The sequence below is a fragment of the Theobroma cacao genome, chromosome 6 (genome assembly GCF_053813885.1).
Source record: "Theobroma cacao isolate CCN51 chromosome 6, ASM5381388v1, whole genome shotgun sequence".
Lineage (NCBI taxonomy): Eukaryota > Viridiplantae > Streptophyta > Magnoliopsida > Malvales > Malvaceae > Theobroma > Theobroma cacao.
In genome coordinates, this window is record NC_142644.1 from 1,878,592 (window position 1) to 1,939,539 (window position 60,948).

The 60,948-nt window shown below is 34.5% G+C and overlaps 6 protein-coding genes and 1 long non-coding RNA gene across 10 annotated transcripts in view; 3 read left to right on the forward strand and 4 right to left on the reverse strand.

Annotated features, from left to right (window-relative positions):
- The window catches only part of LOC18595226 (zinc ion binding protein), an 8,735-nt gene extending 6,688 nt beyond the window's left edge, over positions 1-2,047 (forward strand). Inside the window, exons 5-9 of one of the 3 annotated variants that reach the window (XM_018123919.2) lie at positions 737-812; positions 919-965; positions 1,088-1,284; positions 1,392-1,419; positions 1,682-2,047. In XM_018123919.2, coding sequence (XP_017979408.1) covers positions 737-812; positions 919-965; positions 1,088-1,265 — 301 coding nt within the window. In that variant the 3' untranslated portion in view covers positions 1,266-1,284; positions 1,392-1,419; positions 1,682-2,047. Of the gene's footprint in view, positions 1-736; positions 813-918; positions 966-1,087; positions 1,420-1,681 lie in introns of all 3 variants that reach the window. The other 2 variants (XR_001928577.2, XM_018123918.2) reach the window with 2 other exon arrangements.
- A 7,303-nt stretch (positions 2,048-9,350) lies between these two features.
- On the forward strand, positions 9,351-20,392 carry SKOR (STELAR K+ outward rectifier). Its single transcript, XM_007023084.3, has 14 exons — positions 9,351-9,686; positions 9,795-10,052; positions 11,923-12,147; positions 12,499-12,562; positions 13,295-13,634; positions 15,321-15,616; positions 16,501-16,581; positions 17,157-17,255; positions 17,670-17,891; positions 18,070-18,258; positions 18,340-18,415; positions 18,513-18,807; positions 19,049-19,170; positions 20,035-20,392. The coding sequence occupies exons 2-14, from the start codon at positions 9,823-9,825 to the stop codon at positions 20,274-20,276; spliced, it is 2,481 nt and encodes an 826-aa protein (XP_007023146.2). The 5' UTR covers positions 9,351-9,686; positions 9,795-9,822; the 3' UTR covers positions 20,277-20,392.
- On the reverse strand, positions 19,475-21,611 carry LOC148761963 (uncharacterized). The gene is made up of 2 exons (XR_016026951.1): positions 20,667-21,611; positions 19,475-20,634 (listed from the first exon to the last, which is right to left on the reverse strand). It is a non-coding gene; the product is annotated as an uncharacterized LOC148761963 (long non-coding RNA).
- Positions 21,612-23,155: 1,544 nt separating this feature from the next.
- Positions 23,156-28,190, reverse strand: LOC18595229 (nucleic acid binding/RNA binding protein). Its single transcript, XM_007023087.3, has 8 exons — positions 28,015-28,190; positions 27,630-27,698; positions 26,862-26,963; positions 26,203-26,285; positions 26,024-26,099; positions 24,413-24,589; positions 23,885-24,013; positions 23,156-23,567 (listed from the first exon to the last, which is right to left on the reverse strand). Exons 1-8 carry the CDS (start codon positions 28,087-28,089, stop codon positions 23,403-23,405), a joined length of 876 nt encoding a protein of 291 aa, XP_007023149.2. The 5' UTR covers positions 28,090-28,190; the 3' UTR covers positions 23,156-23,402.
- Positions 28,191-29,515: 1,325 nt separating this feature from the next.
- On the forward strand, positions 29,516-37,271 carry RUS6 (root UVB sensitive protein (Protein of unknown function, DUF647)). The gene is made up of 13 exons (XM_007023089.3): positions 29,516-30,045; positions 30,588-30,686; positions 30,809-30,922; positions 32,267-32,338; positions 32,420-32,530; positions 32,611-32,730; positions 34,371-34,472; positions 34,583-34,655; positions 34,801-34,884; positions 34,984-35,048; positions 35,235-35,336; positions 35,435-35,617; positions 36,705-37,271. The coding sequence occupies exons 1-13, from the start codon at positions 29,680-29,682 to the stop codon at positions 36,756-36,758; spliced, it is 1,545 nt and encodes a 514-aa protein (XP_007023151.1). The 5' UTR covers positions 29,516-29,679; the 3' UTR covers positions 36,759-37,271.
- A 1,754-nt stretch (positions 37,272-39,025) lies between these two features.
- Positions 39,026-41,605, reverse strand: LOC18595231 (zinc-finger homeodomain protein 4). Its single transcript, XM_018123557.2, has one exon. The coding sequence runs from the start codon at positions 40,332-40,334 to the stop codon at positions 39,456-39,458; it is 879 nt and encodes a 292-aa protein (XP_017979046.1). The 5' UTR covers positions 40,335-41,605; the 3' UTR covers positions 39,026-39,455.
- Positions 41,606-50,915: 9,310 nt separating this feature from the next.
- On the reverse strand, positions 50,916-59,760 carry EMB140 (EMBRYO DEFECTIVE 140). 2 transcript variants are annotated; one of them, XM_088807446.1, is made up of 14 exons: positions 59,428-59,760; positions 58,931-59,335; positions 58,568-58,843; positions 58,242-58,376; positions 58,002-58,127; positions 57,329-57,373; positions 57,138-57,242; positions 56,775-56,917; positions 56,562-56,685; positions 54,797-54,871; positions 53,287-53,655; positions 53,059-53,151; positions 52,078-52,234; positions 50,916-51,345 (listed from the first exon to the last, which is right to left on the reverse strand). In XM_088807446.1, exons 1-14 carry the CDS (start codon positions 59,641-59,643, stop codon positions 51,089-51,091), a joined length of 2,526 nt encoding a protein of 841 aa, XP_088663572.1. In that variant the 5' UTR covers positions 59,644-59,760; the 3' UTR covers positions 50,916-51,088. The 2 variants fall into 2 exon arrangements, with proteins under 2 accessions (XP_088663572.1, XP_088663571.1); XM_088807445.1 differs by having other exon boundaries at positions 50,916-51,348.
- Positions 59,761-60,948: the final 1,188 nt, after the last annotated feature.

Here is a 60,948-nt window from a genome sequence, read left to right on the forward strand (position 1 = left end):
ATTGTATTTATTGTACAATGGTATAGAAAGTCGTAACATTTGACCAATGATAAAATAATCATCCATTCTTAGTCTTGTACACGCCAAACATGGTGTATATGATAAAATAAGTTTGTATGATTACTAACGAATAAATTACTTTGTACCTAATTTAAATGTCAATGGACTGTTAAGAACTCATAATAATTATCATCATCATCAGTCTCAAGTGTTTTAACGGTTACTAAAGAATAAATTACTTTTTAATTAAAATATAAATGGATTGTGGTATAGTTGTACATATTGTACAAAGTATTAAAAAAAATTAAAAAAAAAAATAGATCATCACCCCTCACAACACTCAAGACATAGGAACACTTTTTTTTTTTTAATGAACCTTAAATATTCAACAATTTTTTGTTTAGAATCTTTTGTATTTCCCCTTCTTTCTTTAGGTCGCATGAATTAATTATATTTTGGTACTAAAATATTTATTTTGGAGGATAATCTTCTCTAGCAATTTGAAAATTAAAGGAAATTAAGAGAAATGCATGAATATGAAGTCACTGCATGCTAGAAGCCACTGTGGTGTTTTATACATGATAGATTAAGAAGTTTCATGAGATCTGGAAATTTTTAGTTGCACTGATTTATCTCCTTCAGATTTAATTTGCAGTAGATAATTGGTCCAAACTATCTACTATTTGTATATGTTTTCTTGGAACAAAACTTTGAATTGATTTTACATCCTGATCAGAGATGAGTACAAGGAATTTGAAAAGTTGATTCAAGAGGATTTGCAAGGGGTGGATGATCGCATGGAAGAAGAGGAGGTTAGGTCTTTTTATCTCCTTGCAGTGCTCACTCTGGCTGTTTTTTCTGCCTTGTAATTCAGCTACTCTACAGACTTGAATAATAATCTGTTGTTGCAACTTGCAGATTGATGCAGCTGAAATGATAGAAGAGGCTGAATCTTTGGAGCAAAAGTAAGTTTATTGTGCCTGTCCAAGTTCGTGGCACTGTCATCCACCCTTTCATTTTTCACTGTGAATAAAAAGCAACTTATTATTCTCTTCACCCATTTTATTTATCTTTTCTACCCCTTCAGGGTTTACAAGGAGAAAGTGGAAATGTTGCGGAAGAGGAAACTGGAATTGCAGGCCACTAGATTGAATAAACGTGGTAGGACAAAAGCTGATAGCAAGGAATCTAAGAGTGAAGAGTCTTCTAGTGATGATGACAGTGATGAGAATTTTGCAGTTGACTGGAGAGCTCAACATCTGTGAAGTCTATGGCAAACATGGGGTTAGTACTCCTTGGAACTGTGCATTTAATGAGAAGTTGCTGACTACAAAAGGAAAACTAATAAAAGAGGGTGTCTGTTGTTTTGTGTTGTACAAATGTGGATTTAGACATCCAGAAAGAAATACACCTGAAACTGTGAGTGCTTTTATCTTCTTTAACATTGACTAAAATATTATTTTCCAAATTGTGTATTTTAGATGGTTTTTTCGTATATGCTTCTTTTCCCCTTTTTGCACTTCCTGTTCTTAATTACAATTTAAATAGGCCAAAGCATACAGAAACGAAGGTGCAAAGTGCTTTGTGTCAGTAAAAGAAGTCCAACAGTTTTTGTCCAAGCACAAATTTGTGTCCCTTAAAATTTTTTTAATTCTTTTCTTTTCTGCTGATGCGGGTGCAGATTTAGCAGTCAGATCAAGATCCAAGTACATTCTATCGAGGTTTATATCACACAAAGCAAATGAGCCTTGTCTTTTCGGGTTTATATAATCATTCACCTATGTGGCATAGCATCCATGGCCTCTGTATATAAGTTGGCTCATCAGGTTGTCAAAAGCTTTAATTAGTGACTTTTCTTCGTAGACGGCTTCTTGTGGAATGATCACTTGTAAACTTGGTTTACAGCTTCCATGAGAATATCTCTTCTTGACTTGTATGGTTTTGACGCCCAGCAGAAAGCTTATTGGGGTTGGGTTTCGGTTTATTAAAGATGTAATGTAGTTTGTCAAGAGTAACCTGATGCAAATGAAGATGGTTCAAATTTCAACTGGTTCTGCATCATGATTCTGATTCTGTTGCCTCGATTCTTTCCTTTTGTCAAAGAGGATAACGAATCCGAAGGCTATGCCTGATTTTGGTCTTAACAATACATTAAATATGAATGGCCATGTTTTGCACAGATTCATTTTATCGTAAACCCTTTCTTAAATTAGGTTCACGCACTTGTTAGGATTTGTATTTGGTACGTTATGCAATTGAATCAGTCTCGGGTTTCGACTTCAATTATTTCTCATGGTACAAGAATCAGTCATCCCATCGTCATTGTCTGATTGTGTCACGGGATTATTATTATTTTTTTAAAGAGTACTTAAATAAATTATCACGTTTATAAGTTTTTTAAAATTTACGTACTAGTTTGATATGAGATCGAAACACTTCGTTTATTATTTCTTTTGAAGACTTGGCACTGTTTTCATTGTTGTCGGTGATCTTGCTTACCTTTTTTAGATGTGCAATATCTACAGTTATAAATTTATCTAAATCTCTTTATCTAATTGATCCGGAATTGAAACATTCTATTTATTTTCTTTAAAATGCATGACGTAGCCTTTATGGTAAGCTTTCAAGTTGGTAATTAATTAACAAATCACTTTTCATTTCTCATATGATCTCTTATTAGCTAGGAGAAATCACTATTGTTTTCAATGTGCCGCCCAGTCATACGACTTTCAGTCATTCACGAAATGCTGTTCAAACCCTTTAACCGAAGCAATTATACAGTGTACCTACATATTCAACTCGCAAAGAACAAGCTGCTTATTACTTACCCATGAATAAACAAAAGGTGCTTATAAAGCCAAGCCTAATCAACTTTGGTTTCAATCTTTTGCTAAACTTGGGCTTCTTTAATATATACATAAATTAAGATTATTTACATTCTATGTTATAATTTTTTGTCTCTTTGGAGGGTTGACTTTAACAATTCATCCAATTAACAAGTAATTTTTTTTTGTTTAATATTGAGAAATATCAAGTTCTTTTTATTACTCTTCTGTCATTTGTCCCATCAATAAACTTAATAGCCTGTGGTATTGAGTTTATTGGCATTATTATATGAGTAGAAATGTGGAATACACAAATGAAATGCTGTCTAGTGCCTTAGACTTAATCGTTATCCAAGATTCCATTGATATTTTATAAGTGAATATCTTGCATTACCAGATCTAATAAAGATTAAATTATTTTATAATTAAGTGAGAGTAAAATTTAAGGAATGATTTTAGAGTATTTATTATCAAATTTGATAATAATAATAACAATTTTTAATATAAATTTTTAATATTTTTTATTTATAAATTTTTTATTATTAACATAAAATTTATTAAAATTTCTAAATTGTTCTAAGTTTTGATTTAGTTTTTATAAATTAATTTTGATTTAGTAATATAATATTTATATGTAATTGATTTTAAATTTATTTTAATTAGGTATTTAACAATAATGACTATTTAATAAATAATTTAATATATTCGAGTATTGATAACAATTTAAAATTTTAATAAAATATTTAAAAAATTAGAATATCTTATCATGAAATAAAATTGACTTTAAAATACTTAAAAAATGAATATTCCAAATGTTAACATTAATTCTTAATATTTTATGAGTTTTTGAAGCCCTTGAAAGCCAGTCCAATCCCATCTTCAAAAATTACCCAAGTGGAGAGAGAGACATCAGCCACTTTGTTTTACTTTGATACAATTATTATAGGGACTATATATATATAGATATAAACACAGCTGGCCTGTGGTCTCTGACACCGTCAGCTCCCATTCACTTCAAATTCAATCCAATGCTGACAGCCATGGCACCATCTTACCAACAAAATGGTTAGAGAAGTCGAAACTTGAAAATGAAAGGAATAAAGATATCGTCTTTTGATGACAACCGACCACATATTTATTTGTGGTCTGCATGCACCTGAATCCATCCATAAACAAGTATTACTGATCATAAACTATGTATAGATAAACATATATAAGCATAGTGTCTTATTGGCATTGCATAAAAATTAATGATAAATGAGCTAGGGTCAAGTCCCAAACTCCCACCCACTAATCGTTCATAAAAGCCAACCCTAATCACATGTTACGATGACGAATTGATTATTCATTATGTGTTTGCTTTTGTCATCAAGTCATAAACCTTAATTAATGATGTTTTTCTTGTTTCAGTCACTTTTTTCTTCCCATTGTCTCAGATTAGCTTGAAGAACTCACTATTGTTTTTAATGTACCGACTAGTCATGACTTTCACGAAATGCTGTTCCAACTCTTCAAACCAAAACAATTATATAATCTACATACATTCAACTTGCTAGAGAGTAAGCTGCTTATTACTTATCCATATATATTCTATGAGTTTCGAAACCCCTTGAAAAGCAGTCCCATCCCATCTTCAGTGATTACACAAGTGGAGAGACAGAGACAGAGAGAGAGAGGCATCAGCCATTTTGTATTTGCTTTGATATAATTATTACAGGGAGTATATATAAAAACAGGTAGCCTGTGGTTTCTGAAACCGTCAGCTCCCATTCACTTCAAATTTAATCCAATGCTTGCCAGCCACGGCACCATCTTACCAACAAATTGGTAAGAGAACTTGAAACTTGAAAATGAAAGGAATAAAGGATATCGTCTTTTGACAACCGACCACATATTTATTTATGGTCTGTGTGCACCTAAATCCATCCATAAACAAGTATTGCTTATCATAAACTATGTATAGATAAGCATAAGCATAGTGTCTTATTGGCATTACATAAAAATTAATGATAAATGAGCTAGGGTCAAGTCCCAAACTCCCATCCATAATCTTCCATAAAATCCAGCCCTAACCACATATTACAAAGACGAATTTATTATTTATCATACTTTTACTTGTGTCATGAAATCATTACTTCTTTATCAAAAAGTTAATTTAATGGAGTATGTCGTGATTAAGTTTTTCAAAATTTCTTTATTTGTTTGATATGTAATTGAAATATTTTATTTATTTTGTTTGAACCCTTTAATGTAATACTCTTCTTTACCTAATTTGAGTTATGCATTAATTTGTAGCCGTTAACACCTCACTTATCTTCTTCTTAAGATGTTTGATGTGAGTTGGATATATTTTTATCTTATTTTGTCACAAAATATTATATTTTTTTAAAAAATTAACATGATGAGATGTGTAGCATTTATGTTATAACTTTTCTCTAATGTAAGATTGAAACAACTTGCTTATTACTTTTAAAGCGTTTGATGCAACGCTTGTACGATTATTTAAGAAACCTTCACAGCAAGCTTTCGGGTTGGACATTAAGTAATGATGTTTTCCTTGTTTCAGTCACTTTTTTCTTCCTATTGTCTCAGATTAGCTTGAAGAACTCACTACTGTTTTTTAATGTACAGCCCAGTCACGACTTTCACGAAATGCTGTTCAACTCTTCAAACCAAAGCAATTATAGAATCTACTTATATATTCAACTTGCTAAGGAGAAGCTGCTTATTACTTGTCCATATATGCTCTATGAGCTTTCGAAACCCTTGAAAAGCAGTCCCATCCCATCTTCGGAGAGTACCCAAGTGGAGAGAGAGAGAAGCATCAGCCATTTTTGTATTTGCTTTGATATAATTATTACGGGGAGTATATATAAAAACAGGTAGCCTGCGGTTTCTGACACCGTCAGCTCCCATTCACTTCAAATTTAATCCAATGCTTGCCAGCCACGGCACCATCTTACCAACAAATTGGTAAGAGAACTTGAAACTTGAAAACTAAAGGAATAAAGGGTTGCTGCTTTGGACAACCTAACATATGTTACCTGTGGTCATCGTAATAAACTATATGTATATCTAAATATAAGCATAGTGTCTTATCGGCAATAGATTAAAATAAACGACAGATGAGCAACCAAAAGAAAAGGTCAAGTCCCAAACTCTCCCAGCCACTGATCTTCCATAAAACCGAACCCTAACCACAGATCTTAGTGGGAAACTAATTATTTGTCATCTGGTTGCTTATGTCACGAAATCGCTGCACTTTCGTCAAAAGGTTATACTGATGGGATATATAGTGTTACATATTGTTAAACATGTGATGGAAATATTTTATTTATCTTTTTGAAACATTTGATGCGATTTTTTTTATTTAATTTGGATTGTGTTTTGTTGCTGTCAATCACCTTATTTGTCTTTTTCTAAAGGTGCCTGACGTGAATTGAATATGCTCTAATAACATTTTGTCATGAACATTATTTTTTTTTTAATGTTAAATTTGATGAGATGTATCGCATTTACATTTATAAACTTTTTAACATCTCTCTATTATAAAATTGAATCATTTTGCTTACTCTTTCTAAAACATTTGATATGATATTTAACGATTATTTAAAAAATTAAAAAAATTTTACTCAAATACTATTTTATCATAAAGCATTATTCTTTTTTTTTAAAAGTTAACCGAAGATATATATAACATTCAGGCTTATAAATTTTGGAAGCAAGCATTCAGGTTGGTAATTAAATAACGATGCTGTTCTTGTTCCAGTCACTTTTTTTTTTCTCTCTATTTTCTCAGACTAGCTTGGAGAACTCACTACTGCTTTCAATATGCCACCAAGTCATGACTTCCACGAAATGCTGTTCAACCCTTGAAACCAAAGCTATTGTATGATCTAAATATATTCAACGCGCTAAAGGATGAGCTGCTCATTACTTATTCATAAATATTCTATGAGTTTCGAAACCCCTTGAAAAGCAGTCCCATCCCATCTTCAGTGATTACCCAAGTGGAGAGAGAGAGAGAGAGAGGCATCAGCCATTTTTGTATTTGCTTTGATATAATTATTACAGGAAGTATACATAAAAACGGGTAGCCTGTGGTTTCTGACACCGTCAGCTCCCATTCAATTCAAATTTAATCCAATGCTGCTGCCAGCCATGGCACCATCTTAACAACAAAATGGTAAGAGAACTTGAAACTCTAAAATTTTAAAGGAATTAATAAAAGGGTTGCTGCTTTTCAAAACCGACCACATGTCACTTTGGGTCTGTGCTCCTAAATCCAGTCATAAACAAGTATTCATTACCATAAACTATGTATGTACATATAAATACAAGCATAGTTTTTTTTTTGAAAATATAAATACAAGCATAGTGTCTTATTGGCATTGGATAAAACATAATGACAAACTCTCCCAGTCACTAATCTTTCCATAAAACCAAACCCTGACTACTGATCTGAGTGGGAACCCCACTAAGGAGATGTAGCCAACCCCCAACCGTCAGAATAATTAAGCCAAGTCCAAACCAGAAATTTAACACTAATATAATTAACAATAAAGGGATGGAGTGAGCCCATGGATTCACGTTCATCATCATGCCACTTGCATTGCATTGCATGTCACTGCCACCACACTTTGACATAGTGTTTTATGACTATAGCTGATACTGACGTTGGTGATCATCATAATTTTCCAAATGGTTGTAACTCAACTTTTGAGCTATGTCCAATTGTTAGGGTTTGAATTGGAAAGTTAGACCACTCCTTAGAATGAAATTAATTCATTGCTTTGTTTATATATTAGTTGATAACATAAGACACATAGAACACTAAAAATGTCAACAGATAAAGTACAATTTATTTTTTTACTTTAAATCTTATAAATACTCAATTAAATTATAATTGGACGAGATATGTCCACTGATTTGCTTAAAAACCCCACGACACCTGCAGTCCCAACCACTTTTAAAAGTTTCATGAACAAAACTTTCTAAGCCATTCCATTTTCTTTTTTGATGTTGGACATTAGAGAAACCAAACAAAGTAATCCCATTGGTAGGGATTTTGAAAGCAAAAAAGATTGTATTAATGAATTACATGGAGGGGAAAAAAGGGTTGGGCCTTTTTCTCCTATCTGTCACTTTAATCTCAATGTCAGTCTTGGTTTTCCCCTCTGACCTGTAAGGCTCAGATTGTCCTTTTCAAAAGTTCAATCACATCTTGAGGGTTCTGGTTTCGTCCTTTAATTGGGAGGAAGAGATTGGATTGGCATTACGTGGCTGCAGGGCAATTTGCCTGGCAAAAGGACAGTCTGAAGCTTGTGGAAAAGGTTCCAGCTAAAGCAAGTTTCTTTGGCAACTGGAGCAAAAGGAAACTGCTTACTTGTAGAAACTTCAGTATGTGTGTGTGTGGATTAAGAGAAGAAAACATGTGTACCATATTCAACTTCTCAATGATTCCCAATAATTAAAAATTAAAGAAAAATTATATAAAAAAGGTAAATTTCACTAATATTTGTTATGATTTTAACTTTTTGTATGATATTATGTATTTTTTTTTCAACTATTGCTCTGTGGATTTTTTTTTCTCAATTAGGACTCTGCCAATATTTTTTATGCTCACGAGATTATGCTATTAATTTTACTTAATAAAATTATAAAAATTTCTTTAAATATGAACAAGTAAGTTAATTTTGAATTGAAGGTACTTTGATAATTTTATTAGCTAAATTAGTAGTTTAACTTTTGTGACAACAGAAGTGACCCATAAGATACTAATTAGGAAAAAAAAAAATCTATAAGGCCCTAATTAAGAAAAAAAATCACAAAGCATCATCTGAAATAAAAACCAAGATTTATGATAAGTTGCAAAGTAATTTATTTAATTCTTATATGGGTCCAAAAAAAATGAAAAAAAAATGAACAAGTAAAATCACAATAAAAAAGTTTTATAGGTTACAAAATTATCATCTATTACATATTTCTCAACATAAACTTACTATAGATTTTCACGATATTATTAAAGTTTTTCTATATATGATGAACTTATAATATGTAAATTATAATAAAAAATATTATTTTGTGTCAACGAAAAACATCCGATTTAATCACGTTTTCAATACAAACTTTCGATTTTGATAAGTTCTTAAACAACAATAGCAAAACGTTCGATGCAGATGAACTTATAATTATCCAAAATAACAAGAAAGACGTGATTTTATGCGAAATAAAAACATGTACAACAGATTTTCACCGGTAATAAGTGACACTTTTTTTTTGTGTTCTTATCCCCATATATAACATGGTACAATTTTTTTAATGTGATCGGCTTTGCTATACTTCTGATGATTAATGTAAGTAGTATAAAATATTAAACTATGAATAAAAGTTTAAATCCAAAACGACAACCGTATTTGAGCTGTTTAGCAGCCGCCACCTTGCCCGCCTCTCGTTCTTGTCTCCTCTCGTCTCGTCGCCATCCTCCACAAATCATAACCTTAAAAACCAATTGCGCTAACACCTCGCTTTGTTCTGATAGCAAGTGCGCTAGTCACCCATTTTTTCGATTTCTTTGACTTTTATGGTAAACAAACAATTTATCGTCCTTTTTTGTCTTTATAAATCAGGCTCCCCAGTTTCTTGGCTTCTTTGTCTAAACCCCCCCATACCAGTTTCTCTTCCCACTTGTCGAAACAGTCGATCCAAAACTGTTTGGGAACTCGGAAAGTTGATGTGGAAATGACCCATCGGCCGTTTTCTCGGCGTCATTGAGAGAGAACAAAATTTTTTCAACCCCGTTTTTCTCGGTTTCTTCGTCTCAATCTCTAATAACAAATTCAAAATAAGCCTACGTTTACGGTTAGCCCTCCCTAACTTTATCATCGTTTACAAGTAATTTCTCTTGCTCTTGTCTGCTTTGCATCATGGATCGCTTAATTTTTGTGCTGTGATGTTCATTTGATGTAGGATACAGACAGATTGGGGGAAGCTGGGGATGGGGGAAATCAATGGCATAAGAGATGAGAGTCCTGCAAATGGGGAAGAGTACGACTACGAGGTGGAGGAGTTGAGAGATAGAATCCAGTCGTCAAGAGGAAGCAGGTTTGATCTCATAGCCAATGAGTTTGGTTTGGCCCCTGCTCGTGGTCGGAGAAAGTTCAGCCGTCGAACTGTAATCGACGGAATCAAGGACCTTAGAGGCTTAGCCATTCATCCCGATAACAGGTCATTTTCCTTCCCCAAAATTCACTCACTGCCATTGCCATTATTATTATTATCATCTTTGAGTTTTCCTCTTCTCCTTTTTTGTCTTGAACGATCGACCTCCATTAACGTTGGCCTAAGCTTAATCCAAACAAACCCCCGGACCCGTCCAGTTGATTTGAGTTTTAGAGGTAAGAGATGAGAAAAGCCGTCGTTCCCGCCATGCCTGACACGTGGCGGTAAATGATTTCTTTCAATCGCTGGCTTGTTCACAGGTGTCCTAGCTGTCATGGTCACTGCTTTTGACTTTGGAAAGTGACAGTAATCGGACGGCTGTAAACTTGTTTTGCTAGTTTGATTCGATGAGGTTGTCAACCTTACAAAATACACAAACCTAACGGGATTACGCCACGCGGTTTAGGTACAGTGTTTTGATCTTATATCAGCCAGGTAAAAGATCATAAAAGCTTTATAAGCTCGAATTCATCGGATTAGTTTTTAAAGAAAAAAGTAATAATTTTGTGACAAAAATATCAATAAAGTTTGACTCAATTTAAATTCGATTTACATTAAATATCTTAAGAGAAAGAGATAAACCAAATGATCGATGATATTAAGTGAAAAAAAATATCATATAAAATATTTAAAATAAGATGATCAATGATAACGAGAACATGTTGGATCGAAGTTTATAAGTAAATATGCTCTATGTCTTATAAATTAATTTTTTTAAAAGGAGATAAGGATGCTGTGACTGTGGGAGGTAGAGACAATGGCAGGTAGAGAGAATTTTTGAATTTGTCACGGTGGAGTGAAAGACAACCAATTACTCCGGACCACGGTTAGACTGTGACCCTAAAGAAAAGCCTTAAAATGTTTCTTGTTTTTGAAGAAGAAGTAATTACTTAATAAATATTTTTAATATTTCAATTCCCAACCTTGATAAGTACTTATAAAACAATTTCCACATGAGCTGCTTGATGCTGGTGCTTACGTGACAGTCATATCACATGGCCATAGATATTCTTGTGCTAATCCAATTAATTTCTGGGCCTTGACATTTATTACTACTATTTTACTATTCTCTTCTAATCAACTCTCATATTTTATTTATCATAACCAAATCGAAATTTATCCTTGTCCTTCTTGTTGGATTTTATAGATTTTCCATGTTTTTCACTATTGTAATAATATTTATTTTTAAAAAGTATTCGAATAGTTAAATTGTCGAATATGTTATATTTTTTTTTAAAAAAAATATGATAAACATGTGGAGACAAAATGGATCCCGAAAAGATTTTTTTTTACCATAAATCTCATCTTGTCTATTTTAAAATTAAATATTCCCACAGTGGTAATAAAAGTTTAATTGCGGATAATGAATATAATGACGGAAAACTTAACTAGTATATTATGTTCCTAACCCTGCTCATAGTAAGGATTAGTAAATTTCAAAATTTTCTTAAATGATTTCATATTTATGTTTTCTTCTACAGTAGAAGGGATTCCATCATTAAGAAATAGGATGGATTTTGAATTTATAAATAAAAATCTTCATTTAACAGATTATCTTTGGATTGAAAATGTTAATCCGTCACAAATGATATCACTTTTTTTACTATTGTGAATTTTCTTAAATTACGAGAACATTATATAATTAAGTAGATAAAATTTAAATTTTACGAGATGAGGTGGATCTTATATTCATAAGTTAGAGTTTTCTCTACTTAACAAACAGGTTTTTGGACCATCGGGGATGAAAGGTCGGCCTTAAGTAATGGGCCGTTTACCTAGCAAATTAAAGGAGGGTATTTGTTTTGGGATTTTCATTTTGCTTTTACAGTTGATTTTTGCATGTGAAGTGAGAGAAAATATTAAAATCTAAACGCAGGTGGTATCGAGCGTGGACCAAGTTCATACTGATATGGGCATTGTACTCTTCCTTCTTTACTCCCATGGAGTTTGGGTTCTTCAGGGGATTGCCAGAAAATCTTTTTATATTAGACATCGCAGGACAAGTAGCTTTCCTTCTTGACATTGTTTTGCAGTTCTTTCTTGCATATAGAGACAGCCAGACCTACCGAATGATCTACAAGCGGACCTCCATAGCTATTCGGTCAGTTCCTCTTTTCTTTTGTTTTTACTTTTACGTGGAAAATGGATGATGTTATATCTTTTCACAACTAAGCCATCAGCAAAAATTAGTAAACCGAGGATGAGTTCAGAAAATTGTTTTGATTAAACAAGTTGGTTTCTACTTGAATGGCTAAAATCAAGCTAATGGATCCCAATTCTTGTTTCACAGAGGGGTTATCAATATTCTAGTACTAATGTGGTGGACTTTTTGCTCTATTGTATCTTAAGTATGTTTTTTCCATTTTCTTTTTCACCCTTGGATTACTGCATATCACTCTAATCTGCTACTCAGCCTTGTACTGCTTTTTTCTTCTCAATGGTGTCATTGCAGGTACTTGAAATCTAGTTTTGTCATTGATTTACTTGGTTGTCTGCCTTGGGATATTATCTACAAGGTATCGCCTTCTACCTCCACCCTCCACTTTATTTATTTATTTTTAATTACTTAATAACATCTCATTGACTAAAGAAGAAAATCTTTTCAGGCGGTTTCTGGTACTTGTGGGGGTCTTCCCTTTCTTTTTGTATGCGTGTTCTTTCCAAAATTTTGGCTGTGTAGATGCTACCAATAATTTTGTGCTTTTGTGCATATGTGTATCCTATTTCTATATTTTACAAAACATAAAATTTTTGTGCTCATGGATCATTTAAATGCTTATTGTGACTCGTTTTCATTGTGAATATCTTCTATTATCTCCATGGTCAAATTAGGAAAGCTGTTGTAATAACACTGAAATTATATTTCACCTAAATCAGAAGATTCTAATGAATTCAATCCTGATATTTGGCCCGTCAAACACCTCACGGTCCCCCACTCCTTTGCACCCTCATGGTTTTTCCTTATGTATTTTCGAAAATTAGTTTGTTTTATCTATGTGCAGCATATCAGTTAGATACAGTACTTAATCTAACTTGAATCTTTTCTATATGCATGGTGATTAAGTTTGTTAACATACATGCTTGGCAAAAGTTCCCTGTTAGACAGCTGAAAATATCCCTTGCATGAGATCTTTTCAAAAAGGAAAATGGGGGACTACAAAATCTGCATGAATTTAATGATTACTTTGAGCTGTAAACTTACTGTTGCAGCTTTTCAATAATCATTTTGAGAAATTTCTTTTAAGCAGGCTTCTGGGAGAAAAGAAGAAGTGAGGTATCTCTTATGGATTAGGTTATATCGGGTTCGCAAAGTCACTGAATTTTTCCAGAACATGGAGAAGGATATTCGAATTAATTACCTTTTTACGAGGATTATAAAACTCATATTTGTTGAGCTCTATTGCACACATACAGCAGCTTGTATCTTTTACTTTTTGGCTACCACATTGCCTCCTGAAGAAGAGGGTTATACATGGATTGGAAGCTTAAAGTTGGGGGATTATAGTTATTCGCACTTCAGAGAAATTGATCTGTGGAAGCGGTACACAACTTCCATGTATTTTGCCATCGTCACAATGGCTACTGTTGGTAAGTAACCTTTTTAAATTACTTTATCCTATATATTACGGTTATTTTAATTTTATATTTCCTTTTCTCAGTAGTTTTACGTTTCTTTGACCTGGAGCTAAGCATATAATTATAAGAAAAATTCAGGAATATTGTACGTTTCTGTGGTAAAGTGTACATATTGTCGGATTTTACTGAGGGGATTTATTAATTTTATATTTCTTGGATAGGGTGTTGATTTTGACACAGTAAATCATTATATAAAGCATTAAAGTTAGCACAAGCTTTTATGGTCGAAGTAATATCAAATTATATCGTCTCCTTCCCTTTTTAAGTTAGTCAAATAATGTGAAAAGTGTGTGCATTTTGAATTTAAATATGTGATGATCGCAGGGAGAAAGAGATAAGTCTGGTAAATAATCATTAAGTTTATGCTCTAAATCAGTGAAGCCTGAAGGTAGAGTTTGAAGACTTTCCATAAGTTGCTGAAGGCCCAATATAGTAATGATGTAATTGTAGCATTTGGGTTTTTGATGGTCTATAGGAGGGAGCTAATTATGAGGAGTCTGTACGTAATGTATATCATCTAATTTGTTTTATCAATATATAGTTTCCTTTTTTCTTTTCTGGGTTGGTCAAAATTGACAGAATCTAACAATGCATAGTTTCAAGGAATAACAGAATTTGGTATTCTTTAATAGCTAGGTTCTCTATATAGTAGTGATGTAATTGTAGCATTTGGGTCTTCGATGGTATGAGGAATCTGTACATAACATATATCATCTGATTAGTTCTATCAATAAATAGTTTCATTTTAAAATTTAAATTTGGCTCCAGCTATTATAGTTGATTTAGACATGGATCCCCCTGGTTGAAATTAATTCAACATCATGTATTCTGTCTTGGCTGAGTAATGAGACATTTCAGTTTCTAAATAAACTACACAACTAGCACTGACTATGCAGGCTTTACAGCTTTCAACTAGGTGGCCATTCTCAGTTGCCTTTTTCTATGTTTCTTTTCTGATAGCTGGTGAAATTTCTATAGCAGCTCAACACCTTAGAACAATTATTCAAGTAGAACCCAAAACTGAATATAGAACTTTGTTCTTTCTGCATGTAAAGCCAAACATGTAAAAGAGAGTACACATTTCTATGATCGACTTATATGGTTTTAAAGTTTAGTATTTCCAAACTCTCAGCAATATTTAATTTCATAAGAAGACAAGGATAAATTCTTCTTCATAATAATGAGGCAAAAGGTAAAGTTAGGTGTTCTTATAGTGTCGATCCAAGTATGAAACATGATTGTTTCTCTCTTTAGAATCATATTATTGGAATTAGTTTTGGAGGAAGGATATAGATTTGCCTGCTAGTTCTGTAAGGAGCAGTTTTCTTTCTTTCATTTGCTGATACTTTGATACCATGGAAAGGCTGTTCAAAGTACAATAAATGGGGTTAGTTAATATCTAATTAATTGAGATCGAGGGAGGAATGGGATACCTACTTATATGCATGGTTGCCATCCTTTGATTCATTATGTTTCAAGTGATATGCATTGTTCTCCTAACATTGTTGTACAGAGATTATATTTGTGATATTTAATTTCACAGGAAATTGCTAATGCTCCACACTTTGATGGTTACAGCATTTGTTACTTCAGTTTTGTTTTAAGTCCATGCTAAATTAGTGTCCTCTTTTGTAACAGGTTATGGAGATATACATGCCGTCAATATGAGGGAAATGATATTCATAATGATCTATGTCTCCTTTGACATGATTCTTGGTGCTTATTTGATTGGTAATATGACAGCTTTAATCGTAAAAGGATCCAAAACTGAGAAGTTCAGGGATAAAATGACAGATGTTATTAAGTATATGAACAGAAATAGACTCGACAGAGATATCCGTAATCAGATCAAGGGCCACTTGCGCTTACAGTATGAAAGCAGCTACACTGAGGGTGCTGTTCTTCAGGATATCCCCATCTCTATCCGAGCTAAGGTAATGTATAAATAATATGCAGTCAACTGTTTCTTTTATTAATTCTGTTTTCACAAATACCATTTTAAATGGAAACGAAATAAGGAGAGAAAAAAGAAATTCTATCTATATGAAGAAAATGCAAATGTTCCAAACTTGGACAACCTTCTATTAAGAAAGGTAAATTCTCCCCTCATATGCAGCTAAATTCCCACAACACTTTCTGAAAAAAAAAAAAATCCTTGTCCATTAGTTTCCATTCCTGCCTACTTGTGAACTGGGATTAAGTAGGACAAGACCCATGACCTAATGTGGTGAGCATGTTCGCAATTTAGGCTTCTCCAAATTTATCCTAACTAACTTTGGGAGCAGTGTTGAGCTCCTGAAGGCTGAAAGGAGGTATAGGCACTGAAAACAAGGTCAATTCTTGAGATAGAGAGGCCCTTTAGTGAAATCAAATATAAGCTCCTTCACATGAATTGATGAATCATTAAAAATATTCTAGGATTGCTCTCTAATATCGTTAGACCTCAAAGGAAACACCAACCTCAATTTGATCTTGGTAAACGACTTTTTTTGCTAATAAATAAATTAGGTTGTTAACATGTTTCAATACTAACTTTGGAATCCTTACTCTTCGATATTGATATTGTTTTTTGAAGATTGATCCATAGATCTAATATTTCAATTACAAATTAAACTAACAAAATCTTTGTTTTTTACTTGTGAGTGAAACATTCTTATGGGGATGTATTATCTCAATCATAATGACTTGAATAATGTCTTTTCTATTTGTGAAAAGATATTATTGTCTCGCAATCACATCTATCTTTTGGGAGGTTTTCTATCCCTGGTGATTTTCCTAATGCTCTATATGTTTGTTGTTGATTCTTTTCCTTATGCAGATTTCCCAATCTTTATATATGCCATACATCGTGAATGTCTCTCTTTTCAAGGGATGCTCTGCAGAATTTATTAATCAGATTGTAAGTTAGTTTCTGTCCTCAAATGATGGATGCCAAGTTGATTAAGAAGTGAAATTTCTAATATTGCTTCCAGATTTGGTAATGCAGGTTTCGTTTGTGCAGCACAAGGGTCATTTGTGCTTGGTTGTGTTCAACTTATTCTGCACTCTGTTTCATGCAGATGAGTTGTCTAATTGAAAAAATTCAACATGTCTGTACGCCTATGAATAGGACACAAATATGCTGGGCCCTGAAAAATGCATTCCATTGCAAGTGGGCTAAGCCTGTATGCACGCATGTCTGTCTTCAGATAATAACTTCACTGCTATCGGATGTAGTATTAGTGTCCTACATCAGGATCATTGTTACAAAAGCTTATTTGAAACACCATGATCTATCATTTTAATCTAAGTAAATTGGTTGCTTGCACTCAATAATCTTTTAATGCTATAAAAAATGTCGTCATATTTTTTCCCTGTCCGTATCTGTATCCACATTCCACCCTCACAATTAACTAATAAAGAAGGAAAAGAGATAAAGAAAGAAATAAATGTTAGTTATAAAGTTAATTCTTATTGTTCCTTTTGATCTTGCAGGTTATTAGGCTCCATGAAGAATTTTTTCTCCCAGGAGAAGTAATAATGGAACAGGGAAATGTGGTTGATCAACTTTATTTCGTCTGTCATGGTGTGCTGGTATGAATCCTTATGCCTTACATCATGTGGTTAGTCAAATATATTTTGTTAATACATGTTCTTTTCATCTTCTTCTATTCCTACTCGTACCTTTTCCTACGTATCTCCTAAGCCATTTGTTTGATTCCCGTAAGCATGAAAACATATATGCATGTGGCTGATCATGTATTTGTCAACTTGAAGTTGCTGCTTCCACTTGGTGTTCACCTGCTGGAATTGGCTTTCGAATATTTTCCATGCTTCAGAATGTTATAAATGTGCTTCTTCATATCTCTGTGGTTGTAATTCTCATTCCTCAATATCCTGTTATACCTTTTTTTTTTCCGTAGCAGCCCATAGACTTTTATTGGATTTTGATCTCAATGTTATCATAAATTGATTTAATGGTGCTTAACCCACGGTATCTTTGTATAGGAGGAGGTCGCTATAGGGGAAGATGGATCAGAAGAGACTGTTTCTCTTTTGCAACCCAACAGCTCATTTGGGGAAATTTCTATTCTCTGCAACATCCCTCAGCCTTATACTGTTCGGGTTTGTGATCTATGTAGGCTTCTACGACTGGATAAGCAATCATTTTCAAATATCCTTGAGATATACTTCTATGATGGAAGGAGAATATTGAACAATCTTTTGGAGGTAATCTTGTTACCTCATATCTCTATTGCTTTTAACACTGTTCCTGCTCCTCTTATACTCTTTATTGGGGAAAAGTGTATGCAGGCTGGGTATCAATCAATAAATCAGAAAGTCATTTCAATATAAAAAATTGATTATGCATTTTCAGGCTGGCCTCTGATTATACCTAAATTTGCAGGGAAAAGAATCCAATCTTCGAGTTAAGCAACTGGAATCAGACATCTCATTTCATATCGGTAAGCAAGAAGCTGAACTAGCTTTGAGGGTGAATTGTGCTGCATATCATGGGGATCTGCATCAGCTTAAAAGTTTGATCCGGGCTGGAGCTGATCCTGACAAAACGGATTACGATGGAAGGTCACCCTTGGTAAGTATTATGTGAATGGAAGATTTTAAGTTGGTCTTCAATGGAAGCTTTCATCTAAAACCAAATGTTTATTTTGAATAGCATCTTGCTGCATCAAAAGGGCATGATGATATTACAAAATACCTTATTCAACATGGGGTAGACATCAATCTTAAAGGTAATTATCTTTTATATTTTAAAATGTTACCTTGATAAATTAAAGTCTAGCTTGTACCATTTCATCTTCAATGCTGATAAATTAAATTTTTCTATAGATAAGTTCGGGAATGCACCCTTACTAGAAGCGATAAAAAATGGACATGACCATGTTGCTGCTATGCTAGTTAGAGAAGGAGCTTACTTAAACATAGATGATGCTGGTAGTTTTCTATGTGCGGCTGTTGTAAAGGGGGACTCAGACTTTATTAAAAGGGTTTTGTCTAATGGGATTGATCCGAACTCTAGAGATTACGACCATCGAACCGCACTTCATGTAGCTGCCTCTGAGGGCTTATATTTGATGGCAAAGCTTTTGATAGAGGCTGGGGCAAGTGTTTTTACCAAGGACAGGTACATTCAAGACATTCACGTTGCTTACTTTTATGAATGTTATCATGATGTTATTGCTTCTAGTTATGCTTTAACACTTAAATATATCACCATATAAGCCCCCTAGAAGTGTACGCTTGCTGTTTGAAAGATCTAGTAGAAAAGGAGACCTGGTTAAAGCGTCATAGATATTTGAAAACTATCTATCTTGTTGATGCTTGGAATCCTAACTTTTTTTCAACAATTACGCTCTGCTCTGCAGATGGGGAAACACCCCACTTGATGAAGGCAGGATGTGTGGCAACAAGCATTTGATCAAGCTACTGGAAGATGCAAAATCTACTCAGTTAACAGAATTCCCTTATTGTTCACGAGAAATTACAGGTATTGCTGAATCTGTGTCATCAGATTCTGTCTTGTTAAATGAAACTAGGAATTCTTTGAAATATGTAGTAAAAGGCAAACGGGCTGCTGAACAACTTTGTTTCTCTGAAGGGAATTATAAAAAAAAAAATTAACAAAGAAATCAACAGAATATTTCAGATTTTGGAATGGAAGGATGCCTTTCACTTGATCAGTGTCATTTACTGATCATAGCTGGTCACAGCTATGAAATACTGGATTTCGGCATCAAGTTAGTAAAAGGACGTTTAAACCTATTTGAAACCAATTGTCCTTTCCTTAACCCTTTCTTGGCTGTTGTAAACTAAGCAAGTCAATAAGAATTGTCCGACTTGGTTTAATATATTGACTAGAAGTGGAACTCACCCTATGGGAATCTTCTTACTGAAGTTCCAAAATAGTTTTACTAGTTGCCTGGTTCAGATCCATTAGGGAGTGTTAGTTGAAAGTATAACATGAAAATACTACCCAACCTTTGAGGGAAAAAAAATCAGGGATGAGATAAATATGATTCTGCCCTTACTTTCATTGTGTGCATGTAGTTTTACCTTTTATTTTCTGCAGTGGTAAACTTTGATTTACTTCAGTTTACTGATCAGAAGTTGGCTCTACCAGTGGTTACTAACCACTAGAACCTCAAGGCTGCACCAATAAACCTGGTTATCAGTTTCGATTTCCAGATTATGAAAGATTTCTCAGTATCACCTCCCCTGTTTCCCTGCTGAAAAGAAATCAGATTATGCAATAAAAGATTAAATATGTGACTAAGTTAGTTTGCAGTCTAATGGCTGCTAAGGTAATCCCATGTCTGCGTGCTAATGGCAGAATTTCTGTGGCTAATTTCAGATAAAATGCACCCAAAGAAATGCACGGTTTTTCCTTTCCACCCACAGGAAGCTAAAGAGCAGAGAAGACATGGAATTGTCTTATGGATCCCTCACACTATTGAAGATCTTGTTAAAACTGCTGCTGAGCAGCTAGAGTTTCCAGACGGTTCTTGTGTATTGTCAGAAGATGCAGGTAAAATTCTCGATGTAGACATGATTAATGATGGAGAGAAGCTGTATTTGATCAGTGAAACACATTAGTTCCTAATATATGGTTGTTGTAAAATAATAGTGTTGTTCTACGTTCTTGCATCACATCCACTTGTATCTGTCATTTAGCAGATAGCAAAGGTATTGCATCTCTGCATTTACTTTAACATGTAGCAATGCTGCGTGGTATGGTTGTTGTAAATAGTGAAGAAATTCAACCATTCCTACTACTACTATTACTACTACGACTACTCTTTTTATACCAAAAAGACAGGACTAGTACTAGGACATGATCTTGAAATAAGTCAGTTTTTGGTTTTATATGCTGAAGAATGCATCGCTCATTGCAAGGCAGCAGGCAGGTTGTTCCTTTGTGGTTTTTGGCCCTAACTGATGAGCTAACAAACCACTTGGATAAGGGCATTAAGTTCTGTATAGCACCTTGCACGATGGGTGGTTGGCATGCTGTGTCACAGGCTCCCATCTTCAATCCAAAAAACATTCCAATTAAGTAAAAGAAAACCTTTATTTATAAGTGCAAAATCTGTCTCATCTCTTACTAATATGAGATGGGACATGGGACATCCAGGGTTACAAACTCTGTTGTGCCAACTCCGAAAGGCTATAAGAAAATTTTAAGCTTCTGAAATCTTCTTGTTTAAAACTATGGGAGTGAACATATAGGACTAGGATTAACCCATAATTTTTTGCCTGTTTTGGCTGTTATATTCCCATTTCTATTACAGCAAACAACAAAATATGAGCTAAGGTTATGCCTTTCAAAGCCTTAAATTAGGTAACTTACAAGACTCAATAAAGAAAACCCTCAAGGAAAATAAGGATACTTGACAAATTTCAGAGAAGCAGAGCAGTAGGAGTAATAATACCTAGGTGTTGTGAAGCTCTACTAGACATAAGACAATCAACTTCAACCCAACCACCAGCAGAACAATACTAAAAACACTTCCATTCCACCATTGTTATACCTGCAAAGATGGAAGAAGATTCATGCTGCTCGTATGTGTTGAAGCTGCCGGAAATGCTGCTGGGCTGCTGCATTACTGCTAGTAGCAGCATCATGCTTGTCGTCATCAGAGACATTGGGGGCTGATTCATAGCAACCTAAAAGCAGAGCAAGAGTTTTATTCATCAGAAAACCGATCAAAGGAAGAGAGGTGAACAGACTTATGGCTCTTGTGAGGTTCATAATTCTTATTTCTTGTGGATGCTCAGAGCTTCGCAATAGTGAAAGAATTATATTCAGAGAGGATTATTGCGTGCTCACTAAGCCACAACCCAAGAAAAATGAAGATGCTTTTGTCATATGTCAAAGCCAATATTGATATAAAAATAGTAGTTAATTCAGCTAAATAAGATACCTTTTGTTTCCACGTAAAATATTTTTTGAGAATTATATTTATTTAAACAATTAAAAATTTATTTTAAATATAAAAAACTTTACGGATCAATGAAAAAAATTCCATTGATTACGTAAAATATTTTACGCCAAATATAAGATATTTTTTAGATAACTTTATAAACTGTTTAGATTTAAAACTTATTCTAAAGTGTTTTTATAGTTAAAATTTTAAAAATTTAAGATGAAAAATATTCTTTACAAAACAATTTAAATATTAAATTTTTTTTTGACAATTTATCTAAACAACCAGCACCACGTAAAACACAGATAAGCTCATGATTTTCCTGGTGGCTTTCCTTCTGTTGCTTTTAAGCCTTTTGACTGTTTGTTTAGGGGTCTCTTTCTTATCATCAAATTAGTAGAAATAATGCTAGGTGTCACATATGTAAGTGGCACCAACATCAATCTCATCTTGAGTATAGATTCGAATCAGTCTCGCAATTATATCATTCAAAGTAAAATTTAAAAATTATCATCTATTTTTTATATCGAAATCAAATAAATCGTAAATCTCAATATTATCAAAAAAACTTGATTCGAAAATTTAAATATGAAATAGAGAAAGAATCAATGCTTCCATCTAAACCAACCTCTAGTATTTCACTTGTAATGAAATATAATCAACAAAGTGGATAACTACTAGAAATAACAAATCATTTCCCCTTGCTTTTAGCTCTTTAAGCCATGACTAAGTCCAAGATTAGATTTAAGGGTGGAGACCGAGAGATAAAGTTAAGGTTAGTGGATGGTGGGTCTCAAAAGAGTTTAACGATTCAGTAATTTGGTTGACTTGACTCTCAAGAAAGGGTTGTTGGGTTTACTCTTCTTTAAAGGAGAAATTAAATGCTTTTCAAACCAATCAAAGATACTATAATAGAACACGAAAAAATTATAATGGTATAATTTAATATTTTAATATAATATATCGATAAAAGAAACTTATAAATCTTATTATTTTATTTATTTTTTGAATAATTCAATTATAATCAATAAGAGTTGTATATCATTTTGATCATCACAGTTCAAAAAATCACTTATTGATCCGTATACTTCAAACTTTATAATAAAAAAAATATATCCTAATGCTTCTATTTGCGTTTCAGTCAACTTAGATGCTGACTATTAGCTGGCTGCATGTGATAATTGACATGAAAATAATAATTTACTAATAAATAATATTAAAAAAATATTTTTCCAAATTGATTTTTCATGAATTTTATATATTTCTGAAACTATTTGGATAAAATATTATTTTTTCCAAGTCCCTTTGGGCATTATTAGTAAAGTATTACTTTTAAGAATATCTTTTCATAAAATGAATTTAAATTATAACGTTTGTTTTCTTTTTATTATTATTATTATTATTACGTGTACATAAAAAAAAATTAACCTAACATAAATTCCCAAATAATATTTAAAAACTATTAAATCCAATATAAGAAATCAAAGTAAGAGTTTAAAAAAAAAGAAACTACTAAGCTAATATAAGAAAATTCTAAGACAAAAATGAAGTGTAGAAGCTAATAATATAAAGGGCACTCAGATTCTCTCTATACCAAAAGCAAAAGGCTAAAGTAGAAAACTACAGTAACATTTGAGTGTGAAATATAATTCTTTTTTTTTTTTTTTTTAATGTAGTATCATTAACAACTTGCAAGGAGTATAATTGAAGGAATTCATGTTTACATCACTCCCAGGAAGGAACTTGTCAAACTACCAATGGATAGGCTTTACTCTAGTAGGAAATTGGTGGAAGTCTAGTCATCATTTATCTCAACATTTCCTCCCTTGAGATGCAAGTGCTTCTCTCTTTTCTGGAACTCTGTCAACCCCTTTCCACTTCCTGTGACACCAACCTTACCATGAGGATCATCCGGAGACTTGAAGATGCTCTCGCGCTTCCGCCCAGAGAAGAACCCAACCTGGAATAGGAAATAAGATTTTGCATCTCAGTCTAGGTTCTTAAGTATCTAAATAATTGGCTCTCAATTACCAGCAAACAAGAAAGTTTATGTAAGGTATACACTGACACATCATCATCCGATATATTTGATATAATTTTCCCACATTAAGTTTCCACCATCAAGAAAATCATGCCTTTCACCCATTTAACAAAAATTGATGCACTCAAAACACCATTTAATGGGCAGTTCTAGAAGAGACAAGAAAAAGGGTTGGTCATCCAATTGGGGAATATTCTAAAAACACATCAACAGGAAAAAAGGCTTGCTAGACAGACCTTTTTAGTCTTGCCTTTGGTTGTCTGAAACTGCTGCCAAGCATTCTGCCGCTTATTTTGTGCCACTTCAAGTTGTTCAAATCGCATCTTTGACTTAAAAGCATGTATCTTCTTTCGCTTGGCGGCTTTCTGAGGAATCACAGGCAAAAAATCATCAAATCAATTGGTAGAAACTATATTTCTGCCAAATTTCATCTACTAAAAGATAGTAATTGATTGCTAGGTGGTAGAAAAAAGATTTGACCCAAAAATTACAGCATCAGCAAATTACAAGTAGAACATAAATGCATTACTAGCTGAGGAATTTTCAAAAGTATCAACTATAGGTCCTATTTCAGACATAAAGCACACATGAAAAATCAATCAACATAGGAAAATCAAGCACCATTATCCAGTAATTGGACCTGGGATGATGCTAGTTCTAGGAACATCAAATGTCATAACTCACGAAAAAAAAAAAACCTAAACTTCAGATTGCCCTCTGTGAAAAACTGAAAGTTCTATACTAGCACCATACAGAGTACTTACTACATCCTCAGGATCATCAGCAGTTATCCGAAGCTTTGCTGGTAAACTTCGAGATTGAAAGTCAACAGAAGCAGCTTGAGCAATCTTACGTTTGATAGCTTGTTTTGTAGCTTCAGCAACCTTCTCAGCTTCCAGCAAAGCATTGTATTCAATTGCCCTCACATTGGCAGGATCCACCTGGTATTGAAATTGCATATGGTGAAAGGAGTTTGTAAGGCACTAAAGGAAAATGACAAACAAGTTGCAAAAACCAAAAGTTGTGTCTGAACATATTTCTATCAATGGTTAATTAGAAAAAATCACAAAAAAAAGGACTCCCAAACAAGGTTTCTATTAACAGTATAGGATATATTCAACTTAGGGATACAGGCACAAGGAAATAAAGAACTGCAATGCCGGGTTCCAGTCAAAGTGGAATCATGTCTTATCAACAAAAATCAGTTTCATCACGTAAACGTAGACCCCAAAGAAAAGAAAAGGAAACCACAGGGAATTAAACTTAGAGTAAAAAACCAAACCCCTGGATACACTGCTAAATGATGATTACACTTCCCTGCTTGACTGTTAAACCCTATTAATCAAACCATTTATTGCTGAGCAAAAACTTTACTGAGATGAAGAGATCAAAAACTCAACTGCCACAACAGTCACAAAGGACTCTTTACTCATTTTGTTCAATGAATGTTTACTGCTCTTTTTCTCGCTTTCCGGCATTCTCTTCTTACAGCCTCTTCCTTTATATATATCCCAGAATTCCACAAAAAAGGACCATTGTTTCATCATGTAATCATCCACATATTGCTCCTTGGATTATTCAATGGTAGAAAATCGACAAAGTATTGTCATTTCTAGTTAAAGGATCAAAACGAGAAGTAACTGAAGCCTCCTTTTTCCTCCTTGTTGAAAAACTAATACTGGGTATTTATTGATTTCATCTAATTTGAAAAATCCTGCAACAATAAACATGTTTTTATTTTTTAATTTGAAAAAAAAAACCCTAATCCACTTCATGTGATTCTTTGTTGAATGGCTTTGGGTTCTATTCCAAGTTTGAGGATCTTCCTTTCAACTGCAACCAATTATTTTTATTTGCAAAATCTAATCATACCATGTCAATTAGCGTATTTTCAAGATTCCAAAGTTTAGTGCTATGTCATACTGCTATGTCATACTGCCTTTAACACAAGAGGCAATTTACTCAACATTTGCTAAACTACTGACAGAAAATCAAGGGGTAAAAGTGTACGTTTTGAAACTACAAGGTAAAAAGTGCAATTTGTGGATGTCCTCAAATTAAAAATTAAAAATTATAATGGAAAAAGCATAATGAAAAAAATTAAAAAACAAAAAATCAAAGAAATTAAATCAAATGGGCTTTTTATGCACCTATTACCAAAAAGATTGCCTATGCACACGCCTGACCAAATGAACCTCACCCAAAAGGGTCTGAGGCGCTTTTGTTGTCTGGCACTGCACCTTAGCACCTAGGCACATGCCTTAACAACACTTTAATGCTAACAAAAGTATCAAATAGGCTAACAAGTAATAGAATATAAAAATAGTAAAGAGATGTATGAATATAAGAATCCCATTTGGCAACCAGAATTGTACCTCTTCCTTGTTTCCCCATCCATCATAGAGGACAAAATACCCATTTGGAGTAATAGCCTCAACAGTTGCATCATACCTGAACATTCAACTAATCAAATACAGAAAAGAAAAGTAGGTAAAAGAAACGGAAGGGAAAAAACAATTGGTTAAAATTACAATATCCTTGTTTCTTTGCATACCACTCTCCATCTTCACTCCAGACAGCCTGAACTTTTGTGCCAACAGGAAATTTATCCTCATAATCTGATGTTTTCCCTGCTTCCTAGATAAGAGAAAAACATTTATGTGAGTGCCTAAAAGAATAAAGAGATCTACACCAGCAAAAATACACATCAAAAGAACAACTCTAATCGCCAGCTGGATCAAAAGCATTTTCCAATGTAACAAACAAAAGAAAAAAGATTTCTGTTGCCTAACAAATTTTACAAAAGAATATAAATTAAACCAAGGTAATAGTTGGAGATTATGAAAATAAATATTCTCAATTGCAATAACAAATTCTGTTATTCAACTACCTGTCCCAACTACCTATGATATGCTAATGTTGTTGTGACGTGCAAGAACTTCTTGCATCCAATACACACATAAGATAGGCTTGGTCATGTGACAAATTGTACACAAGAAAACAATATAATTTGAAAAAGGCTTGGTCATGTGACAAATTGTACACAAGAAAACAATATAATTTGCCACATCACATATGCATACATTTGCAAAAAAGTTGTAGAAATTTCCCAATTCAATTCAGAATCTTGACTTTGTGGATAAGGAACCATTTCTGAAAAACAAAAAGAACTACCAAAATAAATCAAAGATTTCAATTAGCCATTTTAATCACCTTTGATTGTGCAGGGGGTGCACTATAACTAGTCCCAATATCTGATCCAGAAATCTCATTTTGCTTTGCAGTTGCAAGCAGTTCCTCCGTCAGAGCAATCACCTGCAGCCCAAAACTTCAGCACAAGTATACATCTTAAGCAAAAATCTATACATTTAGTAAAATAGTAAAGGGCGAATTGTTATCAAATTTCGAACTTAGAATCTCAGGGTGAACATCGGAAATCAGGTGAATGAGAAGCAGACTAGCCATCACGACACATAGCACACCTGCAAAGGAATCAAGATCAAAGTGATGGGCATCATGCAAAGCTCTTTATTTTCAGAAAAAATTTGTTCTCCCTAAAGTTCACTTTTTTGCAGCTGTGAACTTCTTTAATGCATGAACCATCCTCACCTTTTTAACCCTGAAATGAAAACAAACCTCCAGCAGAGCCAGTAGCAGTTAATTGATGTTGCTTGTTTGAGCAACATGTTGATTCCTTCAAAATAGGGAAGGAAGAGAAATGATATTTTGATCACTTTATTGTAAAACTTGACATCTAAATAAAAGCCCACTAACTAAAACTGATATTTCTATCACTTTCTGGTGCTGGATAGTAGGTTGGTTCCATTTCTCAACAGAAAAACCGAATTGTAACCGCAACATCACAAGCTAGAGGAAAGAACCACAAATAACAAGAAAAAAATGAAAGGAAAACCTACAATAAAAAAAATCAAATGCAATGAAAGAATAAACACAAAGAAAATAAGCATAAGCAAGGATCACCTCTGCGAGCTCCTTCTCCATGTCCACATATTCAAGGTTTCCAGGATCATCAACCAGAAGCTGTCGAACCTGTTTTTCACCAGAATCCTCTAATTAGTCTAATAATTAGTCGTGTGAAATAGAATAACCAAAAAACATAGAATTCCTCCACTTGTCTCAGCAAGCAAAGTCAAAACTGCGGAAAACACATTATATCTAACAATTACGAAATACTTTATTAATTAATTTTAAAGTATAAATGAAAAAAAAAACCTTAAACCCAAATAATTCGTTCGAAAAACATATAATTTAGTCCAATCAAATACTTGGCTCATAAGCAGACGAAAATTTGCAAACAAATTAAAGCTAATTGCGAAAATTAAGTTGAAAGAAAGAAAAACCGAACCTGCTGAAGCTGTTCCTTATACGTAGAGAGATTTGAAGCCAGCTCTTCTATGCTTAGCTCATCTTCTCCTTGCATTGTATTTTCCCTTTACAATATCCTATTCTACGGTTTTTTGATGATTTCGACTACTTTTAGGGTTTGGGAGTGAGATTTTGCCAAACACGATGAAATGATCACCCTTCTGGAAATCCTTCATTTATAAGTTCGCAATTTTACACCAATGCCCCTACTTTATCTTCCTATTACCTAACATGCCCTCTCACTAAATTTTTTTTTCATTGTATTAGTTTTTTTTTAAATTACTTTTTTAAAAATTTAAATAATTTTTATTCTTTTATTATAATTTTATTTTAAATTATTATTAATTAAAAAATCACTTGTAATATTTTAAGCTACATGATGAAAATATCATATATTCATTTCATTATGTCACATTACTATCTTATATTAATTAAGAGTTATGTTATATTATTGTTAATTAGTTAGTTAAAATTAAACTATGAATAAGATTAGGTTAGCCTTTTATACATATATATAACATACATTATAGTTTGGATTAATTTTAAATTGATCTCCTTATTAATTTTAAAAGGAAACTAAGTTAGAAAATAATGACAAAATAATAATAAATAAATAAATATTTATTTATCATGTAAATACTAATTAAACATTGTTGCAGCTATAAGGTACTCTGATATGTACATCCAAAAATGAAAGAACGGCATAGGAGTGGTGCGTAGCATAGGTGTCATCCAAATCCAAATCCAAATCCTAGCCCATGCAATTTGTGTCTTTGGCTTCGACCAGACACCAACTGTGTGGCTCTTCCAACTACAGTCGCACAACGACATAAACGCAACATTGTTTCCCTCTTTTAACTCACTACGCCCTGTTTGCTTTCACCTTTCTTTCTCTTTTGTCTTCCTCCTCACTCCTTTTTTTTTTTTTTATTAATTTTGTGAGATCACATGCTAAATGCGAAACACTATTATTTATTATTAATTAATTATTTTTTTGAAACTAAGGTACTAATGTAAGGACCGGTCTACCAAACAAAATAATACTATGAAAAAAAAACACTTAAATTTTTAATTAAATCACTATATTTTTATTAATCAATCATTAATTATAAAAATTAATTTAATTTAAAATAAAAATATATGAATTTATTTAAAATTTTTTAAATAATTTAAAATTTTATTTGAACATAATATCATTATGAAATTCATCTCACACCGAACCCAATTTAGCTTAGAAACCAAAACCAGTCAATAACTCGGGATTTTTTGAAACAATACAATTAATAACAGAAATAAGAGAAAAAAAAGGCTCGAGAGAAATGAGATTTTAAAAAATAATAATAATATTTATATGAAAGAGAAGAGTTTGAAAAAAGTATTTCATTTTTAAATAGATGGAAATAGGAACAAGGCAAACAGCCCCTAAGTAAAAAGCTTGCTCTGTAATGACAAGTAGTTATATGTAGTTGTACGTTTTAGGCTGTAGGCCACGTTCCCCCCAGCGGGAATTTTCCAATGCCTCATTGTCGTTAAAACCAAAGCCAAATCGGCACGATAAAAGCGCTTCCCCCTTTCTTTATTTTCTAACAATCCAAACCCAAGGAATTCCTCTCAATTCTTTCCTGCTAACGACCAGCGGTTGAAGATGAAAGTGAAGGTGAAGCAATCCCCGCCCAACCCCAACGCCACCGCCCAAAGCCTGACCTCCCAGGAGTCTCGCCTCCTCGTCCGCGAAACGCTGCGTATCAGCGCCAACCTGGCGACGAATGCGGGTGTAACTAGCAGCAGCGGAAGCAGCATGAATGATGGAGCGGCGATCCCATTGATGGATGAAAATCGGAGGATGGGATTGGTGGGGGAGGAATTTGTGGAATCGAGCTTGAAATTGATATGTTGCGAGGAAATCGACGGCAGGAGATGGAAGTACATGGCGGAGAAAGATCCTTTTGGAAATCTCAAGAACAATTCCATTCGCGCTCTCAGCTCGCACACCCCTCAGGCCCCTGTTGATGTAAGCTTTTTCTTTTTCTTTTTCTTTTTTATTTTGCAATAAAAACGAAAAGAAAATCAATTACTAGTATATCAAATCCTGCCTTTATTGTTTTCAATCTCATAATCTTGTTTGGCCAATTTTTGTGCTCTATTTTTGCTTTATGTTTATGGCATTTGAACATTGTTATTATTTTTTAAAATTGCGATGACCCCTTTTGCTCAAATATATACTACTAATTCACTATAAAGAATTCACCCATTTTTTCACTTGTCATTATTACTCCCTTTCCCCCCCTGTTACGACTACTATTTGACTACTGTTGTTCTCGAGTGTTTCATAAAAGTGGTAAACATAATTACTATCAACCAAAAAGGAAGAGAATGAGTAAGTAACTGGGGCTATTTGTTTTTTCTTATAATAATAACTCTCGCTGTAAAAGGATGCTTATATTCCAATCGAAGCCACAAGGTCTTATTCTTACTGTTGGATTTGCATCTGTTTAGAACACTTGCATTGTGCTTTGTGGGATGACTTGAATTGTGGTTAAATTGATGGCGCAGGAATTGATGTCGTTTGTGCGATCATATGTGGTGCCTGAGGGTTTTCCTGACAGTGTTACTCCTTCGTACGTGCCATACATGACATGGAGAGCATTGAAGGTGGGATTTTAGCATATTGGAAAGCGAAGGGCGATAAAAGACTAAAGACTTGCCCGTGCCTCTCAATTTAGTTATTTTAGCATCCTTAAATACCATACTGATTGCCATCTTGTTCAATGCAGCACTTCTTTGGTGGAGCAATGGGTGTTTTCACAACGCAAACCCTTTTGAGCTCAGTTGGGGTCTCTAGAAATAGAGCTACTCCTGGTGCTGTCGCTATCAATTGGATTCTCAAGGTAGGGAAGATGTAAGATGTTTGAAGTTGGCAACATATACCTTCTTCTGTAAGTTTGGTGGCTGAAAAAACACAAGCTTACATTTGCTTCTGCATTTACTTTGTTGCTTTACAACTGTCTTGGCACTACTTCTGGTTGTCTAGTTGCCAAGTCTATGAGCACAATCTTCCTCTGGTTTGCATTTATCAAGCATTAATATATTATTGGAAAAAAAAAAAAAAAGCTTACGAATTCTCTTATATAAACAGTTAATAGGGATGCAGTGAGCCTAGTTGGAAATCTTGAGGGATATTTGTCTTAGCATATTTTGAATTTTCTCATTGTGGTATTTCCTCTGGCTGATCAAAATGTGTGAATGTTCTAACTGAGCTGTTAATTGCCATTTTGATGATCTAACGATGAAGTTTTTCTGCAAAACTCAAGGGTGTTATTAGGAACTTTTGCTCAATAAGATATAATAGGTTGTATGAGACTAAAATGTTCCTCTAAGTAGAAACTAGGTTCTATCTGAAGATTGTGGTTGCTCCTTGTTGCACCCATACATCTCTGAAATATTAGTGTGCAAATCATAATTAATTTTCAGTGGTTGGTAGTGATTTTTTCAATGGCTTCTCTAATATTAAATTATTAGGGAGCAGCTGCTCTTCAAAAGTAAATACATGTTAGCAATGCTAACATGGTATTGGTAATTTTTCCTAAAACGGCGGTATGTTTTTTGACCTGATGAGTTACTCTTTGTGCAAAACTGGCTAATAAGTGTTTATGACGGCCTGTTCATTGTGGAAGCTTGTTGAGGAAGCCTTTCTCTGTTTACTTTTTCACCACAAGATGCAAAGCTGATAAATTCTTTTTTACAATGCAGGAAGAAAAAGTTATAAATTCAGACTTTTTTTTTTAGAAAAAAGAAACTGATTGTGTTTTTCCTTAATGCTTGCAAAAAATTCATTTTTGTGGGTACTGCTTGTGGGAAAGAAAGTGCAACTGTAGCATGTTTATGGCATTTGTTCATAGTTACTATTTGCTTCTTCTTTTTTTCTGAGTGAGCCATTAATTGCAATTGCTAAAATTAAAATATCTACTTATATCTTTCTAAAATGAAATGTCTCAATGCTCAATTTTGCATTTTGTTGGCATTTGGAAAGCATTCAAGAAGTAAGTTCATAGAATTCATTAAGTAGTCAAACTGCGTTAGTTTCACAAAGTTTTCCTTTAAAACCTTATGTTACCTTACCCTTATATATTATTACCTTTTGGGCGTGTCCTTTTGTATTGAATGTGGTGCGTAGAAAAAAAGGTTAGTCCAAATTGGCATTCCATCAAGATAAAGTTTCACTATGTTTGCAGGATGGCGCCGGCCGTGTTGGTAAAATGCTTTTTGCCCGGCAAGGAAAGAAATTTGATTATGATCTAAAACAGGTAATGTTTCCTTTTGGAGATGGAGGTGGTGGAAGTTGCATGTACTTTTCTCATGAAATTCTTACTTCCAATTTGTTATAGCTGCGGTTTGCTGGTGACCTTCTTATGGAGCTGGGTGCTGGGGTCGAGTTGGCAACTGCAGCTGTGCCTCATCTTTTTCTTCCTATGGCTTGTGCTGCAAACGTGGTGAAGGTTGAATGGTTTTCTTTACAACATATGCCTTCGTGGTTGATTACCTACTGCATTCTTAATTCTTTATTGCTTACTTGTAGAATGTTGCTGCCGTAACATCAACATCGACTCGGACACCAATTTACAAGGCCTTTGCTAAAGGAGAAAACATCGGAGATGTCACAGCTAAAGGAGAATGTGTTGGCAATATCGCAGATCTGGTATGCTTTTAATTGTCATGATAGCATGAAGTAGTGTTCTTTACACAGTCACATAATTTTCTTTAAGGTTAATTATTTCTGAAACACCATCGATATGGGTGGCAATATGAGGAAGGATAATGCTTGAAAGTTGCTTGGAAATGTGCAATGTAGATGCAATTAACAGACTTGTTATGATATAGGAATTATTAGAAGGAACTAAAAGAGTAAGGTCAGACTCCGAAAGTACATGGAAGCTATATTGCTCCGACTCTTCATTTTCTTGAGGTTCCTGTATTGATCACATACCACATGAGTATGGAGGTCTAACCCTCCAAATATAAAGAAAAGCTTAGGAAAAATTGAACGTACATGTGTGAAGACACATGCCCGTTTTCAACCCTCACCCCAAGGTCTAGTAACATAGCATGGAAGAAAAAAAGGAGCAGAAAAGTGAACGGGAAAGTTGCCTTAGATGTTGTACTGTGCAAATAGATATGGTTTGACTGATTGGAATGAGAGTTTGGTTTGCCAGCTATATTGTCTATTTAAGTTAACATATTGAAAGTACCTTTGTGGCAATAGCAATTACTATGGCCATGATGATCAGAACCTGTCAAATCTCCGGTGCTGATAAAGAGCAAACAATAAGTATTAGCTTGCTGTCAGGTGCTGCTGCTGCATGATGGTTTGATGCTTTTATATTTCTGTTTACAGAACAAGAATCATCTTCTGATGTCCAGAATTAAAGGCAAAAAAAAAAATGATGTGTAAATGCATGTGATTGGCACTGAACATGCTTTTGTATCAAGTGGCTGTGCAATCTGTTGACACTAGGTGAAAAGAGGAAACATCTAAGTCTAAAATTTTGATTCATTATCTCAGTATTTGACTCAAAATAGTATTTGGTTAATATTAAGCATCCAACCTAAAACCAATTAGCAATAGGTGGAGAGACTCAACTTGAATATAAGAGCATAGGAAACTCAGATTAACACCACTCTATACTCTCCCTCACCTGTTGACCTGATATAACAACCAAAACAAATGTGCCTGCCATGTGGACAAACACTTTCGGGGCAACAAGCGATAAGAATAATGAGCAATATAACAAACTTGGGCAAGGCTCTACTGCCATGTTAAGCATCCAACCTAAATCAATTGGCAATAGATGGAGAGATCCAATTTGATTGAAGACACCAAGGAACTCAAGATTTTTTATCTATGTGGGATAGCACCACTGCAATGGTTGCCTTGGACAAATTTGAACTTGAGCAGTGGATATTGTCATTAGGTACAGTTTAATTGATTTTGAAATTTTTGCTAGCATGTTAATGGGGATGCTAGTTGGTTTTTTATTTTTGGTGCTCTTTGGAGGCTTTTGAAATTAAAATTTTACTGATATCACTAAATTATTAATAAATCATGTTGGAGCTTTATACCTGTATTTTCTGAATGTTGGAATTTTTAGTCATGCAGAAGTAAATATGTTTGCTTTTGTGCTTTTGCAATTAGAAGATCTGTCTCATTTCAGTCCTACTAATTTTTTATATCCAATATCCTTGTGATTTTTCATGTATGCATTATCATGCATGGTATGTTTGTCTTTCTTATGTTTAAAAATATGAGGTTTCAACTGAACTGTTTAATTTTCTTTGAAGCTGGGAACTGGACTGAGCATTATGATCTCGAAAAGAAACCCATCCTTGATTACAACATTTGCACTCCTTTCATGTGGATATGTCTTCAGTTCTTACCAAGAGGTTTGATTATGCACTAACATTTACATTACTTTTATTTAAAAATGGTCTGCCAATTTTTCATTTGTGGAAGCTCATATTCTGATAATAACTTTCAATGTTTTTCTTTCCAGGTTAGATCTGTAGTGTTACACACATTAAATAGAGCGAGATTCAGTGTGGCAGTAGATTCCTTCCTTAAGACTGGTCAGTAAAACTGTAATAGAACTTCACTACATCTAGACCACATTTTCTTTCTGTTCTTCTAGTCAATGACATTGTCAATGAATTAAAACAATTTGAATAATTCTTCAGATGTTGAATGACTTCATTGTGTTTCTTCACTTTGCAGGGCAAGTTCCCTCATTGCAGGAGGGAAATCTGCAGGAAAATATATTCAGTTTTCCATGGTTGAAGGATAGACCTGTTGTTCTTGGTGTGTATTAAACTTTGTTCAACAGTTTTTCCCTGACAAAAAAACTCTGTGGTCTGGCATTGTTTGAGTTCAATCTAAAATTTCTTCCGTTGTTGGCAGGGTCAAGATTTAAGGATGCTTTCCAAGATCCAAGTCCCTATCTTGCGATAGAACCTCTCTTTGAGGTATGCTCCTTTAAAAGGAGATTAATTGAGTTTCAAGGCTTGCTTCCCCCCCCCCCCCCCCCAACACACACACACACACACACACACACAAAGCATGTATATGCTTAAATGGATGATTAAATTATAAGTTGCCTTGATTAACTTAGTCTCAATTTGTTTGATCTTGTATCTCTTGATTGATGGCAGAAAGAAAGATATTTAGTGACATATAATCCTTCAAAGGGAAAAGTATATGCATTGCTCAAGGATCAAGCAAAGTCAGATGACATTATAAAAGCAGCATTTCATGTGAGAAAATCTTGTTGACCTTATATACTTGTTATGTTGGCTGGCCATTTTTTGCTTGCATATATTGTGTTTAGCTATAATTCCACCTTGTATTACAGGCACATGTGCTCTTGCATTTCATTCATTCATCAAATAATGGTCAATATTCATCTAGAAGTCAGCAAGAACATGATCACTCAAACCTCATGCCCTCAACTACTGATTTTGCGGCTCATATTGCTGATTCATGTAAGATGGTTTCAACATCATATGGAATTTTCAAGAGCAAAGCTGCAGAACAGGTAAGCTGTTCACTGTTTGAAATATACCATTCTCTTTTAATACTGTTTGCTTTGTAATTTCTCCTTCTCTGTCACCAGCTTGCTGTTCAGGTGATCTTAAGTTTGTGAAGTTTGTTGTTTGTCATGAGTTTAAATATAAAGATAGTTGGCTTTACCTATTCAGATTTCCCATTGTGCATGCAATTTTAAAAACGAATAACATTCATATACTTAGTAGTGGTACATAGTGCTAACATACCTTACTGTGGTATTGTTCCATCTTCATTTGAAGTATTAGGGAAATATGAACTTTTTTATCATATATGATCTGAATCTGTTAGGTCATATGGCCAACATAAAAAATGTTAAATAATTAGTGAGCAGAATATGAAAGGGGCAAAAAATACCATTCTGATGAAAAGAAGAATGTGGAGATAAATTTTTAAATCTGATTATTTTGAGTCTAATCACTGTAATAATGAGTAAAACAATGAAAGTTGCCATTGATTTGTTTATTAGTGTTATAAAATGGATAGGAAGTATGTGCTGCATGTCCAATGATGAATGAAGGGGTTCTTATTTGCTTAATCTAAAAATGCAGAGGGTGATAGAAAAGTGCTGTGGCACGTTTGCATTATGTTCTCTTAAGAAAGGATTTGTTAATGATAATACTGGGTCTTACATGCTATCCTTCAATTAGTGGTTTGGTAGTTATAGAGAGAATGCAGCATAATCCATATTGCAACTTTGAAGTTGCATTGAAATGGATCTCATGGCCTGAATAATGTCAAAGGTGCCATGCTTTGTTGCTAGCCAGAAAACATATTACTAATAAGTGGCTTCAAGCTCCATTTTGAGCAGAGAAATAAAGTCCTTTGCTCTTCATTAGAAAGGTTGCTTAGGGATCAAATTGAAAAGCATATTTGACCTAAAACAGCCATCCTTGATTTATTTCATACTTTCGGTCAGAAAATGTGTCAGAATTGGAACATATGTTAACTTTACTGACTGTAGTCTAATATCATGCTTGCCTGAAAATTTTGCATATAATTTTCATTTCTGCATTTCTTTATGCTCCTTTTGACATGGATATCTTGTTGTCTGGTAGGGTTGGAGGATGTCAGAGTCACTTCTTAATCCTGGTCGAGCTCGACTGTATTAATGAGCTAAATGGGAGAACAGGCTTGAGCTCTTCTGCTTATCCGAAATTGGATGTTTAAGTTGCAAACCAATTTCTGACTATACATCATAGTCCATAGACAACACTGGCAAGAGCATTTACATGACACGAGGTTCAGAATTGGCTATATACCACTGGGACGACCGTGGGAATACCATGGTTCTCTTTGAGCTGGTCAAACTGTGCAAGCACCCAATTTTCCGCACTTAGGGTTATATGTGGAATGCTTTCTAGGAAGCTGACCTTACACGGTGATGAGTTATAGCAAATGCAGCATTAGAAATGAGTTTCATAGTGTAACATAAATACAAAGTGTTTATCATGGACATCCTTTTTACCCTTTTTCATCTTTTACAGGAGGGTCTATCACTTTCTTTTTGCCTTTTGAGTGAGGTGTTTTCCCTTTTTAGGTGCCCATTTTGATGGTGCCAGCTTATCCATGTTGTTTTGAAAGCTGTATATAATTTAATTTTATTGGGAATTTTCCTTTATTTTCCCTGTAAGATCACATATTACTACCGTCTGTGCTCCAAACCAAGTCAGGTAAACAGTGCGTCTATGCTGCACAGCTGCACTCTGACCTTATGGTCTCCCAGTGATATAGACCAGCTTTGGTGGCAAAAAATCACTCCTACTCTTGGCTTTGCAGCCTTAGAAATATATACATGGAATTGTACAAATCTGGGGTGTCCTTGTATGTGCTGACAAATGTTTATATGGATTGTTGGCATGCGTGTGGTCGCACGGTAAAACTATTTTCTCCAGCTTTTGTCATTTTTGGAGTACCTAGCCAGTGCCTCTAGGCTCTAGGATATGACTCCACCCCTGCCCCTTGTTGCCCATGTCTGTTTAAATTGTTCCTCCAACAGTCTTATCATTTCAGATGTACCCTTCACTGTCATTCTTTTATTTAATTTTTTATTAGAGTGACTGTAAAGGTTGAGATTATCTAATAATCATATCATACATCATATGATTATATTATATTATATTATATATCATATTAATAAATCAAATCATTTTTAATTATAATAAATCGATATGATATATTGAAAACAAATTTAATGTAGAATATTTTTCCTATCTATTCCAAATAACAACATTGCATATTCTGGAGGTTCTGAATTTCAAAACCATATTTAAAAGTTGCAGGTGTGAGGGTGGCCTTGGAGTAGGAAAAGCTAGGAAATTATGATATTATTGATTGGGGGTGGGAACGGATGCCATTTCGGTGGCAGAAATGCTTACATTAAATATATTGCCTCGAGCATATTAAATATGACTCAGAAGATCATGCTTCCTCATAAATGAGGGATAACCATGGCACCCAAAATTATCTTCTACCCGAACACACGAGAGATGCATGTGATGGATAAAGCAAAGCAGACATACAAACGCAACGAGACGGTGATAATTTAAGTGAGAAAAGAAAGGTTTGGCAGCTCTTTTAACCACACCTATTTAATGTAACACGTGATTTCTCAACACTGAAAACCTTCCTTAATTCCATACCTCACCTTTACGTCCACCAGCCAGCCTCTTCTCAAGGCCTCGTTATAGTTGTAATCGTTTGTCATATTATTGATGATAAGAAATTAAATAGCAATCAAACATTTATAGACAGGATCGAAAGGGACTAATATATATTCGATACACTATCGGTATAGGAAATGATTTTCTATGATCAAGTGGTAGTCTATAAATATTATAGTTTGAATCGATGTGTCACCTTAATTAATGTACTTAATTGGAGGTATTGCTTTGATTAATTAGTTATGTTCCACGGTGTAAAGAAACATTTCACTTTCTTAATCCATTCCCCTTTTCCATGTACGCCTAAGAGGAGAACAACTTAGTACAGTTCTAATAGTTTATTAGAAACAAAACAAACATAAAACAAGTACACCCTCGGTGCAGTAAAAAGAATCCAAGGTTTTTGGAAAGTGTACGGACAAACAAAGTTAAAGCTGTGGTCTGGTCTGATCTGGTCTGGCCTGGTGGGTTAAGCTTTGCTTAGCGGCTACTAATTATATTAAGTAGTTCGTGTATTACTATTTGCAAGCAAACATTAACTACACATTGGTATGTTGCTTTTGAAAGCAAACAGACAAGTGTTTTTCTGTTTAGAACACCAAAGAAATGCAGATGAAGTTGCAGAATTGAGCTTGTGATGTTGTAAGTGTAAAATATATAATCAGATTGGGGTATATATATATATTAGTACTAAGAAATCTCATCAAAATATTACAAAATCAATAAAGAAAGTGTTCTAATTTAGAAGGCTCTTCTTCCTCATCTTCTTCTTCTGCTTCTTCTGAAGATTAAAATATGGGTACAAGTACTACAGACCGATGAATATCAAATGTTGCAATCCACTTATACAGTGCATGGATTTGCAAAAAGCATATCACTCAGATAAACTAATAACTGATGAAACTCTACTGAGTAACCATAAGCAAGAAACAAGCCCAAGGAGAACGATAGATATTATCATTGAAGAAACAGGCAAAAAAAAAAAAAAAACAGAAAAGAAAAGAATAAAGGTAGTGTGAAGAAAGGGATGAATGGTTTTAAGCTACTAATTAACTGGCTAGGGGAACTGAAAAACACAAAGTAAGAGAGAACGAGAGAGGGAGAGGGAAAGGGAGAGGAGATGAGACACTGATTAACTTGGGCTTGTCATGTAGCAGGAGTTGTTGTAGTAGGAGTGGTGGTGGAAGAAGGGTTTTTCTTGGCTAGATTGTGCTTGTTGTTGTGCATCCAGACCTTGAGGACTCTTCTCTTGACCCCAATCTCTTGGCAGAACTGTTGCACCACAGCTTCTTCTTGCTTTTGGATTTTCCACCCAACTTTGTCTGCAAAGTTAAGCATCTTCTCCTTCTGTTCCTGGGTAAACTTTGTCCGAAACCTCTTCTTCACCAGCTGGTGTGGCCTAGTCACTACCCCGCCACCATCTGCCTGATCATCAGACTCCGAGGGGAGGGAGCCCATGTTGTAGGACATTATCATCTGGTGGGGTGTGGGAGTTGGAGCTGCTCTTGAGTGTATAAGAGTCCCAGTAGCTGTAGGGTACCCTAGGCCTAGAGCCTCAGGAGGTAGGATACTCTTGTGGTGACCCAGGAAGAGTTTCCTCCCAGCCCTGCTCAGATGAGGACTATGCGAGGGGTAACAGTCACAGGAAGAGGGAGATGGCTCACCTTCAATCTCTTTTCTGTGGAAGTTTCTATGGCAGTTGCAAGCTGAGCAAGTCAGAGCTTCAATGCTACCCTCCTCACCGCTGGGCATGAACTCACCACAGCCATCAGTGGCATTGCCGCCCATGGCTGCTGCATGGTTCTTGAGGCACTCTCTGTATCTCACCACTTTCTTGAAGCCCACATGATGATCATCATCAAGGTTTGTGGGTATGGAAGGACCAGTGCAAGTGATTTGGGGTGCTGAGGATACTATGATATGGTTGTGGGGTGCAGCATGATGATCATGATGGATCATGTGCCCCCCTCCATATGTACTGTTCAATGGGATTGGCATTTCTCCTTCTTGACTAGAAAGTTCCATTCCCAGCTCTTTCTTTCTTTCGTTTATTTATTTGTGTATTGTTAGTGTGTTTGGAGACCAAAAGAGGAAGAAGCAGACAAGGTGTGACTGTGTGAGTGAGCTGTGTTAGGAGGCCAAAATGATTAAAAATTAAAAAGGGCTTGCCTTCTTTAGATCCTATATGGCTAGGAGTTCCCTTGACAATTGTCAACCCTTCCCTCAGCAACACAATCCAAACCTATCAATTAATTCTTTGCACTGTCTAAGAGAAACCCTTCTTCCATGCATGAAAGCCCACCCCACAAAAATAATAATATTAAATCACTAAAGAAAAACAAAAGGAGAGAGAGAGAGAGAGAGAGAGAGGGCTTTGAACAGTTAAGGTGTCTGGTGGACAAAATGTGAAATATCAGAAGGCAAACACTTTTGATGATCCAAAGGACAAAGGCAGAAAAGGGTCATCAACCGCCTAGACTTTGAATGTCCATCTCATATTTTTCCCGAAGGTCAACTGGGAAAGGAAGAAAGAAAGAAAGAATATGAAGCAAATTCAGTGTCACTGTAGACAGTTGCTGGTAAATGAGAGCAGACCAACATAAGCCTCCCTCTCTCTCCACAAATTGTGAGAGAGAAAATAAGGCAAGTCAACACTCAGGGTCTCCCTTAGAAAAGAAAATGATGGCTGAAAGGAAGATGACAGACTACTAATACAATTCCCTTCTGTTTTCTTTTCTCTTCCACACCCTAGAAATAGAAATGAGGATTCAACTAGGGAAGAAGGTTTAATTTGACTAAGAAGGACCAAAAAACTACAACAAGGTGTGAGGGGAGAAAGGGTGAAAGAAAAGAAGAAAGAGAGAGGTTTTTGCAGGTGGGTTTTGCTAGTGAAGCCCTATAAACAGGGGCTTATAGAAGTAGTGAAGGCCAAAAAGAAGGAAGAGAGATATAAAAGAAAAGCAGATTTTTTTTACAGACAAAGAGGAATTGAGTCAGTTTAAGGGAAAGAAAACCCCAAAACAAAAGAACAAACAAACCAAAAAAAAAGAAAACAACAAAGGTGGGGTGCTTGCTTTGCTTGCACTATCAGCCATCAAGTTTACGCCATATAGAGAGCAGTGTGTCAGAGGGTGCAGAGGACAAAGCAAAGAGAGAGAAGAGAGATAGAGAGAGAGAGAGCCTCAGAATAAAAGAAAAGAAATTAGCCAAAAATGTAAAACCCTGTTTTATTTTTCTGTAGGTAAGTTTGCTGTTTAATGCTGCATCCCTTTGCTTCAGACAAATATTCATTCAGGCACTTGCACTCATCCTTTGCCCATACCCCTCCACCATGTTCTTAATATTTCTCCATTCCTTTCCTCTTTATATATATATATATATATATATTAATAAATCTACAAAATTTTCAATTACCCTTTGTAAAAAATATGTAAAAAATAAAGAAAAATAAAGGGTGATATTTGGTCTATTTAGAATGTGGAGTTGGTAGGTGCCATCCTTATCATGTGAATGATTTATTATCAATAATTAATGCATTTTAAAGAGAAGAAGAGACATAATATAAGCATAATTCAGAAAATAAATAAATATTTAATTTGTGGGGGGTACTGCTGATATATGCTGAGATCATGCAAAGTTTCCTTTTTTTTTTGGGTTCACATTTTTACTTGGTGAAAAGATGATATTTAGTCTTCCCTTTTATTAAATTATTATTGGAAATCACTTTATTCTTTATTATCCTTGCCTTTATTCCACACTCCACACCACATTTAGAGACTTTATCTTTCTTTTTTGTTTTTTGTTTTTATCTCTCTTGTCTCTTCTTCTAGTAATTCCCTTTCTACTTTATCTTTGCTGCTTTTTTTTTTTTTTTGCTTCTTTTGAAGTTTCACCCAATTTACCACTAGTAACTAATTATTTCCCATATTTCTACAAATATCACCAATTAAAAATGTTGTAATTTTTACTTTCTACATATATTTTGTTACCATGATTTTGAAATTGAGAGAGAAAGGGTGAATAGAGCAAAGGGGTAATTAGATAGTACTAGGTGAAGGGTCCACAAGAATAAATGTTTGTTGATGACACAACCTTGATCACAATTTTCAAGAAGGGTTCAGACCCAATTGTTTTTTTCTTTCTTTTAGGGAGGAAACACATACATCCATCCATCCCAATCAATGCCAGCCCAAATTCTTTGTGGATCCCTTGAGTGCCTTGAATCCTACAACCTTTTGAGTTTAAAGATAAGATGAGGCACCCAAAGGAGTAAATAGCTTTGCCATTGTCTTATTCTTGTATATTTACATGAACTTGCTCTCAATGATCAAGTTTAAGGGTTTCAGAATCTTGTCACTCTTGTTAAAAAGTTATGTTATCATCTTAACCAAATCCTTGAAGTCTTTTCATTAGAATATACCTCTTCCGCATCTTTATGTGCTTAGCCATTGGAATCATTTGGCAATTAGTTACCTTGAAGATGAAGTAAAGAATTTAAGGAAAAAAATATTGGATAATGTTGATAAAGAGCTAACTTTTTAGCAGATTAGGACATAAAAAGATTAGCATATATGTAGTCAACAAAGGGAGATTGTCCTCTCAATATCACAATCAACACTAGCTGTCCCTCACATTTAGCTTTATGAGAAGCCAACTTTCTTCTCATAATCTTAACCACCAACCTCTCTTTGGCATGCCTTTGTCTTAGGAAACCAAAGCTACCCTTTAAGGCACCAATCATTCTCCATTTGCAAATCAAATCACGCACGTAGTCTTGTTTCTTTCCCTTTTTGTTTCATTGTGTGAGCTTTGTGTATGTATCATGAGATAACAAAGACTACCCTTTTGATTCTTGTTATGGGGCTAAACAATCATAATTAAACACAAAGAGAACTATTCAAGCTTTGGGTATTGTTTTTTCTTTTGTTATTGAAGAAAATGTGAACAAAATGTGTGTTTTGTGCAGCCTGCAGCTAGGAATTATGAATGCAATTCGACAGTAACAAAAGGGGCTGACCACCACCAATGGCAATGATCGATCATTCTTTGCTAACTTCATACTCATGTTATACTACTTTATATGCTTTTTGCTCTTGCAGGAGTGGGATCATGTTCATATTCATTCTTCTAAAAACGTTCCTTTAGCTTCAAATGTTCAGAAAATAGAAATTTCTTTTCTTCTACTATTAGGATTCGAAGCTGCCAGGGCCATCATTCTACCTCATTTTGCACTCATTGCCATTCAAATGCTTTTCTTTACCTTTGCCATTCTTGCTATAGCTACCATTTCCTTCTTCTGCAAATATGAAGTAACCAAAACTAAAGTATAAATCACAAGTGATCTGGTGTATCCTGAACTAACCTAGTACAACAGTTTTGCTGCTTTCATGAATGCATTAAATAGCATAAAAGAAAGGATGCTTAAAGATGAAACCTTTGCTTCACATGTTGTACTGCTATACTTCTACTGGTTCATGGACCACAGTAACACCAATTTGGTGGGCATATAAATTATATATATATATATATATATATATATATATGCATTATCTGCAAATGTTTGCTCCAAGTAAAGAGCAGCAGGCAGCCCTTATAAATGATAAATAGGAGTCATTGAAAATATTGCAGTAGTTTAGGTAAGCTGCATCATGATCCATCTCTATGTTTTCATCAATACCCCCAACAGTACTCAAACAAAGCATGAAACATATCATATGCTGTTTTATGATGGAAAACCAGATATTTCTGATCAGCGGATAATTTCTTCTTCCCATCAGCAAATGGACATTAAATCATTATTCTATGCCATGCATATCTCTACTATTTTTTCACATATTTTATCTTAATAAAAATTAATATCCAAAACCCAGCATGTTAGGAACTAGAGTGATGAATTAATTTAGGTCTTAATCATTTGTTGATATTTATCATAACAATATAACATTGATAGCGATCGAAAGAAGGAAATCCCATTGCCTGAGTTAAGCATATGAACAGGGTGGTGTCATTTCGGAGCTAATTTAAGCTCAGTGCAGAGAGATGGACAATTGCTAGGCTGTGCTTTCCGTCTCTGGGCCCCTTTCCCTTATGATAGAATCAATTCATTTTCTCTTTGCACCTTTGAATTTTTGGAGACAGAAAAAGCAGAAGACTAGCCGTTGGAAACATTCTCAATCACTTTATAATTTTTGTCTGGCCTTGAGACTTAAAGGCCACATTAAGGCACCAACCCAACATTCTCCCAAGGCATGGCCATGGAAGGCATGAGATTCAAAGCAACCCCAACATCCAAAAAGGACTAGCCTTTCCTTGTACACAATCCGTTAGTATCCATCTCTCTTCTTTCTCTAACCCCACCACCACCTTCTAATGTATGATTGAGAATTTGATAAGAAAAACCATTCAAAAGTTGGAAAAAGTAATTTGCTTTCATCAATTCCCCAAGTATATAGCTACCTTTATTTTCTTGTCTAGAATATTCCTTGCTTATATTTTTTTCTGCTTTTTATTATTATTATTTTTGAACCTAGGATGCTTAAGGAAGTAATATAAAAAAAATTCCTTTTTTGCCTAAAACTTTTTTTTTAAATAAATTACACTTACACGTTTCACACTTTCTCACTCAATATTTTATAATTTTTTTTCATATTAACATAATACGGTTCGATTCTATTCTTAAAAGGAGTTACAATGTTATATTCATTCACTTAATTTATTAAAATTTTTTCAATTCAAAATGTATCATTTGATAATTATTTATTAATTAATTTGTTCACAACTTTTAATTTTTTTTTTGTAGGTTTCATGTTAGAGCTACACTTAGATATTTGATCTATATATAGGTTTCACCTATATATATATATATATAGATGTAGAAGAAAATAAAGTTACCCTTGTTTGGCTTTTAACATTTGATTTTTTTTCAATTGGTTTATTTATTCAATGAAATAAATAAATAAATAAATATATTACTAAATAACTTGCACCCGAGCATTTGCTTTATTGGTTGGTGCATGTACCCCTACTTAAAATAGTAAAGTTCAAATCTCCATTCCCTCAGTTAAAAAAAAACTTCCCAATTAAAAAAAAAAACTTGAACATGAAATAAATAATTATGTATAGTTGCATAATCAAATTAATTAATAAGTAAAATAAAAGCAAATATATTCAAAATAATGAATTAGGAAACAATTCAAGCCAATACCCTTGAGGAGTGGCAAAATTAAAATGATTGGAAATATGGTAGTCTCCCCACTAAATTTTGTTCCCAACATTAACAAACAATGGCTTGGAACTTGGAAAATCTTTCATTGTCTATCTCAAATCTTTTGAATGATTTAGCTTGATTGAGAAATCTTGTTCTAATGGGCAACCTACTTGATGGAAAATACTTATTTTGGGAAGTAATTGGGCCCCTCAAAAATGATCTCATTGTTGAAGTTGCATGCTTGTCTAACTAAGAGAGGTTGCATTAAAATTTTATCACAACACATCCTCCACACATTTGAAGGCAGTGATCAAACCCTTTTCTCTAGAGCTTTCCATATAATTTCCAAGATTTTATTGCTTTTTCTTAATTAATCTATGATTTGATATATAATTAAGGTTAGTGTATCAAGTTAATGGTTTAATTTACCAGCTAAATGTTACCATTATATATTAATTTGGTGTTTTTAAGTTACTCAAAAATATCACCATTTGATCATAATTAAACATGTTGAGGTAATGTACTCTTCTGATTTCTGTGCATATGTTTTTTTTCTCTTGTAAATTCGTCGCATTTTATTCGTATATAAATCTCGAAGGTTTAAATCATACAGAAAAATCAACACATGGCTGAACTGTTCTCAGTTCTCACCCTAACTGTCTCAAGCCAATGGCGACAGCTTGACGTGCAAATTGCATCTTTACTTGGTTAGCCACTTGGAAGAAGTCTTGCATGCAACAAGGACCAGGTTATGTGAGCACACTACACAACCTGGTTATGTTTGTAGGCTACACAGAGCAATTTATGGACTAGGACACAAGCCCCTCGTTCATATGGTTCCAACGTTTCAGTACTACTTGAGAATGGGTTCCATAGAAGTTGTGCAGATAGTTCAATTATTTGTTCTCCACTCATTTTTAGGTGATATAGCCCAGATTTTGTTGGGGTCTTGGAACCAGATTTGCCATGAGCATAATACTTCTTTTCTGGGAATTGAAGCCTCTGGTCCGTCTGATGGTTATTCTTTGACACAAAACAAGAACACACTTGATCATCTTCTGCAATGCACTGGTAATGCTAGAAGCCTAGGATGTAAGCCTTGTTCACTATATGACACGACCAGACATTTCTTACGCTGTCAATCTACGCATGTATGCTCCAACAGCACCACCTCTCACAGAGGCTAAAACGATATTGAGATATCTCAAAAGCAGACTAGGCTGTGTGGAATTACGATTAAGCATGGCCCCATATCTCAACCTTGTGCATACATTGATGGGGATTGGGGCTGGCTGTTCTAACCCCACGACGATCTACGACAGGCTTTTGTGTCTTTCTTGGCTATTCTATATCATCTCGTGGGGCTCTAAAAAGCAGTCAATGTTTTCTCGTTCTAGTGCTATATCACTATTTCTGAAATGCTATGGATTTCAAATCTTTTCCGAGGTCTTGGACTTTCAAATCTCCATTAATTCCCATGACTTGTTATTGATGATATTTCAAGGTCATACAAAAAACATATTGAAGTTGATTATCTCTTTGTTCAAGACCTTGTTGCCAATGGCACTCTTATTGTTAAACTTGTTCCCTCTACAAAACCAGCTTGCTGACATCTTAACAAGGGGCTTATTACCTATAATCTCATTTTCATTTTGTCTCCAAACTTCTCTTCGTACCCTTCATCATCAGTTTGCAGGAGTAATAGCAGATTATATGCAGTCAGTTCCATCAGTTTGCAGGGTTAGATTTTATTTGGGTATCCGCAGATATACAATCTGATAATATAGGGTTTGGATATCTTATATTCGGTTACGGGAATGAGTTGGAGTAAAGATTTTAATATCCATCTTGGATTCGGATTAATTTTGATTATCACCTTAATGTATTGTATTTTAATGTACTGTACATTTGATATAAAATGAGAAACCCTCATTCAAGCAAAGGAAACATATAGTGGGAATAGAAAGAGTCAGTACAGCATGAAACAGTAGGCAAATTATACATAAAAATCTAAGCAAAAGTTAATTTGATGGAAAAGCAAAACATGGGGGCCTTAAACTCTGTGTGTGCATGCATGTGGTGTGAGCTTTTGCATAATTGCATGAAGGAAATGCAGGAATGATAATGATGATTAAAGGAAAAAAGAGAGGTTGGACAAAAGGGAAATGTGCAATAAAATTTGAAGACAGTGTATCAAGACGCATGCTTAGGCCCCCGCATGAGCAGAGAGAGGGAATTCAAGCTTTGTCTCTGTGCCTTCTGCATCCCATCTTTTGCCTAATTGTAATTGTGCTCTCCAGGGTCCACTGCCCAATTGCTCCTAACATCTTTCCTTCACACGCAACCACACTCTTTCAATGTACAAGTATCACTTTTCTTTTCATTATAATTAGGCATAACAGTTAGACTAACCAACATCTATTTGTAATATTTATATTTATGTGACGTTGACATGGCATGTTGAAGGGTGAAATTATCATGTGATCATGTAATCATGTTACATTAACAGGCCATATCATCATTCATTATAACAAATCAATATGTTAAACTAATATCATATGATCTAAAATAACAAGTGTCATTTTAAAACTACAACAATAACTATAAGAACTAACACTCGAGCTAAAACTAAAGAGAGTTAAAAATAATGTAAATGAAGAGAAAATGCTTTTGAGTTCTGATTCCTATATCCTTTTCTTCATCAAAACTTGTAGTAGTTGTCATGTATCACTCTTAGGCTTAGCATTCATCCACTTTCATTTAAATGTTGAGCATGGTAAGGTAACTGTCCTCTGATCTCCTTAGCTTTAGAACCTGCAAAGACAAAGAAAGAAAACATAAGAAGAGAAAGGAGGTTAAGTTAGCATGCCTAACATTTAATTAAGAAAGCTTGAAGTTCTCAAGGGTAGCTTTCTCTTCTTTTACCTAGTTTGCTTTGCCTTTAATCTTTTCTTAGACTGTGAATTTAGCTAGGCTAACCTAGTAAGGAGGTATGCTTTGCTTATGCGATATTTAAACTTGTGAATGAAATGTAATCTAAGTCATTTCTCCATTTACTACTTAATAATTCTTTAGCTTTCGAAGGTCCAAGTCAAGACAATGCTTCCCCAGCATTCCTTTTTCCAATTTATAAATATTACGTTAATTTCTTAGTCTAGCATGAATAAAGGTAGATTTCTTATGCAATTAAGCCTAATAACTTGTAAAAATCTGATATTGAGGTAGGTTTAGACTCTCAAGCTAGCTTGTCTACCTCTAAATTCAGTAGGGCTTATCAAAATTGACAGCTTGCTCACCTCAGGTCAGCTTGCTCATACTTGTCAGATTGCCTTCATATATATGTACACATATATTTATATCGTATTAATTATATTTGGTGAAATACATATATAAACCCCCTTAGCTCCTCTGGTCTAAGAGTTATGTATAAGTCAATGGTTGCTGGAAAAGTGACTCTCGAGCACATGGTGTTTATATATTGTTCAGAAGCTGTTCAAACTCTACTGTTTAACAGGGTGTTTTCACTATTTGTTTCTCTGTTATGGTTTCCAATGTTTGCTTCTTCTGACGCTGGTAATGGCCGGATTGGTGTCTCTTCTGCCATGTCATGTTCTGCAACGGATTTTAGGTGTTTAGGTTGCTGTATCTTAGGTGTGTTTCCTATGCTTTGAGCTGTAATTTCTTATTTTCAGGACTGTTCTCTGGATTTATACCTGGGTTGGGATGGTGTTAATATGCAGAATTGCTGAGGTCTGCAACTTGGGTTTGACTTGTTCATTTCAGATCAGACTAAGTCTAGGACACTGATGGTAGTGGCAGGCAGTACTTATAGGCTGCTGCAACTCCACCCATCACCCATGACCCATGTCTGCATTCCACTTTGTAGCCAACCAGGAGAGGGTTAGGCATGATAGTTATAACTTAAAACCCAGGATATTTGGCGTTAGGATGAGTGTTCTTTTCCCTGAAAGAGTGTAAAATGGAGGTGGCGTGTAAGAAAACTCATGGAAAATTGATGGAAAGAGTCAGATTTGGTTATAGTGGAATGGTGCAGTGAAAAATGTATGCATGGTGTACGGAAAGTGACTTTTCCCCACTCTTTACTAAGCTGACATGAGCAGAGATCGATAATTTTCATGCTTTTGATATCTTATGAAGAAGAGAAGAGAAGAGAAGGAAAAGTGATTCCCTGAGTGAAAGGTGACAGAAATTGGCCAAATCTGAAACCTCTGATCTGAGCCAATCACACTGCAAACACTGCCACAGGTTGTGTGGCATTCAAGCTAATTAAAAAGTCTTTTATCTTCCCGACCAAAGATTCATCTACCACACTTGTACTCCTCCATACATATCAAGTACCCACCCCGTGGATAGTGGGATGCTCTCAATTTCTTCAATATTAACGTTGCTTCCATTCTCTCCTGTTCTTTTACCCTACTTTATTCTTTTATTTGATTTACAGAATAATCATTTCACAAAATAGTCATTCCGAATGAAATTAAAATAATTTTTATGAATAAAATCAAAATAACTTTAATTTTGACCAAATCACAGAACGGGTGAAATAAATTTTTGAATAAAAATGCCCTTTTAATTATTTCGATAAAATACTACCCCGTGTATAATAAAACATAACCTTAACATATAAAAACTTATCATTTTCATCTTTTTCTCTCACTCCCTACCTCATCCCTCGACCGGAGAACGGCGAAAGACGACGACAACCAACTAAACCTAATGGCACTTAAATTATCACATTAGATGTCAATGACTGTATTCAATAAGATAATATTACCATAAATAGTATTTCAATTAATTTTAAAGAATATCCCAAGGAAATCATTAAATTTTATGGTTTTACTTTTTCATTCCTGCTAGGGAAACATGGGCCTCTAAACCTAATGGTAAAACTAAATGCACTGCAGATTGATTAAGTGATGGTAAGTAGCAGCACCAGTGATAGTAGCAGTAGTAGTAATGAAATTGAAATGGAATGATTGGGTAGTTACAAGGAGTAGGTGATTGGGTTTACCACGTGTGAAAGCATGCTCCCGCAGACCAAAGCATTCCCTGCCTATCAAACGCCAATAACAAGACAACACAACCTTCCTTCTATCTCTTGCTCTGAGCCATGACATGATAATCATAATTCAAACATCCACATCCACACTCTGCAGGCCATGCCTTGCCTGCTGGTTTCTCAACAGTACTCGCTAGTGCTTTGGTGGTCCAGACTCCAGACCGGATGTCTTTATAGTTTCATCCATCCTGCCTTTGCTTGAGACAAAGAATACTGCAAAGCAGCACCCACCACTCTAGGATGCCCTTTTTCTGGCTTATCCCATCTCGGATTTGGGAGCTGGAACTCAAGGATGAGCTGAGCTTTACACAACAAAACATTGTGAACCAAATGTAATTGCAGCAATTTTATATGACCATAAAGAAGGCTTTAGCGGCAATGAGTTATTAAAAACCACAACCAATTTATCACAAAATTGGTATTTAGCTACTAATATTTGTACAAGGATAATATTTTGAGCATGCTGTTAATCAGTAACTTTGAGAATGAACTTCAGATTTTCATGAACATTTTTCTGAACTCATCATTTGATTTTGGCTTCTCATCTCCCTCTTCCCTGGTTTCTGGTTTGTTACTAGTCCATCCGAGTGGTCTAACATTTCTTGGCACCGCAAACGTGTTCTTCCCCTTAAGCTGGAAGTTCTCAACACGCTTGCTAGCAGTAGATTGTGGTACCCTAGATCCCTTAGGGCTTTCAACAGATTCTTTAGATGCAGAACTCCCATCAATTCCACTTCGGTTGCTAGCATCTTCTGTAATTTCAGTTTTAAGAACATAAGGAAAGAAACTGCCAACCAAGCTATGAAGTAACAGAGATAGAGCAAATGACAGAAAAAACAAATTTGACAAAAGCCAAGGGAGAGAAAATTAAATGTAAATGTGATAAATAAAACTTGAAAATCACCTTTCAAACATGCCAAAAACTGCTAAAAAACTCAAAAGAATTGTTTTTTTCTATTAAATATTAAACACATCCCCTTCTTCCTTTGTCCTCAACAAGGAAAAGAAAAAAGCGAGGAAAAAAAAGATCACACTCATGCACCAAAAAGAAATAGTAGGAAGTTAATCCCTCCCCTTGTAGATAATAACATTAAAAAGACAGAAAGTTGCTGGCTGAATTTTGATTATCAAGACTAAGACATGAAATAACATGCTTCACAACCAGCCCTGCTCCTGCTTCTTCCCAGCATTTCTTTCCACTAGACATTTTCTTCCCAAATTCTTGAGCATGCTACAAGTCTTCAGGACTGAACTATTCTCATTATCAAATACAAATGTTCATGCACATGATACTTAAACACATTCAAAATGTTTGTCATGCATTTTAATAAATTAGGCATCTGCTGCAATTACCAAGAAGGTATGTGCATCATTGCACAAGCAAGAGTAAGTGCGCAAGGAGAGACAGACAGAAAAGGGAAATGGAAGAAAAAGCAGGGGGTCGAGCAAGGAGAGAGTATAATTCAAATCCCCTGACTTACCATGTCCACCAGGTGCATTAAGAACAAAAGATTCCCTCTCACGTTGCTTAGGATTTGACCGTGCAATGCTCAACTTCTTCCCAAGCAACATTTGCTTATTCTTCATTACAGCTGCAGCAAGGTGTTCATCATCCACAAAATCCACATATGCCAGTCCCTTCAATATCCATTAGAAGGTATAAGAATCACTATGCGATCTGATGACTAATAAATAACAGAAAACTCTTCCAATACGTTAATTATCACCCAGTTTGGGAAATGGGGACCTAGACCTTACTTAGGTGCTGTTGTTAAATTTTCCATCAACTGAAATCTTGATGCTGAAAAACTAAGTGCTAAATACTAAATTTGTACTATACAAATCATTTGGTATACTATTGTAGTTAACTGCAGAGAAAATTTTATTGAATTTATTTTAAAAGAGATATGATCTTACAGGGATTTTATATTGAAAATTTTACCAAACACCACCTTAGACATGTAAATAAAATATTCATGGAGAATCTAGTCTTTTCATCACTTGCCCTTAATCATCCATTAGACTTAACGATGCTGAATGCTTGAGACATCTTGGTGGACATATTCGCTGTTAAATTGTTAATGCCAGCCAAAAATAGGGAATGACATTCCTTATCAAAACACAGATGTCCATATAAAACCCGACACAGCAAATATATTGGGATTGTTTAAACACAATATTCCTCCAGTGAAATTATATCTACTTCAAGAGACAGTAAAAAGCGGCTCATAAGGGACATCAAACTGTACAATACATGACCTAGTACTAGTCAAGAAAGACTGTAATAAGGAAATTCCAGCCAGAGCACCAGACAGAAATCTAGTAAGCAACTCAAGCAGCCAGTCTCCGATTTCTTTGTAGCAGCGCAGTCGCAAAGAAAGAACAGTAAAATAACAAATGGGGCATGTGCATTTGCACGCACATGCACAGAGAGAGAGAGAGAGAGAGAGAGAGAGAGAGACCCTTGATTTTCCAGTGAACCTGTCATGCAGAATTCGCATTGAAGTGATCCCACCAACATCACTAAAGAATTGACGTAGATCTTCATAATTTGCCTGCTATCCAAGAAGATAAACTTGTCTATCAGCTTGCCCAACATTAAACAATATGAAGAAACGCAAGGGTGTCCACATATTTGAAAGAGGGAAAGAGCAGATAAGGGGAAGCAGACAGGAAGGGAGTCTACTTGCCTTATAGTCAAGATTTGATATAAATGCAGTGCACTGATCTGTATATAATCTGGTTTTACCAGGACCAGTGTCTTTCATCTGCTGCTCGTTTACTGGTTTGTCAACCTTGCCTTTTTTCCCTTCCCCATCATTTGCTTCGGCTACATTCTTCCCCTGTGTGTTCTCTTTCTCATGCAATTTTTTCTGATACTGAGAAGCATTTTTCTGCCGCTTAGCTGGAGACTGTTCATCAATTGCACTTGAACCTGATTTCCTCTTTTCACGTGCAGTTTTCTGAGAGGTTTTCTCTCTTTTATCTGTTGCTTCAATGACAGATTTAGATTCCTGCTGTAACCTAAACAATTGCAGCTCCTTAAGACGAGGGGTAACCTGAGAAATGGAACAGCAAACAAGGATTATTCTGGCTTTGTCAAAGACAGCCAGGGTTATTCATCAACCAGATGACACTTTGTTTATTTTTACATAACCAGACTAGTGTACAATATAGTGAGTTTTCTCAGACATATAGTTAAAAAACCAGAGGCTGTTATCAATATTACTAGCATGCCTTGTTCACATTCAAGAAAGATGGTTCATAAGGGCACCAGAAAGAGTACTTTACTACGTCATTGATTTGGATTAACTAATCATGAAGCTTCATAAGCATAAGTCACTTACAAACACTGAACAGTGACAAAAGAAGAAATATTTAAAGAAAACAATGACTAATGACATCCCATTAGAAGAGCAAAACAAAAGTAATGAAAACATATGACCAAATCTAACAATTTTACTAATTAACGCCATTAAAAATATTTAAAAAGCACTGTATATCTTTGTTTAACAGGGGAAAAATATGTTTTCAAGCTTCCACCTGAAAATCAAGAAAACATATCAAATACAGTTGTCCAAGACTAAAAATAATAGAAATTTTCATTTATAATGGAGCAAGATTTGCTGCATTTTAAGACTAAACATAGCATAACAACAATAGATCAGATAGATCGTTCTTTTCACCTGACACCTAGTGCCAAATCTCTCATCCACAGCCAATGAGAAGTGGCAAGTGAATAAAAAGTTCTATATTCATGGATTCATTAGGATAATAGATGTAGAAAATTGACCAGCTCAGAAATGGCAGTAGACATAATAATCACCTAAAGCAATTAATGGTGAATGCAGGTGATTTAGGATTTCAACTTTTACTCCACATTGAAGTGTTCTTTTTTTTTTTTAGAAAAATAAAATAAAATAAAACAAGACTAATTTGCAAATTATATACTAGTAAGTTCTTCGTTGAGTAAATTATTTATTCTTTTAAGACTGTTTTGATATTCAATAGCAAAGATTACTAGCCAAAATAAAAAAGTTTTGACAATTTCTGGAACGAGTTTTCCCTCTTTGTCTTATCTATTTGATTTGAATCCATCTTCAAGGCAGTGAGATTCATTGTTTTTACATGGAAATGTGCTAACAATCTGAAGCAGAATCATTATCTGAACAGCAGAACCGAAAAAGTAGTAAGTTGTACCTTTTGCAAAGCATGGTCGAGATCTTCCAGTGTTCCGAATTCCCTCTCAAAGCGCAACCAAGCATGGCACAAGTCCTGAATGATTCTGTTTTTTTAGGAAGGAATGTATCATCTAATTACAGTACAAATATTGAGCAATTGAATAATTTTGAAGCAGTCAGACCCCAAAGAACACCACCCTATATACCAATCCTAAAAAGATTGTTTTTAATCTTACACACATAAAATAAACTTATCTAAGTTATCATAGGCACTGTAGTAAGACTGTCTGAGACCAAGACAGGTTGTTGGCAAACAATTACATCAATTGAGAGGATAAAATCAATTTAACCTTCAAAATGATGGGAGTGATGAGTCAAGCCAAATAACCAAAAAATAGGAACCATAACACAAAAATATTAGAACTATGGCCTAAAGATGAATTGTTAGCTCTTGTTACATATGAACTATACATGCCACATATACATGCATAAATAAGTCTAGTTTAACGCCATTTTTGTAACATACTACAGTCAAGGTTCAATTTGAGATAATTCACTTACCTATGATAAAAAAAGAAAAAAGAAAATGATATCCTCTGTCACACATTACATCTGATTTCATCTGGCTTTCTAGTTGCCATGAGCATCAACAAGTGTTGCTATATGTTAAAATAGAGAAAACTACCATGGACTCCTAGAGTGAAACTTCATTATTACTTATAGTTGGCAATGGGACATACACTGAAAAGGAAATGTAGTCCACTTTAGATTATGATGTTAATGCAGTGCAACCATGGAAGAAGAACCTTTATTACTTTCATATATGAAATTTCAATATTAGCAATTTAAGATTTCACTTTATAAAATTCTGGCTTTTTTATGTATAGGGGAAAGATTATAATTTTATGCTTCCTGCACCTAAAGGTTAACTTTTATTTGGCTCGTATCAACCTAGAAGTTTCTAGGAGTTAGGTTTATTTTTCCAGGAACCAAGTTGGTTCATTTAGTGATTAGTTTCCAATTAAAAATCCTAATCTTAGAGGTTTAGGAGGAGACTAGGAGCCTTTATATTTCCTTATGCTTTTGATCAATAAAATATGAGAATTTTGATTTATTAAGCAAGCATTTTTTGCTCTTCTCTCCTCCTCTCTTGCTACAATCTTCTTCATTGCTGTTCAAAGCAAAAGCATGGGAATCAATAAACATGCTTTCTTCTAATTTTTCTGCTGCAAAAATTCCAGTGACCTTCCCTTTAATTTCTGGCACTTTGGAGATCTAACCTCAACTGAATCAAACCCTAATTACTACCTAAATCTTACCTCAAACTTCCTACATTTAGCAACAAACCCTAGAATCCCTAATCTTCTAGCCCCCAGCCCACCATAAAGCCTAAGTAGACATAATTCCTAAAACATATCCTATGTTACCATGTGACATGTGCACACCCTAACACCTTTTTTTCCAAAAATAAACAAGGTAAATTAATAAATAAGTTGGAGAAACAATATATGATCTAAATTTTAATGCTACTCCAATTTTTATGAATCCAAACTTAAATATTCTCACACTTCCCCCATATTCAACAATAAAAAACAGAACAAGTATAAAAAGAGTAATGAAAAACATTTGCTGCATAGATGGCAAATACTCCACTGTGTGCTACCTAAGACTTGATAATTTTTTTTATTATCTTTTTTAAGAAACCCACTAAACTGAAGAAAGAGCAATCATTGAATATAATCAAGTCGTGCAATTTACAAATTGAATAAACATGGAAAATATACCTCTGAACCTGTTCCACTGACTCTTTTGCTGTAGCATCTCTTATATATGGCCCTGACTTCATTTATATGACCTAATTCAATTTCCATTGATATATAACCTTGCCATGCTTCCAACATTGAACCACTGCACAGACATATACATTCATGAAACCTGTGAAACATCAAATAACTGAATAACTAAGGACAATTCATGCAAGCTTTTAATAGTCAAACCAGGTCTTAAGCAAGCTCTCCCAAACACCACGTGCTGCAACTAAATCATTGCCCAATTTCAGCTCTAAGCGGGCCCAATAAGCATGCAAACGCAATAAACCATCAGCATTCTTCATGTGTGGGGATAAGTAATCTGCTGCTTGCTGAAAGAAAGACCACACAAAGTCAAACTCAAGTATACAAAAGGGAACCTATTTCCTAGCCCATATAGCATGAAGACTATGAAGTCCAAAGTATTTTTATATACAATTGCAATGACTATTAAAAATGCACAATACTTATGTGCTTGAGAACCTTCAATCATGCTTGACCTCAACCATGAAAGTCATTTTAACACAGAGAAGAAAGAGTTCACATATAAACCTGAAAAGATTCCCTAATCAATGAATAGTTCAACACATCGTCTCCTCTAGCTGATGAAATTCTACGCCTCAAGCCATCTACTCGGGTGAGGAACAAATCAAGGTACTACAACAAACAAAAAAGATTAACAAAAGTATCCAAAGCATGAGTACTAACAAATGAATTCAAAACATGATTAGAAAAATCCATACCTCCTCAAGGGTTGAAAATGTGCATTGCAAAGACTTCTCAAAGACCTGAAACAAATTTAAGAAAAAATTCAATTAAATAGGATTGAGAAGAATCATAAACCAGTCAGAGTGTTATAACCATTCATTAATATAACCAAGTAAAAGAAATTTCCTTTTCAAAGTAATTCCTGAAATTTCTACACATTTTAAAAGTCAACTGCCAAAATCAATAGGTCTAAAGCCACCATGAAAAAGCGACAGCATTCAGTTCATTTGGATGTGGAAATAAGATCGTATTACATGATGATGGGAACATAGAGATAAGATTACAACATGTGCAGAAGGCAGCATGGAGAGATTTTGAAATAGAACTCTTGTTTGTTGCACCTGGATGGATAATCTCCCCATTTTCACTTTCTTCTTTAAGCTTGCGGTAAAACCTAAGGGCAATGTTTAACCAACAGAAAAATAAATATACTAATTTTTCTCAGTCCAACTACTTTTCCAAAACTTCTTAATGCCTCAAGCAAAGAATTCAGGTATTATATGCAGAGGCTATATGTATCAAACAAGCAATCCAGGTTTCTTCTCATCAGCCAATTAACAAAGTTTTCTTCCAAATAACCATTTGATATGTACTCCAAACAAAAAAAGAAAACGGAGGAAATAATCTCTGAATATAACTGCAACATACAGAAGATATCTCTTTCTCAGAACCATGGCCACGCTCCAAACATAGCAAATATCGAACCCAGAGTTCTCCAACCCAAGGACAGTTTCTTGTAGCCCTGGAATAAACATCCTTCACAACATTTCCAGCCTAAAAAGATAAAAAGAAAAATAAGAATAATTGCTAGCATGGCAAACTCAATAATAACAAGTAAAAGTAAGAACCTGCATGGTTAACTCAATAATAGCGAGTAAAAGCAAGAACCTTCAAGGTTTTATCAAGATAGCGCATATAATCAAGCCAGAGATCACTTGACACAGGAAAGTCAGTTATGGCACGTTCATACAGAATTTGGACTCGGGCTGGATCACCAAAGGATTGTTCATATTCTAAGTAACTCTGCAATAAATTATTTTTTTAGTCGACTACAGCACAACAGTACAATAGCATAAAGAAGAAAAATGAATAATTTAATCACATAAGAAAAGGCAGGCGGTGCTTTTAAGTAAACATGAACAAATGAAATTTAATTTTAAAATTATTATTGAATAAATGAATAACTTATGAGATTTTAGAGGATAATATTATACCATGAAATGTTGAAATCTCTCTGACTCAGATATATCCTGTCTAGTGATCTGTTCTTCATGATGAGCGCGGGCATTGTACATCTCCTCTGCCTTTTGGTAAGCTGAAGCAACATGGGATGAAATCCCATCCACAGTGTCGGACTCAGCATCAAGAGCATTTCCTTGCTCCACCTCCCAAGCCTTGTAGGCAAGAAGGGTTGCCCTCAAGTTAGCAAGAGGAATAGACAAGTGACGGTGGAATATACTTCGTATGCACTGGACCTGTTTCTCTTTAGCCTGAAAGGCGAATGGATAATAATCCGTCATGCTCAAAAAACATGTCCTTCAACAGAAAAGTCTACAAGCATAAAGAAATATTCCGACCTGAATGTCGGAGTGGTCAATAGTAAGCAAAATAGCTTGCTCAAATTGGGTGTAGGCATCCCATATTCGAAAGCCTTGAGCAACATGCAAAGCAGCAGCAGTAACAGCACGCTCAAACAGATTCCTTGCCTTTGAAATCCCATCAGCTGAACATTGACGTACTTCTGGATCATGTTCTTGTGCATAATTCAGGTACTCACACCAAAGGGAGACAGAGAGATACTCGGAGATGCCCCTCTCGTAAAGCTTCTGGACTGCCTCGAAACCGGAATCATCCGAAAGAGAAGCTTCGTCTTTGGCCCATTCCATCCACATTGAAGGACTCAGTGGAAACAGTGCATTCATGTTCTCCCTTGCTTCTCGTAGCTTCTCAATTTCACCCCTTTTCCTCAAGAGCTTTATGTACTGGGAAACCAAACCAAAGGCATTACTTTTATAAGTAGAACTAGCACTGGTACTAGTAGTAGGAAAATCTTTGATTAACTAGGACCGTCTACCTGGACATGAGCGTCGTAGTTGGAGGGATTGGTGGAGAGCTCAGATTCTAGGGTTTGAAGCTGCTCATTCTGCTCCGCTTCGTCTTCCGAATCGCTTGACTCCGAATCGCTACTGGATTTCGAGCTGGTTTTAGGGTTTTCAACAACGTCTCCTTCCCCCATTTCAGTGTCTTCCTCTTCTTCTGTGGAAATTGGTGATTTCTCAACCTTCTCCATTTCCCTTTCTCTTTCCTTTTCTCTGTTCTTTTTCTTTTGTCTTTGCTCACTAATTTCTTCTATACAGTGAATTTTTTTCTTTTTTTTTTTATTTTCAGTGAGTTTTAATGGTGGCCCAAGTATATCAGTCAATTATATATATATATATATATATATATATATATAAGAAAGTCTTAATTTTAACAAATATTTTACTGAGAATATGATTTTAATTTCTAAAATTATCATTATATATGAAAATAAAAGTTCAATATAAATATGTGTTTTTTAAATATAAATTTTTATATAATAATCAAACTTTATTCCTTAAATTATTGAATAATAACACGATCAATAAAAACATTACAATCTTAATAAATATAATTCAAAACTAATTATGTAACATTTTAACCTAAAATTATAATAAATACAAATTTAATATTAATTATTTAAATTTTGTCCATATATTAAGTTACTAATGTATGACTTCAATTGATAATGTTATCCCAACAAAATTAATAATTTTATATATTTAATTATATAAAATTAATAATTTAATTACCAATAGTATTGCTTATTTCATATATTTCAATGTGTTTAATTTTTACTTATCAAATTAATAATTTTAATTTAGATTAAAACTTATTATCTTTTTTTCTTTTATAACAATAAATATTATATGATAAATTGATAATGATTCAGACCTTGAAATATCATTATTGTCTAAACAAAATTTAAATGTTTTCCTTAAGAATGAGAATTGAAGAGGATATGAATGAGTTTTGAAATTTCTATTATTTGATTATATACTTATGTTTATGGGATAGTAGTTTGTGTTAAATTTATACTTTATTTATGTAATGTATTTGTTTATTTATATTTGGTGTAATTTATTTGCTTGTAACATGTTTTTATTATTCAATTTATATATTAAATTATAGAATAATTTTATTAATAGAAAATTTATTAAGTAGAATTATAAAAATAATTAAAAAAATGAGTTGGCCCAATCCAGCCCACGGGTTAACAATGGGTGGGCTGGATTGAGGTTTTGATGGTTAATATAAAAAATAGATTAGTTCGGCCCAATTCATATTTTATTAGCTCACAAGGACTTGGGTTGGGTTGGGTCGGACCAGCCCACATTGACAGCTGGGTAAATTTGTTAACAGACACGTGTCAACTCTTCGACAGGCCCCTGCTTCCTCTGAAACATAGTCAAAAGTCCTTATGTGTTCTAAATTCCAATTACTTTTGTTGTTCAAGCTCAGCATTGCTTATACCATTTGGATCCTTTCTGATCTTTCCCATCTCAAGAGAGAAAAG

What these genes read in the sequence shown, in the direction of transcription:
- EMB140 (XM_088807445.1), bottom strand. Translation starts at nt 59,643, where the DNA reads ATGGAGAAGGTTGAGAAATCACCAATTTCCACAGAAGAAGAGGAAGAC. An exon ending in TCAGTGGAACAGGTTCAGAG is followed by an intron (nt 54,872 to 56,561) that starts GTATATTTTCCA and finishes AGAATCATTCAG; the next exon opens with GACTTGTGCCATGCTTGGTT. An exon ending in TATCAAATCTTGACTATAAG is followed by an intron (nt 53,152 to 53,286) that starts GCAAGTAGACTC and finishes CTTGGATAGCAG; the next exon opens with GCAAATTATGAAGATCTACG.
- LOC18595231 (XM_018123557.2), bottom strand. Translation starts at nt 40,334, where the DNA reads ATGGAACTTTCTAGTCAAGAAGGAGAAATGCCAATCCCATTGAACAGT.
- SKOR (XM_007023084.3), top strand. Translation starts at nt 9,823, where the DNA reads ATGGGGGAAATCAATGGCATAAGAGATGAGAGTCCTGCAAATGGGGAA. An exon ending in CTTGGGATATTATCTACAAG is followed by an intron (nt 12,563 to 13,294) that starts GTATCGCCTTCT and finishes TCTTTTAAGCAG; the next exon opens with GCTTCTGGGAGAAAAGAAGA. An exon ending in TTGTTCACGAGAAATTACAG is followed by an intron (nt 19,171 to 20,034) that starts GTATTGCTGAAT and finishes GGCTAATTTCAG; the next exon opens with ATAAAATGCACCCAAAGAAA.
- LOC18595229 (XM_007023087.3), bottom strand. Translation starts at nt 28,089, where the DNA reads ATGCAAGGAGAAGATGAGCTAAGCATAGAAGAGCTGGCTTCAAATCTC. An exon ending in TGGAGTGAAGATGGAGAGTG is followed by an intron (nt 26,100 to 26,202) that starts GTATGCAAAGAA and finishes TTGAATGTTCAG; the next exon opens with GTATGATGCAACTGTTGAGG. An exon ending in GATGGGGAAACAAGGAAGAG is followed by an intron (nt 24,590 to 26,023) that starts GTACAATTCTGG and finishes TTTCAATACCAG; the next exon opens with GTGGATCCTGCCAATGTGAG.
- RUS6 (XM_007023089.3), top strand. Translation starts at nt 29,680, where the DNA reads ATGAAAGTGAAGGTGAAGCAATCCCCGCCCAACCCCAACGCCACCGCC. An exon ending in TGACATGGAGAGCATTGAAG is followed by an intron (nt 30,687 to 30,808) that starts GTGGGATTTTAG and finishes TGTTCAATGCAG; the next exon opens with CACTTCTTTGGTGGAGCAAT. An exon ending in AGATTCCTTCCTTAAGACTG is followed by an intron (nt 34,656 to 34,800) that starts GTCAGTAAAACT and finishes TTCACTTTGCAG; the next exon opens with GGCAAGTTCCCTCATTGCAG.